A 72,089-nucleotide genomic window follows, 5' to 3' on the forward strand; every position below is an offset into this window, starting at 1 on the left:
TTAATGAGTGAGAAACAACAATACCATGCACCCACTAGAGTTGAAAATCATTTTTTGTTCTCCAAAATTGTGGTAAGACACTGTATTCTGAATTACATTAAATTACTTGTAGCAATAGGCCAGTAAGTTACTGTAAAGTTTCAGGACAAATTCTATAGAATTAATAAAATACAGTATGTTAGTGTATTGTGTGGGGGTACAGGATTCTCACTCATGGGTGCAGCAAATATAGCCTCTTACAATGCACGCCTTAAAATATTCTAATGAGCCAGAGACTCCCCGCCTACAACGTTTTCCCACAATGCACCATCATTAATACTGTAAAACATATTTATGGTATTTTACTGTGCATTCCTTTTCTTTTCTTTTTTTTACCCTTTTTCTCCCCAATTGGTAGTTACAGTCTTGTCCCATCGCTGCAACTCCCGTACGGACTTGGGAGAGGTGAAGGTTGAGAGCCGTGCATCTTTTGAAACACAACCCAACCAAGCCGCACTGCTTCTTGATACAATGCCCACTTAACCCGGAAACCAGCCACACCAATGTGTCGGAAGAAACACTGTACACCTGGCGACCGTGTCAGCGGGCATGCACCCGGTCTGCCACAGGCGTCACTAGAGCGCAATGGGGAAAGGACATCCCTGCCGGCCATACCCTCCCCTAACCCGGACGACGCTGGGCCAATTATGCGCCGCCCCATGAGTCTCTCGGTTGCGGCTGGCTGTGACAGAGCCTGGACTTGAACCAGGATCTCTATTGGTTGTCTGAGGTTCCCAAAGATTGGAAAGCAGCTGCGGTCATCCCCCTCTTCAAAGGGGGGCACACTCTTAACCCAAACTGCTACAGACCTATATCTATCCTACCCTGCCTTTCTAAGGTCTTCGAAAGCCAAGTCAACAAACAGATTACCGACCATTTTGAATCCCACCATACCTTCTCCGCGATGCAATCTGGTTTCAGAGCTGGTCATGGGTGCACCTCAGCCACACTGAAGGTCCTAAACGATACCTTAACCGCCATTGATAAGAAACAATACTGTGCAGCCGTATTCATTGACCTGGCCAAGGATTTCGACTCTATCAATCACCACATCCTCATCGGCAGACTCGATAGCCTTGGCTTGTTAAATGATTGCCTCGCCTGGTTCACCAACTACTTCTCTGATAGAGTTCAGTGTGTCAAATCGGAGGGCCTGTTGTCCGGGCCTCTGGCAGTATCTATGGGGATGCCACAGGGTTCAATTCTTGGGACGACTCTCTTCTCTGTATACATCAATGATGTCGGTCTTGCTGCTGGTGAGTCTCTGATCCACCTCTACGCAGACAACACCATTCTATATACTTCTGGCCCGTCTATGGACACTGTGTTAACAACCCTCCAGACGAGCTTCAATGCCATACTACTCTCCTTCCGTGGCCTCCAATTGCTCTTAAATACAAGTCAAACTAAAACAATCGCTGCCCGCACCTGCCTGCCCGTCCAACATCACTACTCTGGACAGTTCTGACTTAGAATATGTGGAAAACTACAAATACCTAGGTGTCTGGTTAGACTGTAAACTCTCCTTCCAGACTCACATCAAACATCTCCAATCCAAAGTTAAATCTAAAATTGGCTTCCTATTTCGCAACAAAGCATCCTTCACTCATGCTGCCAAACATATCCGTGTAAAACTGACCATCCTACTGATCCTCGACTTCGGCGATGTCATTTACAAAATAGCCTCCAATACCATACTCAACAAATTGGATGCAGTCTATCACAGTGCCATCCATTTTGTCACCAAAGCCCCATATACTACCCACCACTGCGACCTGTACGTTCTCGTTGGCTGACCCTCGCTTCATACTCGTCGCCAAACCCACTGGCTCCAGGTCATCTACAAGACCCTGCTAGGTAAAGTCCCCCCTTATCTCAGCTCGCTGGTCACAATAGCAGCACCCACCTGTAGCACCCGCTCCAGCAGGTATATCTCTCTGGTCACCCCCAAAAACAATTCTTCCTTTGGCTGCCTCTCCTTCCAGTTCTCTGCTGCCAATGACTGGAACAAACTACAAAAATCTCTGAAACTGGAAACACTTATCTCCCTCACTAGCTTTAAGCACCAGCTGTCAGAGCAGCTCACAAATTACTGCACCTGTACATAGCCCATCTCTAATTTAGCCCAAACAACTTCCTCTCCCCCTACTGTATTTATTTATTTTGCTCCTTTGCACCCCATTATTTCTATCTCTACCTTGCACATTCTTCCACTGCAAATCTACCATTCCAGTGTTTTACTTGCTATTGTATTTACTTCGCCACCATGGCCTTTTTTTGTGTTGCCTTTACCTCCCTTATCTCACCTAATTTGCTCACATTGTATATAGACTTATTTTTCTACTGTATTATTGACTGTATGTTTGTTTTACTCCATGTGTAACTCTGTGTTGTTGTATGTGTCGAACTGCTTTGCTTTATCTTGGCCAGGTCGCAGTTGTAAATGAGAACTTGTTCTCAACTTGCCTACCTGGTTACATAAAGGTGAAATAAAAAATAAAAAAATTGGTACAGCTAATGTAGCACTGTGATGTTGTGCATTTACTGTGCATTCTACATTGTATACCTCTTGAAATTACAGGAAGCTCTTACAGTGTGCTGTAAAACAAATGTACAGTATTTTACTGTGCATTCTATGGTAATCTACTGTATTCAGTTTATACAGTACCATACTGTTGATTAATACAGTAAATTACTGATAAAATTACAATAACGGCTAACACTGTCGGTTAAAGTTGGATTACTTAAACATGCACTTTACATCTGTCAAACAATTGAACTACAACAGATGATTCTTAACAAAATGCTGGGAGAACAATTTGTTTAATTTGTCCAGACAAACTGTTAAATCTTGTTTCAGCTACTTTAACCCCCCATTTCTCTTTCTCTCTCTCTCTTTTTCTCTGGGTCCCTTCATTGCTCTCTCTCCTTATCTCTCTCTCTTTTCTCTCTCTCCCCGCTCTCCCCTCTAGTCCCCTCAAGTTGCTCTCTCTCTCCTTGTATCTGCCCTTTCTCTCTCGTTTTGTTGTTATTTTTCTTTCATCCCTATAGGTCACAATCTGTGCTCCTCCCTTTATTTCTCCAACCCTCCCTCTCTTCCTCCCTCCCTCTCTCCACTCCACTTGTTTTGAAGACCTAGTCTCTCTGCAGACAGCAGGCAGGCAGCAGTGTTCAGTGTTAGGGGGAGAGTTGGAGGAGGATGACACTCACACACTGACTGACTGCAGGGATCTGAGGAAGACTAACCTGGAGAAAACCAGGACAAACTAAGGCTGACGGTGTGATAAACGTGGGCTAAACCAGGCTAAAACCAAGTCAAAGAAGCAAGCAGGATCCTTTCCATATAGCCTTGTGGATCCAAAATCATAGAAGCAGTAAGTGTTGTCATATTATCTAGAATGCTCATTTTGTTGAATTAAATCTAAATGTCAGAAATAACGTGTAGATATCTATTAAACTTGAATAAACACATTCTGCTCAGATCCAGTTTCTATAGACTTTGCCACTGGACACTATTCCTTATGAAATGTGTTAACAAGGCCTGTCCAAACAGACACACACACAGCTTCTGTGGAGTTGTGACAAACCGTTCCCAGATGTCGTACTAAAATGCCCTCTACCCCAGAATACAGGAATACATCTCTCTGAGGCTTTACAGCTGCTGCAGGGTCAGTGGTAAGAGTTAACCACTCTAACACTCAGCAAAGTGTTTTCACTAAGCAAAGTGTTGAATTTTTTGTTTGGAAATCAAAAACTGTCACCATGAACTGAGTAAGTACTGTAGTGGTGCCATCTGGCCTATATTCAATTCTGGGACTGAATGCATTTGAGATAAATCATGAATGATTTCAGCACCTCACTGAACTGTGCTAGCTGACAGCAAGGGGCTGACACGTTTTAAACTTTTATTTTCTGTTGTCGTTGGATACTTGTCGATCATTTCTGTGTTTGTTTTGTTCTGAGATGACTGCATGGTTTTTGCCTCACCCTGTCTCCCGTGACAGTGTAGTCAGATACGTAAATACTTGAATTGGCCCCAAATAACATCCTATTTATATTGTAGTGCAGGCCCTGGTCAAAAGTAGTGCACTATAGGGAATAGGGTGCCATTTGGGACTCAATCCTTGTCTCTCTGTTTGACAGTAACAATGGTGATAGTATAAAGACAGAGATATAATCAGAGAGGAGAAGTAGAGCTGGTTGGAGAGGGATAGGCATCTGGGTGTCCCGAAGAGGCAAAGTGAAATGAATGTGGGACAGGAATTCTTTGGGCATACCATCACAAAGCCTGTAGGCTGCAGCTGAATTTACTGCTTCTGCACTGGTCATGTCCTGCCTTGAGAGAGAGGGAGTGTCAGAGAATACAGGAAGCAATGTCTAAACATCATACCTTACATAACAAAACACAATAATGTTCTTCTACAGTAGTTCCCTAACCAAAAATATTGCTGCCGTCAAAAGGCACTGCACTTGTTCAATCCTTGTCCGCATACTCTACACCATTTTTGTAATTTTATCAGTAACCTACTGTATTAGTCAACAGTACGATACTGTATAAACTAAATTACTGTAGAATGCACAGTAAAATACTGCACATTTGTTTTACAGCACACTGTACAACCTTTCTGTAATTTCAATGGCAGTACACAGTAGAATGCACTGTAAAATACTGTAAATGTGTTTTACAGTATTCTTTATGGCACATTGTGGGGAAATGTTGTGGGCGGGGAAAGTCTCTGGCTCATTAACATATTTTAAGGTGGGCCTTGTAAGATCCTATATTAGTTGCACCCATGAGTAAGAAGGCTGTACCCACACACAATATGGTAATATAGTGCACTTTTGTCATTTTACACACTTTGTTCTGATACTCTATCATCTATTGGCTAATTGCTGCTAGTAATTTATTGAAATTTAGAATACAGTAGCATACCATGAGAGCCCAATTTTTTTTCAACACTAGTGGGTGCATGTTATTACATTTGAATAATTTAGCAGATGCTCTTATCTAGAGTGACTTACAGTTAGTGCATTCATCGTAAGATAGCTAGGTGGGACAAGCACGTCACGGCATAGTAACTACACGTTCCTCAATACAGTAACTATCAGCAAAGTCAGAGCTAGGGGGGGGAGTCAAGTGCTGGTTCAGGATTATTATTTTGTTTTTAAATACAAATGGGGGTGTCAAGGTGAGGTGGAGGATTATTTAAGATACTCTTTGAAGAGGTAGGGTTTCATGTGTATTTGTTGCATCCGTTACTGCGTGGCCTGTACCAATTTAAGTGATATGTGGCAGTAGTTCCCTAAATATATTGTGTACAAGAAATAGGTCTCTAGTGATGGAAAAACAACGCTTCCTTAACCATTGAGGCTTTCCAGCCAATTGTGTCAAAAATAGGTTAATTACTTGAGGCATTGATCAACACAGTGTACACTAGTGGCACCTGCTGGTCATAATAATTAAGAATAGTCAAATTATTAGAGATAATGTCACACATGTTGTAGCGCATGGGCAGTGTAGCTCTTTTGTCTTCCACCGAAACCAATGCCAAACCAATCAGGTGGTTGTTCGACGAAACAAAGCTTTGAACGTCATTGATCACGTGCTTCTGATAAAGCGAGACAGGCATCAGCACACTGCTAGAAATAAATTAAGCGATTCCGACGCATGCCTCAGAGCGGCGGTATCAAATGTAACGTCACTATAGTGGTAGTGGGCGTTAAACCTTTTAATGCTTCACAATTTACCCATGTCCATTTAATCTGTTTTGCACTGTAATCACAACCAGTTTGGAAGCATTTGATTAGGCCTCTAGTATTCAATAATATTATGTAATATGCAAATGCCTACAGCCAACCTGCTTCCTCTAATCCCTTGTAATTACAGTAAAATACTGTAAAAATAATTTTCTTACAGTTTAACAGTCCCTTTCACTGTATTGCACTGTGTTTCATTGCGCTGACATCGAGTTCCCATGAATAGCTCAGTATTGTATTGGCACTATCAGGATATATCATAAGCTATCTTGTTGTAATTACCATTATTTTGAAGACCAATGTATTGTTAACTACAACAACATTTTCAGTACTGGTTACAGAAGCTTTTTACTTACTATGACTGATATGTGTTCTCTTTCTCAACCTTGGTTGAATGCACTGACTGTAAGTTGATAAGTGCAAGAGTGTCCGCTAAATGGCCAAACATTTAATGTAAATGATAAGTCAATCAAAGACCATAGACTTTCTGAAAGAGGTGTTTTGAGGGGTCTTGAAGTTTATATGGAATTGGATAGGGAGCCAGTGAAGTTTGATGAGGTTCAGGGTCGGACTTAGCGATTTAGAGGCCGCAGGCAGAGGCCAGGAAAAAGGTATTGCCTTTTAATGAACCAAACCAATCATGAAAAAAAGTAGGATACCTTCGCACATTCATCCAAAAACAATTCCAGCATCTGAACAGTGCACTGTGCACCGCAACTCTCGTTCAATTGGGAAGTATTTTACAGCAATGCATGCCTGTATACTCTACCAGTGAGTACAGGTCTGTATAATCTATCAGTGAATACAGGTCTGCATACTCTATCAGTGAGTACAGGTCTGTATACTGTAGCAGTGAGTACAGGTCTGTATAATCGATCAGTGAGTACAGGTCTGTATACTGTAGCAGTGAGTACAGGTCTGTATACTTTACCAGTGAGTACAGGTCTGTATTATCTATCAGTGAGTACAGGTCTGTATACTCTACCAGTGAGTACAGGTCTGTATACTCTACCAGTGAGTACAGGTCTGTATACTCTACCAGTGAGTACAGGTCTGTATACTCTACCAGTGAGTACAGGTCTGTATACTTTACCAGTGAGTACAGGTCTGTATACTCTACCAGTGAGTACAGGTCTGTATACTCTACCAGTGAGTACAGGTCTGTATACTCTACCAGTGAGTACAGGTCTGTATACTCTACCAGTGAGTACAGGTCTGTATAACCTACCAGTGAGTACAGGTCTGTATAATCTACCAGTGAGTACAGGTCTGTATACTCTACGAGGTGAGTGCAGGTCTGTATACTCTACGAGGTGAGTGCAGGTCTGTATACTCTACAAGGTGAGTACAGGTCTGTATACTCTACGAGGTGAGTACAGGTCTGTGTACTCTACGAGGTGAGTACAGGTCTGTGTACTCTACGAGGTGAGTACAGGTCTGTGTACTCTACGAGGTGAGTACAGGTCTGTGTACTCTACGAGGTGAGTACAGGTCTGTGTACTCTACGAGGTGAGTACAGGTCTGTGTACTCTACGAGGTGAGTACAGGTCTGTGTACTCTACGAGGTGAGTACAGGTCTGTGTACTCTACGAGGTGAGTACAGGTCTGTGTACTCTACGAGGTGAGTACAGGTCTGTGTACTCTACGAGGTGAGTACAGGTCTGTGTACTCTACGAGGTGAGTACAGGTCTGTGTACTCTACCAGTGAGTACAGGTCTGTATACACTACCAGTGAGTACCGGTCTGTATACACTACCAGTGAGTACAGGTCTGTATACACTACCAGTGAGTACAGGTCTGTATACTCTGCCAGTGAGTACATGTCTATTTCCATGTTGTTTTTAGCCTTCACTATATCATTAATAGGCTTGCATCCCAAATGGCACCCTACTTCCTATTTAGTGCACTACTTTTAACCAAGGCACATAGGGGTCTGGTGGGCCCTTGTCAAAGTAAGCCACTATATAGGGAATAGGATGCCATTTGGAATGTAACCTAGGTGTTTTGTTTAATTGGTCCTCTATCGTGCTACAGGTGAAAATGCTCCTGGCATGTTATCATTACTGTGTGCATGTGTGTGCAAAGATGGGCAGTATTTCTGTTACATGTATTTGAAATACTTATTTCAATTGCTTTTGAGTATTCCGTCATTTGTATTTCACTGGCTTGCAGTGAAATACAAACTACAATCCAATGTATTTTGTAACAAGATATTTTTGAGACCTGTAATTTGTATTTTACTTGTTTGTTGTAAATTACAAAATACTGTTCTATACCATTTGTTTTTACAGGGGTTCATATTTTTGTGGCCGACTTTCACCCTGTATTGGTGTCAGATGTCTCATGACACTATGGTATGATAGGAGTTTCTGCTAAATTATCAAAGTGTTAATATAAAAATGAATGCTTTCAAAGCAAGCTGGGTATTATTATAATGAACACCCAGTGTGCTTTGCAATTGTTAATTTTTTACAATTACATTTTGTTCAAAAAGCAGACACTCTTAAAGTCAGTGAATTCAACTAAGGTAGATTTTAAAAAAACACATATCACAGTCATGGCAAGTACAATTGTATTTCTTTGTGTCAATAATGGTCAGACCAAGACGCAGCGCGATATGAGTTCTACATATTTATTAGACAGTGAAACTTAGAAAAGACAAAACAATAAAGAATAAACGAAACGTGACTAACAATGCAGTGCTAACAGGCAACTAAATATAAACAATATCCCATAACCCACAGGTGGAAAAAATGCTACTTAATAAGTATGATCCCCAATTAGAGACAACGGTAACCAGCTGCCTCTAATTGGGAATCCTACCAAAACCCCAACATAGAAAAAACAACCTAGAACACGAAATAGAAAATATTAACTAGACTAACCCCCCTAGTCACACCCTGACCTACTCTACCATAGAAAATAAAGGCTTTCTACGGTCAGGACGTGACACTGAAAATGTTGTTGTAATGAAGGTGTGTAATTGTAATTGTAAATACAAATATTTGGGTAGCACTTTATACTTACTCCACGTAATAAATCATTTATAATGGATCAGTAAGTAGTTTGTTCATCATTTATTAGTAAGTACTCCCACATTTGTAAATGTTAGTAACCTAGTTATTCACACATGTATAAACAACTTTTAAAGTATTTATAATGATTCATAAGATGTTTAATATGGGTCCTAAGTATTTTTGCTTGGCCTCATCTAGTGTGGGCTTTTTAAAATTGTATAAATACTTTATAAATGTTTTGAGGGAGCAGTTGTTATGATTTTCTTCCTGGGAAGGAGAGGCGGACCAAAATGCAGCGTGGTTATGGTTGAACATCTTTAATAAAGATGATAACGTGAACAATATACATATACAAAACAAGAAAACGTGGGAAAACCGAAACAGTCCTAACTGGTGCAAAACACAGAGACAGGAAACAAATCACCCACCAAATACCCAAAGAATATGGCTGCCTAAATATGGTTCCCAATCAGAGACAACGATAAACACCTGCCTCTGATTGAGAACCACTCTAGGCAACCATAGACTTACCTAGAATACTACACTGAACACAACCCCATCAATCTACAAAACCCCTAGACAGGTCAAGCACATAATCACCCATATCACACCCTGGCCTAACCAAAATAATAAAGAAAACACAGAATACTAAGGCCAGGGCATGACAGCAGTGTAATTTCTCACAATAGATGGACAAGCCATTGCTAGACATTCCAGCAGTACCTGATGCTCCTTAACTCTTAAGTTGACAGTCCCCAAAATCAGGCTATAGAATTCCTTTAAAAATTATTTATGTGTTTATATGACTTATTTAATTGATTTCCCACCATTTTATAAATCAGAAGACAGCCATCCAATCAATCAGCCAAATTTATTTATAAAGCCCTTCTTACATCAGCTGATGTCACAAAGTGCTGTACAGAAACCCAGCCTAAAACCCCAAACAGCAAGCAATGCAGGTGTAGAACAGTGGCTACTAGGGAAAATTCCCTAGAAAGGCCAGAACCTAGGAAGAAACCTAGAGAGGAACCAGGCTTTGAGGGGTGGCCAGTCCTCTTCCGGCTGTGCAGGGTGGAGATTATAACAGTGCAAGGCCAAGATGTTCAAATGTTCATAGATGACCAGCAGGGTCAGATAATAATAATCACAGTGGTTGTAGAGGGTGCAACAGGTCAGCACCTCAGGAGTAAATGTCAGTTGGCTTTTCATAGTTGATCATTCAGAGTATCTCTACCGCACCTGCTGTCCCTAGAGAGTTTAAAACAGCAGGTCTGGGACAAGGTAGCAAGTCTGGTGAACAGGTCAGGGTTCCATAGCCGCAGGCAGAACAGTTGAAACTGGAGCAGCAGCACGAGTAGGTGAACTGGGAACAGCAAGGAGTCATCAGGCCAGGTAGTCCTGAGGCATGGTCCTAGGGCTCAGGTCCTCCGAGAGAGCGCGCGAGAGAGAGAGAAAGAGAGCAAAAAGAGAGTAAAAGAGAGAATTATAGAGAGTATACTTAAATTCACACAGGACACCGGATAAGACAGAAGAAATACTCCAGATATAACAGAGTGACCCTAGCCCCCCAACACATAAACTATTGCAGCATAAATACTGGAGGCTGAGACAGGAGGGGTCGGGAGACACTGTGGCCCGACGATACCCCCGGGCAGGGCCAAAAGGGCAGGACATAACCCACCCACTTTGCCAAAGCACAGTCCCCACACCACTAGAGGGATATCTTCAACCACCAACTTACTATCCGGAGATAAGGAACGGTGTCTAGGAAAAACTCCCTAGAAAGGCCAAAACCTAGGAAGGAACCTAGAGAGGAACCAGGCTATGTGGGGTGGCCAGTCCTCTTCTGGCTGTGCCGGGTGGAGTTTATAACAGAACATGGCCAAGATATTCAAATGTTCATAAATGACCAGCATGGTCCAATAATAATAATAAGGCAGAACAGTTGAAACTGGAGCAGCAGCACGGCCAGGTGGACTGGGGACAGCAAGGAGTCATCATGTCAGGTAGTCCTGAGGCATGGTCCTAGGGCTCAGGTCCTCCGAGAGAGAGAAAGAAAGAGAGAAAGAGAGAATTAGGGAGAGCACACTTAAATTCACACAGGACAAAGAATAGGACAGGAGAAGTACTCCAGATATAACAAACTGACCCTAGCCCCCCGACACATAAACTACTGCAGCATAAATACTGGAGGCTGAGACATGAGGGGTCAGGAGACTCTGTGGCCCCATCCGATGATACCCCCGGACAGGGCCAAACAGGCAGGATTTTACCCCACCCACTTTGCCAAAGCACAGCCTCCACACCACTAGAGGGATATCTTCAACCACCAACCTACCATCCTGAGATCGAGGAGGCCGAGTATAGCCCACAAAGATCTCCGCCAAGGCACAACCCAAGGGGGTGCGCCAACCCAGACAGGAAGATCACGTCAGTGACTCAACCCACTCAAGTGACGCACCCCTTCCAGGGACGGTATGAAAGAGCCCCAGCAAGCCAGTGACTCAGCCCCTGTAATAGGGTTAGAGGCAGAGAATCCCAGTGGAAAGAGGGGAACCGGCCAGGCAGAGACAGCAAGGGCGGTTCGTTGCTCCAGAGCCTTTCCATTCACCTTCACACTCCTTGGCCAGACTACACTCGAACATAGGACATACTGAAGAGATGAGTCTTCTATAAAGACTTAAAGGGTGAAACCGAGTCTGCATCTCTTACATGGATAGGCAGACCATTCCATAAAATTGAGCTCTATAGGAGAAAGCCCTGCTTCCAGCTGTTTGCTTAGAAATTCTAGGGACAGTAAGGAGGCCTGTGTCTTGTGACCATAGCGTATGTGTAGGTATGTACGGCAGGACCATAGGTAGGAGCATGCCCATGTAATGCTTTGTAGGTTAGCAGTAAAACCTTCAAATCAGCCTTAACAGTAAGCCAGTGTAGAGAGGCTAGCACTGGAGTAATATGATCACATTTTTTGGTTCTAGTCAAGATTCTAGCAGCCGTGTTTAGCACTAACTGAAGTGCATTTAGTTCTTTATCCGGGTAGCCGGAAAGTAGAGAATTGCAGTAGTCTAATCTAGAAGTGACAAAAGCATAGATACATTTTTATGCATGATTTTGGACAGAAAGTTTCTAAGTTTTGCAATGTTATGTAGATGGAAAAAGCTGTCCTTGAAACAGTCTTTATAAGTTCGTCAAAAAAGAGATCAGGGTCCAGAGTAACGCCGAGGTCCTTCAGTTTTATTTGAGATGACTGTACAACCATTAAGATTAATTGTCAGAGTCAACAGAAGATTTCTTTGTTTTTTGGGACCTAGAACTAGCATCTCTGTTTTGTCCGAGTTTAAAAGTAGAACATTTCCCGCCATCCACTTCCTTATGTCTGAACACAGGTTTCCAGGGAGGGCAATTTTGGGGCGTCACCATGTTTCATCAAAATGTACAGCTGTGTGTTGTCCGCATAGCAGTGAAAGTTAACATTAAGTTTCCGAATGACATCACCAAGAGGTAAAATATATAGTGAAAACAATAGTGGTCCTAAAACAGAGCCTTGAGGAACACCAACATTTACAGTTGATTTGTCAGAGGACAAACCATCTACAGAGACAAACTGATATCTTTCCGACAGATAATATCTAAACCAGGCCAGGACTTGACTGTGTTGACCAATTTAGGTTTCCAATCTCTCTAAAAGAATGTGGTGATCGTTGGTATCAAAAGCAGCACTAAGGTTTAGGAGCACGAGGACAGATGCAGAGCCTCGGTGTGACGCCATTAAAAGGTAATTTACCACCTTCACAAGTGCAGTCTCAGTGCTATGATGGGGTCTAAAACCAGAGTGAAGCATTTTGTACACATTGTTTGTCTTCAGGAAGGCAGTGAGTTGCTGCGCAAGCAGCTTTTTCAACATTTTTTGAGAGGACTGGGAGATTCGATATATGCCAATTTAGTTTTTTATATTTTCTGGGTCAAGGTTTGGCTTTTTCAAGAGAGGCTTTATTACTGCCACTTTTAGTGAGTTTGGTACAAATCCGGTGGATAGAGAGCCGTATATTATGTTCAACATAGGAGGGCCAAGCACAGGAAGCAGCTCTTTCAGTAGTTTAGTTGGAATAGGGTCCAGTATACAGCTTGAAGGTTTAGAGGCCATTACTATTTTCATCAATGTGTCAAGAGATATAGTATTCAGAAACTTGAGTGTCTTCCTTGATCCTAGGTCCAGACCTTCCTAGGACCATGTAAATGTCCTCTATCGAATAAACTTGTATTTGCCTCCCTCTGGTGGTTGACTGCATCATTACATCATTTATATACTGCAACATTATGTCAAAGGGGCGGTCCATAGAAAAACATTTATCCAGCTTGACTGCTTCACAGCACAGACATGGGAAAGCAATTGCTGAATTTGTCTCAAGCATGCAGATCTAAATAGATAACTTTCATAGTTATTCGATAAAGAATGAAACCTACACACTTCCTAAAACCTAAAATAAGTAAAGAAGTAATTTTGTGTGGAAGTCAAACATTTGTTTTACGTTGGAGGCAGACACATTGTATATGGTCAGAATGATAGAATTGAGCCCTTAACATAGCTCTTCTTCCCTTGTCTATAGGAGGGACCACGCTGTTAAACTGGCCCAAATGTTGATTTAGACGTTCACAAATGTAACACATGTTGAGCACCACTATCGTCATGATATGTTTGACAAAGTAATAAAGAAGATGACATATTTTGGGTAGATGATCCAAAAACAGATTATAACTATATATGGAGATATTCCATCCTTCCACTTGACATTGTGTCTTGAATGTTTTTGGACTACTTCCAAACTTGAAATCCACTTGGATTTACACTTTTTGGACTCTACTCGGCCCAGTGTAGTACTTGCCACCCTCCCGGTTTTCCACCGTCCTGTACTGGAAAATACATCCCTCCAAGGTGCTTCTCTCCTGGCTATCATTCTGGTAACATGGCCTCCGTTGCATTGCTGCTTTGATGGAACCCAGCATTTAATTGCCACTCTCTCCCTGCTGTTGATTTCAACGCCAGTTTTGTGCCTTTGTTGTGTTTATTGTGGGTCCTAGTGCTGGCTGGAGTTTAGTCTGTGGTTGTGTTCTGGCTTGCTGCCTATAACTGTGGTGATCCTACGAACTGTGTGATTCAATCTAACTAACTATCACACTGTGTGGAGTGATTGACTTTTAGATGATTCCTCAACAACGTATTTTATTTGAGTGGAGTTAACAGAATTTTGTCTACCATTTTCTACCATTTTCCTGGGAAACTGAGTTTTTCCCAGATTGGCAGAAACCACATTCAGAGATTACAAAGAATGTTTCATCAAGTTTGGATCCACCAAGACTCTACCTAGAGCTGGCCGCCCGGCCAAACTGAGCAATCGGGGGAGAATGGATTTTTGTTCAGGGAGGTGACCAAGAACCAGATGGTCACTCTGACAGAGCTCCAGAGTTCCTCTGTGGAGATGGGAGAATTTTCCAGAAGGACAACCATCTCTGCAGCCCTCCACCAATCTGGCCTTTATGGTAGTGGTCAGACGGAAGCCACTCATCAGCATAAGCCACATGACAGCCCGCTTGGAGTTTGGCAAAGAGCAACTAAAGGACTCTCAGACCATGAGAAACAAGATTCTCTGGTCTGATGAAACTAAGATTGAACTCTTTGGCCTGTAAGCCAAGTGTCACGTCTGGAGGAAACCTGGCACCATCCCTACAGTGAAGCATGGTGGTGGCAGCATCATGCTGTGGGGATGTTTTTCAGGGACTGGGAGACTAGTCAGGATGGAGGGAAAGATGAACAGAGCAAAGTACAGAGAGATCCGTGATGAAAACCTGCTCCAGAGCGCTCAGGAACTCAGACTGGGGCGAAGGTTCACCTTCCAAGCGGACAACATCCTTAAGCACACAGCCAAGACAATGTGGGAGTGGCTTCGGGACAAGTCTCTGAATGTCCTTGAGTGGCCCAGCCAGAGCCCGGACTTGAACCCAATCGAACAACTCTGGAGAGACCTGAAAATAGCTGTGCATCGACCCTCCCCCTCCAACCTGACAGAGCTTGAGAGGATTTGCAGAGAAGAACTGGAGAAACTCCCCAAATGTGTACCAAGCTTGTGGCGTCATACCCAAGAAGACTCAATGCTGTAATCGCTACCAAAGGTGCTTCAACAAAGTGCTCTGAAAAGGGTCTGAATACTTATGTAAATGGGACATTTCTTCTTTTTTTTATACATTTGCAAAAATGTCTAAAAAAATAGTTTTAGCTTTGTCATTATGAAGTATTATGTGTAGATGGATGAAGCTGTAAAATAAGGATGTAACGTAAAAAATGAGGAAAACGTCAAGGGATATGAATACTTTCCGAATGCACTGTATCTCTAGGCCCATGCCGTTGCTGGGTTGTGGCTGCGAAAGGTTCAGCAGGCTCTTAGCACTTCATATCTGGCGTAAAGTCTACTGCCACTCTGTTGGCATGACAACCCTCAATTTTTGACACCTTTTGGAAATAAAATATGCTCTACAGGGATGATGGGCTCCACCCAAACCATCTAGGACCTGAACCCTGTGTTCATATTTCCTTTTTTCTTATTTTTTTACCCCCTTTTTCTCCCCAATTTTGTGGTATCCAATTAGTAGTAGTTACTGTCTTGTTTCATTGCTGCAACTCCTGGGAGAGGCGAAGGCCACACGTCCTCTGAAACACAACCCAACCAAGCCGCACTGCTTCTTGACACAACGCACATCCAACCCGGAAGCCAGCTGTGTCGAAGGAAACACCGTACACCTAGTGACCTGGTCAGCGTGCACTGCGGCTGGCCCGCCACAGGAGTCACTAGTCCGTGATGAGACAAGGATATCCCTGCCGGCCAAACCCTCCCTAACCCGGGCGACGCTGGGCCAATTGTGCGTCGTGCCATGAGCCTCCCGGTCACGGCCGGCTGTGGCAGAGCCTGGGCTCGAACCCAGAATCTCTGGTGGGGTCGGCTAACCTTTTTTGCACTCAAGGAAATAATTTGTTTGTGGTCTTCTTTTACTAAATCAGCAGTTATTACCCGGGGTGACCTAAATTATGATTGGGAAATACAGGCTTCAGGCAATCTAAAAAACATGTCTAATGATCTAAAACTAACCCAGCTGGTGACAAAGCCTACGCGGCCCAACCCTAGAGATCCTAAAATGGCGCTGACATTAGAGGGCTGCCTTGCTTCTATATCTTAGGAAACATTATTAGCCCAGATATTTGTTTGTGTTATTACATACAGCCAAGAAGAACTATTGGATATCAGAGCAGTGGTGACTCACCAGCACTACTTGCGTTACAACCAGGAATATGACTTTCCCAAAGCGGATCTTTTGTTCGCACCCCCCAGGGCAATTGCACTGATTCCAGAGGCCAACCCAAAACAACGCCGCGGAGGAGAGGTACTCGGAGTGGTCTTCTAGTCCAACTTAGGAGGCACGCACACCACCCACCGCTTCAGAGTATATTACGAGCTAATGTTCAGTCTCTGGATAATAAAGTTGATGAGCTCAGGGCGAGGGTCTCTTTCCAGAGAGACATCAAGGATTGTAACATACTCTGTTTCACGGAAACAAGGCTCTCTCGGGATTTACTGTCTATGTCGGTCCAGCAAGTTGGATTTTAAGTTCATCGCGTAGACAGGAATAAATATCTCTCCAGGAAGAAGGGCGGGGTGTATGTTTCATGATTAACAACTCATGGTGTACTTGTAATAACAAACAGGAACTCAAGTCCTTTTGTTCACCTGACCTAGAATACCTCACAATCAAATGCCAACCGTATTATCTCCCAAGATAATTTTCTTTGGTTATAGTCACGGCTGTGTATATTCCCCCTCAAGCCGATACCACGACGGCCATCAAAGAATTTCACTGGACTTTGTGCAAACTGGAAACCACATATCCTGAGGCTGCTGTTAATGTAGCTGGAGATTTTAACAAAGAAAATTTGAGGATAAGGCTGCCGAAGTTCTATCAACACATTGACTGTAGTACTCGTGCTGCTAAAACACTCGACCACTGCTACTCCAACTTCCGGGATGCCTACAAAGCCCTCCCCCGCCCTCCTTTCGGCAAATCTGACCATGACTCCATTTTGCTCCTCCCTTCCTATAGGCAGAAACTAAAACAGGAAGTACCCGTGCTAAGGACTATTCAACGCTGGTCTGACCAATTGGAATCCACACTTCAAGATTGTTTTGATCATTCGAACTGGGATATGTTCCGGGCAGCATTCGAGAATAATCTCGACGAATATACTGATACGGTGACTGAGTTTAACAGGAAGTGTATAGGAGATGTTGTACCCACTGTGACTATTAAAACCTACCCTAATCAGAAACCGTGGCAAATGGCAGCATTCGCGAAAAACTGAAAGCGCGAACCACCGCATCTAACCATGTCAAGGTGACTGGGAATATGGCAGAATACAAACACTGTAGTTATTCCCTCCACAAGGCAATCAAACAGGCAAAACGTCAGTACAGAGACAAAGTAGAGTCGCAATTCAACGGCTCAGACACAAGACATATGTCGCAGGGTCTACAGACAATCATGGACTACAAAAGGAAAACCAGCCACGTCGCGGACAGCGACGTCTTGCTTCTGGACAAGCTAAACACCTTCTTCGCCCACTTGGAGGATAGCACAGTGCCACCGACACGGCCCGCTACCAAGGACTGTGGGCTATCCTTCACCGTGGCCGACGTGAGTAAGACATTTAAACGTGTTAACCCTTTCAAGGCTGCCAACCCAGGAGTCCTCAGAGCATGCACAGACCAGCTTGATGGTGTGTTAATGGACATTTTCAATCTCTCCCTATCCCAGTCTGCTATCCTAACATGCTTCAAGATGTCCACCATTGTTCCTGTTCCCAAGAAAGCAAAGATAACTGAACTAAATGACTACAATTCTTTCATCATGAAGTGCTTTGAGAGACTAATCAAGGATCATATCACTTCTAACTTACCTATCACCCTAGACCCATTTCACTTTGCTTACCACCCCAATAGATCCACAGACGATGCAATCACCATCACACTGCACACTGCCCTATCCCATCTGGACAAGGAGAATACTTAAGAATGTAGTTCATTGACTATAGCTCAGCATTGAACACCATAGTACCCTCCAAGCTCATCATTAAGCTCGAGGCCCTGGGACTCAACCCCGCCCTGTGCAACTGGGTCCTGGACTTCCTGACGGGCCGCCCCCAGGTGGTGAAGGTAGGAAACAACATCTCCACTTCGCTGATCCTCAACACTGGGTCCCCAGAAGGGTGAGTGCTCAGCCCCCTCCTGAACTCCCTGTTCACACATGACTGCGTGGCCAAGCACATCTCCAACTCAATCATCAAGTTTGCAGACGACACAACAGTAGTAGGCTTGATTACCAACAATGACGAGACGGCCTACAGGGAGGAGTTGAGGGCTCTGGGAGTGAGGTGCCAGGAAAATAGCCTCTCATTCAACGTCAACAAAACAAAGGAGATGATTGTGGACTTCAGGAAACAGCAGAGGGCGCACCACCCTATCCACATTGACAGGACCACAGTGGAGAATGTGGAAAGCTTCAAGTACGTTGGTGTATACATCACTGACAAACTGAAATGGTCTACCCACACAAACAGTGTCGTGAAGAAGGCGCAAAAGCGCCTCTTCAACCTCAGGAGGCTGAAGAAATTTGGCTTGGCACCTGAAACCCTCACAAACTTTTACAGCCCAACGCATCACCGGGGGCAAACAACCTACCCTCTAGGACACCTCCAGCACCGATGTCTCAGGAAGGCCAAAAAGATCATCAAGGACAACCGCCACCCAAGCCACTGCCTGCATCAAAAGGTGCATCAAAGCTGGGACCAAGAGACTGAAAAACAGCATCTATCTCAAGGCCATCAGACTGTTAAATAGACATCACTAGCACATTAGAGGCTGCTGACTATGTACATAGACTTGAAATCTCTGGCCACTTTAATTAATGGAACACTAGTCACTTAAATAATGTTTACATATCTTGCATTACCCATCTCATATGCATAACTGTATTCTATACTATTCTACTGTATCTTAGTCTACATTGCTCATCCATATATTTATATATTCTTAATTCCATTCCTTTACTTAGATTTGTGTGTATTGGGTATATGTTGTGAAATTGTTAGATATTACTTTTTAGATTTTACTGCACTGTCGGAGCTAGAAACACAAGCATTTCGCTACACCCACAATAACATCTGCTAAACACGTGTATGTGACCAATACAATTTGATTTGATTTGTAAAACGAGATGATGCGTGGGTAAAGGCCAGGAGCACATGCTTTGGCCCACACTGGCAAGCTTTTAAGCAATTGAGGAATCATTGTGTAAAACAAATTAAAAAGGCTAAATCTGATTATTATGTAACCGCTCTTCCATATTGTAATGGGAACCCGGCTAAATTATGGGAAACTGTCAAATTCCTGAAGGGTTCTACTTCCTCCTCTCTACAACAACAAATGAATTCAGACACTGGCCTCATTATTGAAAAAATGCCTGGTGCCGTTCAGGCAATTTTAAAGTATTGATTGGGGATTCATTTGTGGATGAAAATAACATTTTTTTCTAGGTGATTTGTGCTTACCATGACTGTGTTTTTGTTTTTGTTTTTGTGTCTGTCTGTCTGTCTGTGTCGTACCAGTCAAAAGTTTGTACACACCTACTCATTCAAGGGTTTTTCTTATTTATTTTTTTCAATTTTCTACATTGTAGAATAATAGTGAAGACATCAACATTATGAAATAACACATATGGAATCATGTAGGAACCAAAAAAGTGGTAAACAAATCAAAATATATTTTAGATTTTAGATTCTTCAAAGTAGGCACCCATTGCCTTGATGACAGCATTGCACACTCTTGTTACTTTTTTCAATTAACAGGTGTGCCTTGTTAAAAGTACATTTGTGGAATGTCTTTCCTTCTTAATGCGTTTGAGCCAATCAGTTGTATTGTGACAATGTAGGGAGGATATACATAAGATAGTCCTATTTCGTTAACCTCTCTGGGATATGTGGGACGCTCGTTAACCTCTCTGGGATATGTGGGACGCTCGTTAACCTCTCTGGGATATGTGGGACGCTCGTTAACCTCTCTGGGATATGTGGGACGCTCGTTAACCTCTCTGGGATATGTGGGACGCTCGTTAACCTCTCTGGGATATGTGGGACGCTCGTTAACCTCTCTGGGATATGTGGGACGCTTGTTAACCTCTCTGGGATATGTGGGACGCTCGTTAACCTCTCTGGGATATGTGGGACGCTCGTTAACCTCTCTGGGATATGTGGGACGCTCGTTAACCTCTCTGGGATATGTGGGACGCTCGCCAAAAGCCAGGGAAAATGCAGAGCGACAAATTCAGAGCACCAAAAGAAAATGCAGAAAGAGCCAAAAATAAATTACTATAAAAATCAAACTTTCATTAAATACACATGCTAGACAGCAAATTAAAGCTACACTTGCTGTGAATCCAGCCAACATGTCACATTTCAAAAAGGCTTTTCGGATAGCACTTCTGTAAACAAAGAGAGAAACCATATTTCAACCCTGCAGGCGCGACACAAAACGCAGAAATAAAAATATAATTCATGCCTTACCTTTGACGAGCTTCTTCTGTTGGCACTCCAATATGTCCCATAAACATCACAAAAGGTCCTTTTGTTCGATTAATTCTGTCGATATATTTCCAAAATGTCCATTTATTTGGCGCGTTTGATCATGAAAAACACCAGTTCCAACTTGCGCAACGTGACTACAATATCTCAAAAGTTACCTGTAAACTTTGCCAAAACATTTCAAACTACTTTTGTAATACAACTTCAGGTATTTTTTTTACGTAAATAATTGATAAAATTTAAGACGGGATGATCTGTGTTCAATACAGGAGGAAAACAAACTGTAGCTAGCTTTCTGGTCACGCGCCTCTATCTAACAGTACACTTCAAGTGACCCTCGTTCAAGATGGCCGTACTTCTTCATTACACAAAGGAATAACCTCAACCAATTTCTAAAGACTGTTGACATCCAGTGGAAGCGATAGGAACTGCAAGAAGGTCCCTTAGAAATCTGGATTCCCAATGAAATCCCATTGAAAAGAGAGCGACCTCAAAAAAATAAAATCTGAATGGTTTGTCCTCAGAGTTGTCTGCTAAATAAGTTCTGTTATACTCACAGACATGATTCAAACAGTTTTAGAAACTTCAGAGTGTTTTCTATCCAAATCTAATAATATGCATATCTTCTGGGGATGAGTAGCAGGCAGTTGAATTTGGGCATGCATTTCATCCGGACGTGAAAATACTGCCACCTGTCACCAAGAAGTTAAAGACCAAGTCCATATTATGGCAAGAACAGCTCAAATAAGCAAAGAAACGACAGTCCATCATTACTTTAAGACATGAAGTAATGACAACAAGCAACACCCAAACATGACGGAGAATAAGACAGGGGAACCTATCTCAAAACGACAACGTGACTCTTCTACTGTCACAGACGATTTAATCTTTCCATATTTTTGTTTGAAATTACATTGGTCACTCAAAACATTTGTAAAGTATAAGTATCCCAAACTTTAGATGAGGCACCCCAAAAATAATTAACTACTGTTTAATAAATGGTTTATAAGGACCTATATGAAACATCTTATGACTGGATTAATAAAAAATAAACAAACTATTTACTAATCCGTTATAAATGCTTTATTACATTGAGCTATTATAAAGTGCTACCAATACCTGTATGTATCTGTATTTTCTAAACACAACTGTATAAAAGTATGTTATATTTTAGTTTGATACATTTATCATTATAATATCTTATATAAGTAACAAGATAAATGTTTATGTATCTGTAGTCCATCTTTACACACACACACACACACACACACACACACACACACACACACACACACACACACACAGCCGGTGCAAGAGTTCCCTGGAGATATGGGAAGCAATAACACTATGGGTTATGCAACACAGTTTACAGTAAGGTCAGGACTGTGGTTGGAGATTTACCATTTTTCTCATGTTCCCTAAACTTGCTGGTCCGAAGCGTATGTCTGTGTGTGTGTATGCATGTGTGTGTGTATGTATGTACAGTGTGTGTGTGTGTGTGTGTGCGTGCGTGCGTGCGTGCATATATACAGTGTTTGTGCATATATACAGCATGTGTGTGTGTCTGCCACTGTAGTGTAAACATCTCTGGAGGGGATCCGGAGGAAAGAGGGGGGATGGTTAGGAAGATATCGGAAGTGGGATTGTAAACATGATAGGGGCTTGAAGAGGAACACCAACTCAAACACAAAATGAGGAATCGTCCTTTGTTCAAAATCATGTCTGTCTTATGAGAAAACTCGGAAAGTGCATACTTTAGTATTTGAACACTGGTTTTGTTAGATATCAGCTTTGAATATTACAGATCTATATTGCTAACATGATTTAGGAGAGGCATAAAGTGATGTCTGGTTTGCTGTAAATAGTCACTCACAACCACTGTTTCCAATAAACAACAATGAGTTACATGGTCAAGTAAAAGTATACAGGGCCAATTCTGGAGCCAAGTGTGTGTTGTCTTGATGATTATGTAAAGAGTGGTTAGTGGTGATTCATGTATGTTTACACAAGAGTAAGATGGGATAAAATAGTTTTGGACTATTTTAGCCCATCTTACTGTTGTGTAAACACACATAAATCACCAATAACCACTCTTTACATAATCATCAAGACAACACAACACACACTTAGCTCCAGAATGTTTGGTCATAGATGACAAAACAAGACAACCATTCCAAAAATGAACAGATATTCCTGTGAGCTGAATGAAATGTGAGGCTTTGTTGTTTGAGCATTGGGCAATTCCATTCCTCTTTTTCTTCAAAGTCAACCTCTGCGTCCCAAATTGCACCCGCTTCCCTATATAGTGCATTACTTTTGTCCAGGGCCCATAGGGCTCTGGTCAAAAGTAGTGCACCGTGAAGGGAATAGGATGCCATTTGAGACATAGACTCTGTCTCTATTGATTGCCCCGTCCTACTCCTTCCGGATTAGAGAGAGGGGAGAACTAATCAGAGTTCAGAGGGTAGACCTGGTTGCGTCCCAAATGGCACCCTATTCCCTATATAGTGTACTACTTTTAGCCAGATGGAATAGGGTGCCATTTGAGACAGAGCCACTGCTCTGAACACACCTGTTATAAAAAAAAGTCAGATGTTAAATGAATTACTAAACTAAATTATTATTTTTATAATTTATAAAAATTTGTCATCTGTATTTTGCGAAGGGGGCACACTGACTGGACCAGGCAAAGTGTACCCCCTCCCTATTCTCCCAGTAAGTGGTTCCTTCTAAGGTGCACCATGGAGCAAAGATATGCTAGGCAGCGTGCTAGATAATCTAATGCATGCAGACAGTGTCGTCAGGGGAGGAGAGAGTGTCAAGTGACACACACATTCTTTGATTTGATTTTAGCTGCCACTGATGGGCAGGACTTGCAGGAGGTGTGTTTGTAAATTAATTTGATCAATTTATGTAGCATATAGAGCTCGCCAGCTTGTTGTCCTAAAACAACGGAAATGAGTTACCTCTGGTTCGTTCAGCAAAAACAATGGGGAAAGAATAGGGTTTTGCGATAAATGCCGAAAATAAGGTCTGAGGTTAACACAGGCTTAGGATATCTTATACGTTTTGCTCTATGAGATAATATCAGTCAGTTAACATGACATTTATGAAATACTAATCATTTTATGTGCTTTGTGCTTTTTTGTATTACAGAAATGCTTCAAAATTCACAAAAGGTTACATTCGCTGGTGAAGATTATCTCACAAAACGTATAAGATCTCCTAAGCCTGTGTTTACCACACACCTAATTTTCAGCATTTATCCAAAAACCCTACAAAAACTCAATACATTTTCCCATAGCCTTTGTCCAACGAACCATGGTGGAGATAGTGCCTACAAAAAGACGAAATTACTATTTATCTCTATTGATTCCTTCTTGATGAATAAATAAAACCAGAACATTTTGTTGTTTCACTGTAATACTAGCCACATAGCAATTTTATGAAGTTGACTTTAGCTAGCTAGCTAGAGAGGTTCCCAAACTCCCAACCTCACACTGTAACAAATTGTTGTAGATTTACAGCATTTTATTTTACAGATAGCTAATGTAATTATATATTACAGTACAGTACTGTAAAGAGCAATGCATTATGTGGGCTCAATGGCATTCCACTACACTAATTCTAGAAATACAGCAGTCAGGTGTTCCAGTAATATGTTGTAAATTTGTGTTACATTAAAGGTCCTGTAAATCTACTGTAATTTACTGGCTTCTGTGCTGCCTAAAGGCTACTGTGCTACTAGTTAGAGTATCTTGTTTAACTATCTTCGCTGGCGTGCATGCTTGCAAGGTTGCTAGACTTTAGAAAATACCAAAATGTCTTTAATTATGGGGTTATGTTGCTATATACCAGTGTGGCAGTTGTAATAAACTCTTCTAAGGTGTAAAAGTTCTTACAGAATCAATGTACATAATTCATTCAAATGACAATTGAACAGGTAAAGAGAAATGCATAGATAAGCTATGTAGAAAATTATACATATTTTTACATAGAATTAGGCATAATGAATAATGGCTTTAGATTGCAGGAAAAAGGGGTTTGAAAAATGCTTCCGGACCATCCCCCCTCCATCCTCACATACCTCGTGCCCCCTCTAAAATCATAGGTGCATGATGCCGCTACTTTGAACTTCTCCAGATGCACCAGCAAGATTATTGTGCTCTTGAGGAGATCCAGTCTCACACCCATGCATGAACACACACACACACACACACACACAAACTGATTATACTTTTGATATCTTCTATCTTGTTTCATTCGCTGGTGTCTTTTCTTTCTTCTTCCATCCTTTGTTAACAACGTAGCTACTGTTTATCCATTCTTTGTCTCCATTCTTAGACTTGTACCTTATCAGACCGTGTATAAACCTTCTCGGCCAGTACAAACAGTCCCTTCTATTTGTGTTGATTGTCTGTTCTCTGGTTGCATCACAAATGGCACCCTATTCCCTTTTTAGTACACTTATTTTAACCAGGGCCCATAGGGGTTAAAAGTAGTTCACCATATAGGGAATAGAGCACCATTTGGGACGCAACCTCTGTCTGATTTACTACCACAGTGGTTCACAGATATTTTGTTCAATGGTTAATTGGTAGTAGTGTTCTGTCTGGCCTGTTGACTTGAAAAGCACAGCTCTACTTACTGTATGTGTGTGTGTGTGGGGGTGGGTGCGTGTGTGCGTGTGTCTGTGCCACATATGTGTGTGTGTGTTGATGTGGTTGTGTGTGATGCTATGTTTTCTAAAGTGGTTGCTTTAAAAGCTGACCGCATGGCTTCGTTTTGGAAAACCATTTCAACCACATCGCATCACAGGAAACAAAATCAAATCCTGAAACAGTGACCCCCAGGTTAAAAGCGGCTGTGATGCTAGCAATTACCTTGTTACGGAGAGAGGAGAGTGTGTTTGTGTGTGCGTGCATGCATATGTGTGTGTGTGTGTTGTAATTCCAGACTTTAGAGGGATACGATCTCCTAATTGGATAAGAAAAACAATCAAGCCCTACCATTACACTGAAAGGTAATGCTCTACCCTGTATTTCACTGAATGGATCACAGGCAATTGACCACTTCCTTTGATAATGGACGGCAGTCTCTCAGTCCCAAATGGCACTCTATTGCATTTATAGAGCACTACTTTTGACCAGGGGCCACTACTGTACATAGGGAATAGGGTGCCATTTGGTACTCACACTCTGGTAAAACGCAGTGAAACTTTCTGTCAAATTGCAGAGGAAGTCATTATTTGATTGAGGATAAAAAAGATCAGTGGCCATTTAAGTGAGTGGCTGTTTTAAAGTGGATTTTTAAGGTTATGTCCTCTCGTCATTATATTTGTAGATGCACGCAGTCTAAATATCATATTGCATTGTATACAACTTATTGTATGACGCTGCAATATTTCTTGTTATGTCTATATCAAATATACACTGAGTGTACAAAACATTAAGAACACCTTCCTAATATTGAGTTGTATCCACCTTGCCCTTGGGACAGCCTCAATTCGTTGGGGCGTGGACTCTACAAGGTGTCGGAAGCATTACACAGGGATGCTGGCCCTTGTTGACGCCAATGTTTCCCACAGTTGTCAAGTTGGCTGGATGTCATTTGGGTGGTACCGGTTCCGGTTCTTGACACAAACCGGTGCACCTGGCACCCCCTGAATGGCACACATACACAATCCCTGTCTCAAGGCTTAAAAAACCTTCTTTAACCTGTCTCCTCCCCTTCATCTACATTGATTGAAGTAGATTTAAGTGACATCAATAAGGTATCATAGCTTTCACCTGGATTCACCAGGTCGGTCTATTTCATGGAAAGCGCAGGCATTCTTAATGTTTTGTACACTCAGTGTATGTCTATATTCAATGTCAAAACAGCAGCAGACAAAAATACACATACTGTGAGAAACAAATACAATGCCAGGAGCCATAATACAATGCCAGGAGCCATAATACAATGCCAGGAGCCATAATACAATGCCAGGAGCCATAAAAAGTGCCATAAAAAATATGCCATATTCTTTTAGACCACCAGAATAGCCTTAAATAGTTGCCAAATATATGTGCTGCCTGTACACACACACTCCCCTTGATATGTATGGAAAAACAACATCCCATACATACTTGAGCAGTCATCTGACTCTGACCCTTTCTTTCATCCCATAGTCCTGATCCAAAGAGTAACATCACATTCCTATCAAGGATAAGAGAGCAGTGACCCTTAACTTGACCTTTGGATTCAGGTCATCTTCAAACACACTGTATCTGATCTTCAGGACGGTCTGAGGGAGTTAGGTTATCACTACCTTAAAGCTAGCATCCTTAATGAAACAAAAACAAAGTGGCCAACCTGCCGCTGTTTTGGTAAAAAGGTGAGGGGGGGGGGGGCTGGAGAAATGGAACCACTGTCAAATGCATAGACAATGCTATGGATGCAAGGACTGACCATCCATGATATCAACATTCTAGTTGGAGGTGACTATAACTATTTGAATGCAGATCCCAAAAACTTTAAATACAACTCTGCGAAAGCAACTACGTAAAAAAAAATATTTGAGTACAGATCTCAGGTGACTACTTGTTAAAACTTTTTGAATACAGATCTGAGAAAGAAACTACAAAGGACGTGACTTGAATAGAGCATGAATAGAGCACACACGTCTTATAATAAATATGTCAATCTATCTGACAGTAGATTTATCAGAGAAAGATGCGAAGCATGATAATCTTTGGCTATATTAATTTATTACAATCATCATCATATCAATTCCAACATGAACTGACATGCAGCCAGAACACTAAAATTGTAAGCTACCTCAATAAGAAACAATATTGTTGCGTTGATCACATCAGAAGATATCCTCCTCGCAAATCTCCAAAATACAACAGCCACAGGACAATTTTGTGTGACACCTACTCCCGTTGCCTGCTGCACTGCTGCTTGGATTCCACCTGGCGATCGGTTCACCGTCTGGCCTGTCTCCCCCTGTCTGGTACAGGTACCCCCGCCACACTCCCTCCTCTCTCCCGAGCTTTTGCTTGCCTCCAGCACTCATGCACTTACACACACACTGCAGACTTTGGTCAAAGATTTAAATAAAAGTAACAAATAATTAAAGAGCAGCAGTAAAATAACAATATTGAGTATATATACAGGGGTTACCAGTACAGAGTTAATGTGCGGGGACACTGGTTAGCCGAGGTAATTGAGGTAATATGTACATGTAGGTAGAGTTATTAAAGTGACTATGCATAGATAATAACAGAGAGTAGCAGCAGTGTAAAGAGAGAGTGGGGGGGGGGAATGCAAATAGTCTGGGCAGCCATTTGATTAGATGTTCAGGAGCCTTATGGCTTGGGGGTAGAAGTTGTTTAGAAGCCTCTTGGACCTAGACTTGGCGCTTTGGTACCGCTTGCCGTGCGGTAGCAGAGAGAACAGACTATGATTAGAGAGGCTGGATGGCAGGAAGCTTGGCCCCAGTGATGCATTGGGCCGTACACTTTATCCTCTGTAGTGCCTTGCAGTCGGAGGCCGAGCAGTTTCCATACCAGGCAGTGATGCAACCAGTGATGCTCTCGATGGTGCAGCTGTAGAACCTTCTGAGGATCTGAGGACCCATCACACATTTCTTCAGTCTCCTGAGGGGGAATAGATTTTGTTGTGCCCTCTTCACGACTGTCTTGGTATGTTTGGACCATGTTAGGTTGTTGGTGATGAGGACACCAAGAAACTTGAAGCTCTCAACCTGCTTTCCTGTAGTCCACGATCATCTCCTTTGTCTTGATCACATTTAGGGAGAGGTTGTTGTCCTGGTACCACACGGCCCCGTCTCTGATCTCCTCCCTATAGGCTGTATCATCATTGTCGGTGATCAGGCCTACACTGTTGTGTCATCGGCAAACTTAATGATGGTGTTGGAGTCGTGCCTGGCCGTGCAGTCATGAGTGAACAGGGAGTACAGAAGGGGACTGAGCACGCATCCCTAAGGGGCCCCCGAGTTGAGGATCAGCGTGGCGGATGTGTTGTTACCTGCCCTTACCACCTGGGGGTGGCCCGTCAGGAAGTCCAGGATCCAGTTGCAGAGGGAGGTGTTTAGTCCCAGGGTCCTTAGCTTAGTGATGAGCTTTGAAGGCACTATGGTGTTGAACGCAGAGCTGTAATCAATGAATAGCATTCTCACATAGGTGTTCCTTTTGTCCAAGTGTGAAAGGGCCATGTGGAGTGAAATAGAGATTGCATCATCTGTGGATCTGTTGGGGCGGTATGCAAATTGGAGTGGGTCTAGGGTTTCTGGGAAAATGGTGTTGATTTGAGCCATGACCAGCCTTTCAAAGCACTTCGTGGCTACAGACGTAAGTGCTACTGGTCGGTAGTCATTTAGGCAGGTTAACTTAGTGTTTTTGGGCACAGGGACTATGATGGTCTACTTGAAACATGTTGGTATTACAGACTCCGACAGGGAGAGGTTGAAATTGTCAGTGAAGACACTTGCCATTTGGTCAGCGCATGCTCGGAGTACACGTCCTTGTAATCCGTCTGGCCTTGCGGCCTTGTGAATGTTGACCTGCTTAAAGGTCTTACTCACATCGGCTTCGGCGAGCGTAATCACACAGTCGTCCGGAACAGCTGATCCTCTCATGTTTGTTTCAGTGTTACTTGCAGAAGAATCGAGCATAGAAGTAATTTAGCTCGTCTGGTAGGCTTGTGTTACTGGGCAGCTCTCGGGTGTGCTTCCCTTTGTAGTCTGAAATAGTTTGCAAGCCCTGCCACATCTGACGAGCATCGGAGCTGGTGTAGTACGATTCGATCTTAGTCCTGTATTCATGCTTTGCCTGTTTGATGGGTCGTCGGAGGGCATAGCGGGATTTCTTATAAGCTTATAAGATTTCTTTCCCGCTCCTTGAAAGCGGCAGCTCTACCCTTTAGCTGAGTGCAAATGTTGCCTGTAATCCATGGCTTCTGGTTGGGGTATGTACGTACAGTCACTGTGGGGATGATGTCATCGATGCACTTATTGATGAAGCCAGTGACTGATGTGGTGTACTCCTCAATGCCATCGGAAGAATCCCGGAACATATTCCTGTCTGTGCAAGGTCTTTTTTTATGTAGTGTTGTGATGTCTCTCTTGTCGTGATGTGTGTTTTGTCCTATATTTTTAATCCCAGCCCCCGTCCCCGCAGGAAGCCTTTTGCCTTTTGGTAGGCAGTCATTGTAAATAGGAATTTGTTCTTAACTGACTTGCCTAGTTAAATAAACATAAATATATATGTAATAATAACGATCATATTTGATGTACACAATACATTTTTATCTGAACATTCTGTAAATTTCCATTCTCCTGAACAAGCCCCAGGTGTACAAAATCAAGTCAAACCAATAAGCCAATGATATTGGAAATTTAATCAAAGCCTATCGGATAACTTGTTTTTAACTAGGAAAGAGGAATTTATAACTTAATTTTTCCAACATTACATAGGTACAGCAAATCCCCTTAGTGTGTGGGACACTTTTAAAGTGTTCAGTATTCATCTCTAAAACAAAAGCAATGTAGGTCAAAGGAGTCCATACAGTCTCCTCCATCTCCTCTAAATGAAGCTAATTATATAGATTTGTTTCAATTAATAATATAAAATTAACAGCCATACAGAAAGACTCATGTGAAGGTGAAATTACAGAGGAGGAATTTATCGACGCAATTAAAGCCTTTAAGTCTGGGAAAACTCCAGGGCTGGATGGCATACCAGTTGAGGTATACCAAAACCTTTTTTATATATACTCAGAGGACCATTATTAGCATGTTATAACAACTTCTATGTAAATGGTAGATTATCAGACACTCAACAAGAAGGTATGAATTAATTATTACTGAAACAGGATACAAGTGGGAAATATAAAAATTGGAGGCCCGTTACACTTCAGTGTCGTGATGCAGAAATTCTTGCAAAATGTATATTGTTGGACATTATTCATTCTAACCAGACAGGTTTTTTACATGGAGGATACGTTGGAGATAATATAAGTCAAAAACTGGAAACAATAGAACACTGAAAAATCTGGGAAACCAGGACTGCTATTCATTGCTGACTTTGAAAAGGCTTTTTATATAGTATGACTGGAGTTTATATAGAAATGCCTGGAACATTTCAATTTTGGAGAATCTCTTCTACAATGGGTTAAAATTATGTATAATAACCCTAGGTGTAAAATAGTAAATGATGGCTACTTCTCAGAAAGTTTTAAACTAGTAAAACAAGGTTGTCCACTATCGGCATATCTATTTATTATGGCCATCAATATGTTAGCTATTAAAATCAGATCCAACAGTAATATCAAGGGAAATACAGGACTTAAAAACGAAGATGTCATTGTACGCTGATGATTCATGTTTTCTTTTAAATCCACAACTTGGATCCCTTCACAGGGATCTAGATCATTTTTCTAACCTCTCTGGATTACAACCAAATTAATATAGTATCAAATGTACTACATTACATATTGGATCACAAAAAAATATACATTTTACATTATCGTGTAGTTTACCAATAAAATGGTCTGATGGTGATGTGGATATACTCGGTATACATCTCCGGAAAGAAAGGATCTCACTCCAATACATTTTAATAGAAAGTTGGCAAAAATAAATAAGATCTTGCCACCATGAAAAGGTTAAATACCTTTCTATTTGTGGAAAAATCACCCTGATTAACTCTTTAGTAATATCCCAGTTTACCTATTTGCTTATATGCTCTTTTAGTTTTTTAACCCTCCTATTATGTTGCGGGTCAATTTGACCCATTTCCACTTTTGAGTTGTCTAAAATACTAGTACTACTAGTATACTACTACTACCTCTCCTTTTCTTCATGAAATTACATTACTTTTCCAAATTTATGGTCATGAACCTAACTTCAAAAGGTGGACACACTGATGTGTTGTGGAATATCTGTGTAGATTTTGTATACGAACATGATGATGTGGGTCATTTTGACCAGGAGGCTTTCATGTGTATAGATATTTGCGCAGGTCCAAAATAAACAAGTGTCTTGAATGAATTTTGTTTTGAATGGTTCTGGTTGCGCTTTTATAATTATGTTTGGGTGAAAATGAGCTTTCCCAAGCTTCATCTCAATGCGAGAGCAACAGATCTCTGATGGATGCAGTGGATGCACGTGTTGACAAGAAATGGAAAAGATGCCAGCTCTGCCCTCCTCGACGAGACAGTAAAACCAGCACCACTTGTGTAGAATGCAATAAATACATCTGCAGAAAGCACACACGTACATTGTGTTCAACATGTGGAGAGAAAGACTGAGTGTTACTCTTACTGGGAAATACAAAAGAATGCCTACTTGAGGAAAGAGAAAATGCTTGTTTGTGAGAAAGGAAATATGTTTAACTAATAACAAAATTAAACGGGCATATTTATATATATATATATATATATATATATATATATATATATATATATATATATATATGAATTTGGGGGCAGAAATGATTAAATATTAAAGCATTAGACTTCTCACTAAAGGCTTCAGTCATACAAAAGTTATACTTAAATCGGAACTGGTTCTCTAGCTAATTAGTAAGAATGTCTCACCCTATGTTCATAAAGGCCCTTTTCCCTTTATTCAGATTACAATATCTCACTTTCAGTTATTTGAAAAGGAAATCATCTCCCAAATATTGCTATTTTTTAAGACAAGCCTTAGAAAGTTGGTTGCAATTTCAATTTAATCCACCAGTGTCATGCCCTGGCCATAGAGAGGCTTTAATTCTCTATTTTGGTTAGGTCAGGGTGTGACTAGCGTGGGCATTCTAGTTTCTTTATTTATATGTTTTCTATTTCGTTGTGTTTGGCTGTGTGTGGTTCTCAGAGGCAGCTGTCTATCGTTGCCTCTGATTGAGAACCATACTTAGGTAGCCCTTTTTTCCACCTGTCTTGGTGGGAAGTTGACTTTGTTTAGGACACATAGCCGTTGAGCTTCACGGTTTGTTTTTGTAGTGTTTATTGTTTTGTTTGGTGTCATTTTGATTAAATAAAAGAACATGTACGCTCACACCGCTGCACCTTGGTCCTCTCCTTTCAACAGCCGTGACAACCAGAAAAGACAGAACAAGTAATACAACAAATATTGTGGTTAAACTCAAATATACTAATTTTATGATATAATGTTTAAAAAAGGTATATTCTTTGTAAATTATATCATAAATACGACTGGTGGAGTTATGTTACACATGCAGACAACAAAAACATGGAAATGTCTGCAATACCCAAAATTTCAACCAACTAATTGCAGCATTACCGCAAAAATGGAAGAGGAAAGTGGAAGGGGGAAAAAGTAAGGAACTTGTCTGTCGACCCTGCATTAAAGACCATAATTGGTTAAAGACAATTGTGATAAATAAAAAAGTTTACCAGTTTCATTTAAGGACCCCAAAAATTGACAGCCGTGCCATATAGATTGCAAAATAGTTGGGAAGAGATTTTTGACGTGCCGATTCCATGGCACATGGTTTATGAACTGATACGCAAAATGACGCCGGATTCAAAACTGAGAATTTTTCTATTTAAATTATTATACTAAATTCTTGCAACCAATAGATTTATTTATATGGGGGATACAATCTTCCCAGCTCTGCAGATTTGGCTGCAAATAGGCAGATTCATTAGATAATTTGTTTTGGTACTGTCCATTTGTAGCTTGTTTTTGATCCAGGAAAGCCTGAAGAATTGCAATATTTACCTGGAGCTAACCTTGCAGATAGCACTACTGGGTGATCTCAAAAGTCATAGTCAATCGATCAATAATATAATAATACTTTTAGCAAAAACTTTTGTTTTCAATTTACAATCTGTCGAAACAATGAGAATAGAAAGGTTCAGAACTTTTGTGAAACATCACAGCACAGTTGAAAAATATATGGCAAATAGAAATCCAATATGGATGGTGTTAAGAGATAGACGGGAGGGGTTGAATGGAGCTGAAGGTTGGGACTAATAACTAATAACAACAAGATAACTAATGTAAAACATACTGTGCCCGTAAAACGTATATAGGTTAAGAACTTTTGTGAAAGAACACAGTTTGAAAGCTATGGCAAATAGAAATCAAACTGGATGGACATCAGACATGGATAGGAGAGGTTGAGCATAGAGGAAGGACAAGAGTAAAAACAAACAAAACATAACTATTGTAATAGGTTGTGTCCATAAAATGTGTATAGTATGTATAAGCTGGAAATACAGGCCTCAGCGTTGTTGTTCACTAGTTTGCTCCAATTGGGGGAGGGGTGGTGGGGTTGGAGAGTAATGAAGGAAAAATATATATTTTTTAAATATATGCATTTGTATGTATGTATGTATGTATGTATGTATGTATGTATGTATGTATGTATGTATGTATGTATGTATGTATGTATGTATGTATATATATATATATATATATATATATACAGTGGGGCAAAAAAGTATTTAGTCAGCCACCAATTGTGCAAGTTCTCCCACTTAAAAAGATGAGAGAGGCCTGTAATTTTCATCATAGGTACACTTCAACTATGACATAAAATGAGAAAATAAAATCAGAAAATCACATTTTTAATGATTTCTTTTGCAAATTATGGTGTAAAATAAGTATTTGGTCAATAACAAAAGTTTATCTCAATACTTTGTTATATACCCTTTGTTGGCAATGACAGAGGTCAATCGTTTTCTGTAAGTCTTCACAAGGTTTTCACACACTGTTGCTGGTATTTTGGCCCATTCCTCCATGCAGATCTCCTCTAGAGCAGTGATGTTTTGGGGCTGTTGCTGGGCAACACAGACTTTCAACTCCCTCCAAAGATTTTCTATGGGGTTGAGATCTAGAGACTGGCTAGGCCACTCCAGGACCTTGAAATGCTTCTTACGAAGCCACTCCTTCGTTGCCCGGGCGGTGTGTTTGGGATCATTGTCATGCTGAAAGACCCAGCCACGTTTCATCTTCAATGCCCTTGCTGATGGAAGGAGGTTCTCACTCAAAATCTCACGATACATGGCCCCATTCATTCTTTCCTTTACATGGATCAGTCATCCTTTGCAGACAAACAGCCCCAAAGCATGATGTTTCCATCCCCAAGCTTCACAGTAGGTATGGTGTTCTTTGGGTGCAACTCAGCATTCTTTGTCCTCCAAACACGACGAGTTGAGTTTTTACCAAAAAGTTATATTTTGGTTTCATCTGACATTCTCCCAATCTTCTTCTGGATCTTCCAAATGCTCTCTAGAAACTTCAGACGGGCCTGGACATGTACTGGCTTAAGCAAGGGGACACGTCTGGCACTGCAGGATTTGAGTCCCTGGCGGCGTAGTGTGTTACTGATGGTAGGCTTTGTTACTTTGGTCCCAGCTCTCTGCAGGTCATTCACTAGGTCCTCCCGTGTGGTTCTGGGATTTTTGCTCACCGTTCTTGTGATCATCTTGACCCCACGGGGTGAGATCTTGCGTGGAGCCCCAGATCGAGGGAGATTATCAGTGGTCTTGTATGTCTTCCATTTCATAATAATTGCTCCCACAGTTGATTTCTTCAAACCAAGCTGCTTACCTATTGCAGATTCAGTCTTCCCAGCCTGGTGCAGGTCTACAATTTTGTTTCTGGTGTCCTTTGACAGCTCTTTGGTCTTGGCTATAGTAGAGTTTGGAGTGTGACTGTTTGAGGTTGTGGACAGGTGTCTTTTATACTGATAAGTTCAAACAGGTGCCATTAATACAGGTAACGAGTGGAGGACAGAGGAGCCCCTTAAAGAAGAAGTTACAGGTCTGTGAGAGCCAGAAATCTTGCTTGTTTGTAGGTGACCAAATACTTATTTTCCACCATAATTTGCAAATAAATTCATAAAAAATCCTACAATGTGATTTTCTGGATTTTTTTCTCTCATTTTGTCTGTCATAGTTGAAGTGTACCAATGATGGGAAAAAATTTCAGTCTCTCGATGTGCAAAACTGATAGAGACATACCCCAAGCGACTTACAGCTGTAATCGCAGCAAAAGGTGGCGCTACAAAGTATTAACTTAAGGGGGCTGAATAATTTTGCACGCCCAATTTTTCAGTTTTTGATTTGTTAAAAAAGTTTGAAATATCCAATAAATGTCGTTCCACTTCATGATTGTGTCCCACTTGTTGTTGATTCTTCACAAAAAAATACAGTTTTATATCTTTATGTTTGAAGCCTGAAATGTGGCAAAAGGTCGCAAAGTTCAAGGGGGCCGAATACTTTCGCAAGGCACTGTATGTCCAGATGGCACCGAAGAATATGGCTGACTTTTTACATTCTCCCAACCAATTGTGATATTTTGTTATTTTGTTCTGGGTGAGAATTTTGTGTAACTTATTTGTTAACTTATTGTATACATAATGTTGCCTCTACCGTCTCTTATGACCAAAAATAACATCTGGACATCAGAACAGCGATTACTCACCGCGGACTGGAAGAAACATTTTCCTTTAACGAGTCCGACAAGAAGGATATCCTGCTTTCACTGGAACAGGCCCAGATCCATGCCTTTTGCGTGAAGAAAAGACACAGGAAAAGGGGCCGCAGATCAGGAAGCCTTCTGAGAATCCGTAGGCGAGCGAGTAAACCCCCACTGCCATCTGTTCTTCTTGCTAAGGTGCAATCATTGGAAAATAAAATGTATGACCTACGATTAAGATTATCCTACCAACGGGCCATCAAAAACTGTATCATCAAATGTTTCACCAAGACGTGGCTGAACGACGACACGGACAATATAGAGGTAGCAGGATTTTCCATGCACCGGCAGAACAGAGACGCTACCTCTGGTAAGACGAGGGGTGGGAGTGTGTGTCTATTTGTCAATAACAGCTGGTGTGCGATGTCTAATATTAAAGAAGTCTCAAGGTATTTTTCGCCTGAGGTAGAGTAGCTTATGATACGCTGTAGACCACACTATCTAACAAGAGAGTTCTCATCCAAATTATTCGTAGCCATCTATTTAACACCACAGAATGAAGCTGGCACTAAAACCCCTCTCAACCAACTCTGTAAGGCCATAAGCAAAGAAGAAAATGCTCACCCAGAAGCAGCCCTCCTAGTGGCTGGGGACTTTAATGCAGGCAAACTTAATTAAGTTTTACCAGAGAAAAATTAAATCCTAGACCACCTTTACTCCACACAAAGAGATGCATGCAAAGCTCTCCCCCGCCCCCTGTTTGGCAAATCTGACCACAATTCTATCCTTCTGATTATATATAGCAAATTCTCGAGTGTTATTTAGTCTTCCCAACTCTGGCATGATAACAATAATTTAAACAGGTTAAGAATCACAGATAGAATCCCAGGGCACGTTCTCAAAGCATGCACAGGCCAGCTGGCAGATGTCTTCCCAGACATTTTCAATCTCTCCTTGTCCCAGTCTGTAATCCCAACATGTTTCAAGCTAACCACCATTGTCCCTGTTCCCAAGAGCTCCAAGGTAACTTGCCTAAATGACTATCGCCCGGTAGCACTCACTTCTGTAATTATGAAGTGCTTTGAAAAGCTGATCATGGCACACATCTACACCATCATCCCAGACACACTAGACTCACATACCGCTCCAACAGATCCACAGAATACACCATTTCAATTGCACTTCACACTGCCCTCTCCTTCGTGGACAAGACGGGAAATAACTATGTGAGAATGCTGTTCATAGACTACAGCTCAGCGTTCAACACCATAGTACCCTCCAAGCTCATCACCAAGCTAGGGCCCCTGGGACTGAACCCCTCCCTCTGCATCTGGATCCTGGACTTCCTGACGGGCCAGCCACAGGTGGTAAGGGTAGGCAACAACACCTCCCCCACGCTGACCCTCAACACAGTGGTCCCTCAGGGGTGTGTACTTAGTCCCCTTCTGTATTCCCTGTTCACCCATGACTGTGTGGCTGTGCATGACTCCAACACCATCAAGTTTTCTGACGATACGACATTGGTAGGCCTGATCCCCAACTGCGATGAGTCAGCCTACAGGGAGAAGGTCAGAGACTTAGCCGTGTGGTACCAGGACAACAACCTCCCTCTCAACATCAGTAAGACCAAGGAGCTGATTGTGGACTATTGGAGAAAGAGGGGAGCGAACACCCCATCCACATCGACGGGGCTTTTGTGGAGTAGGTCGAGAGCTTCAAGTTCCTTGCCGTCTATATCACTAAGGACTTAACATGGTCCACCCACACCCACACAGTTGTGAAGAGGACATGGGAGGGCTGATTGAGTTTGAATAACAGACTGGAAGCTTCAAAAGGAGGGTGGTGCTTGGAATCATTGTTCTTCCTCTGTCAAACATGGTTGCATGCAAGGAAACATGTGCCGTCATCATTGCTTTGCACAAAAAGGGCTTCACGGGCAAGGATATTGCTGGCAGGAAAATTGCACATAAATCAACCATTTATCGGATCATCAAGAACTTCAAGGAGAGCGGTTCAATTGTTGTGAAGAAGGCTTCAGGGCGCCCAAGAAAGTCCAGCACGCACCAGGAGCGTCTCCTAAAGTTGATTTAGCTGCGGGATCGGGGCACCACCAGTACAGAGCTTGCTCAGGAATGGCAGCAGGCAGGTGTGAGTGCATCTGCACGCACAGTCAGGTGAAGACTTTTGGAGGATGGCCTGGTGTCAAGAAGGGCAGCAAAGAAGCCACTTCTCTCCAGGAAAAACATCAGGGACAGACTGATATTCTGCAAATGGTACAAGGATTGGACTGCTGAGGACTGGGGTAAAGTCATTTTCTCTGATGAATGCCCTTTCCGATTGTTTGGGGCATCTGGAAAAAAAGCTTGTCCGGAGAAGACAAGGTGAGCGCTAACATCAGTCCTGTGTCATGCCAACAGTAAAGCATCCTGAGACCATTCATGTGTGGGGTTGCTTCTCAGCCAAGGGAGTGGGCTCATTTAAAATTTGCAGAAGAACACAGCCATGAATAAAGAATGGTATCAACACATCCTCCGAGAGCAACTTCTCCCAACCATCCAGGAACAGTTTGGTGACGAACAATGCCTTTTCCAGCCTGATGGAGCACCTTGCCATAAGGCAAAAGTGATAACTAAGTAGCTCGGGGAACAAAACATCGATATTTTGGGTCCATGGCCAGGAAACTCCCCAGACCTTAAAATAATTATGGACTAGGTCCCTGTGGCGGGATCAAATCAGCGGAAATTTTAGAGCACAACCTATAGTTTTCGATAAAACTCAAACTTTCATTAAAACACACATACAAGGTACTGAATTAAAGCTACACTCGTTGTGAATCTAGCCACCAAGTCAGATTTGTAAAATGCTTTTCGGCGAAAGCATGAGAAGCTATTATCTGATAGCATGCACCCCCAGAATACCAGACCGTCAACAAAACAACAGATTTTGCGGTAGCCGGCACTACCCAAAACGCAGAAATAAAATATAAAACATTCATTACCTTTGACGAGCTTCTTTCTTGGCACTTCTATATGTCACATAAACATCACAATTGGGTCTTTTCCCCGATTAAATCCGTCATTGTATACCCAAAATGTGATTTGCTGAAGACCGGTCTGATCCAGAAAAATGCCCCTTTACAAGACGCAACGTAACTTTTTAAAATTACAAAAGTTGCCTATAAACTTTTACAAATCACTTCAAACTACTTATCTAAACCAACTTTAGGTATTAATAAACGTTAATAATCTATCAAATTGATCACGGGGCGATCTGTATTCGATAGCAGCGAGTCTTGAAATCATACTCCATGTTTTCACTTTCATAACATCCTGTGGTGAGCCCCAAGAAAGGAAGTGCCTATACGTCACCAAACCAAGGATAAAGCAGCCACAAAATGCCAGCACTGGCGACATCGTGTGGAAGCTGTAGGCGTTTACAGGGGATCCCCATGTATTTTCTTCAGCCTTAGACAATACATTGACTGGCGGATGAATATTATTTTTGTGTTTTTGGTGAACAGTTTTTCGAAGGATTTTGACTCCTAAACACGTTCTGTTATAGCCACAGACACGATTTAACCAGTTTTAGAGACTTCAGAGTGTTTTCTATACACACACACTTATCATATGCATATACTATATTCCTGGCATGAGTAGCAGGACGCTGAAATGTTGTGCGATTTTTAACAAAAAGCTGCGAAAATTCGCAGCCTCCTTAACAGGTTTTAACCCCATTGAGTATTTGTGGTCAATCCTCAAAAGGCGGTTGGACAAACAAAAACCCACAAATTCTGACAAACTCCAAGAATTGATTATGCAAGAATAGGCTGCCATTAGTGTGACCCAGAAGTTAATTGACAGCATGACAGGATTGCAGACGTCTTGGAAAAGAAGGGTCAACACTGCAAATATTGACTCTTTGCATCAACTTCATGTAATTGTCAATACAAGCCTTTGACACTTATGAAATGCTTGTAATTATACTTCAGTGTTCCATAGTAACATCTGACAAAAATATCTAAAGACAATGAGGCAGCAGACTTTGTGAAAATTAATATTTGTGTCATTCTTAAATCTTTTGGCCACAACTGTACTTTACTGTACTCTACTCTACTGTACTCTACTGTTTTGTACTGTACTCTACTGTGCTCTATTGAGCTTTACTGTGGTGTACTTTGATGTCCAAGCTTGTGAAACATAGATGTCTATAATTGGTTCAGATTTGTTCCGGCCCAGACCAACCATATTTGGTGTTGTTTGGGTGCAGAGACATTAAAATAATAGCCAGTGTGTAGAATAATACCCACATATGCAAAGGAGGATATTGGATACCTTTGTGTACCTATTTAGGATACATCACCATGGAGAAAATGATATTCATAATTATGCATTTCTGTGTAAAACAGATCAGGCATGACAAAATTCCTTTATCGCAATTCCCTTACCAGATGTAAATCCACTTCACTTACTGTAGTTCAATAACCAAAATAGGTTTTTTTCAAAGTCAATGTGTCATGTCATAGCTGACACCCCATTCTTTCTGCAGACATAATTAAATCATATTTCAGAGCAAATATCTATTTGGAAAACATGGACACATAAAAAAACTGAGTGAGATTTTACAGAGATTCTGTTACCAAAGTTTGCATCTGCACAGTTCTTTTGTAAAATGTTCAGTGCAAAATGTAGTTATTGTGCATAGAGTTGTATGGTTTGTTAAACTTTGAAATCAATGGTTTTGAGTCTCAGCGCTTTTACTTTACTGTGGAATTGACGTTAGAAGTTATATTCTTCAAGAATTATAGGGTATATATCATTATTAATTTCTAAGTCCAAAAATTGATGGAGTAACTAAGGATTCTAGCTTTAAAGAAGTTCAAAGACAATCATATTCTCCAGCATAATTTCTCTTGAGTTAGGCTAATGTGTGGAAATGTGTGTTTTTATTTATTTACTTTTTACTCTGAGAGTACAGTCTGTCTATATTCCCTATATAGTGCACCACTTTTGACCAGAGCCTTTGTAAAACGTAATGCACTATATAGTGACATTTGGGACGCACCCTGTTGTTGTTTGTCATATTGAGGTGTCATAGCCATCCAAGTGAAAACAGATGAGAATATATGAGTTTGGTTTATCCCACAAACACATTATGTAGCAGGCCAACCACTCTGTCTCCAGAGACACTTGGGTCTGTCCCCAACTTCACCGATTATGTCGTAATCACTGTCCTAAAGAAAGAAAGAAAGAGGTCTATTCATGGCAAAACTAAAGTGCAGAACAACCATACATTTTTTATGGATGATTCTCAATTGTATCTCCTTGATTTCCTGTGTCCTCTCTCCTCATCTCCTTCTCAAAGTACATTGGAGAAGATATGGTAATTAACTGCATATGAGCTCAATCACTTCCTGATTATGACTGATGTCACTTCCTGTTTCCCGAAGATGACAGTGCGGGATGGGCAGCCGCCCTCTGCCCTGTGTGCGTGGGTGGTACTGCTCCTGTTGGTGGTCTCAGGTGAACCCTACCGGACCCCCTACGACCAGGAACAAGACCAGAACAGAGACAGGGACAGTGAGACAACAGACCTCAGGACAGACCCCAGGACAAACACCAGGGTCTACCACAGAGATGTCAGGTACTACTGCATACTACTCCTACATACTACCCTTCTGAGTGGCACCCTATTCTCTATATAGTGCACTACTATTGATCAGGGTCCCTATATGGGCCAAAAGTATTGCACAAAATAGGGAATAGGTTGCCATTTGGGATGTATCCATTGACATTGTTTTCTATTGCCACTGGTAGTGAAGTGAGGGGTAAAGACTGTCGGCGGTGTTGTGACCCTGGAGAGCAGCCCCCTCCTCATTATTCCAACCCCCACTACCCACAACATTACCCACAGTACCAAGCGGTGCCACAGATCAACATCACCATCCTCAAAGGTAGGTTGGTCACCTGCACTACTACTGACTACCACATTAAGTTAAGTGAACTTACGTACTTAAACTTAACCTTGTTCCCAGGCTCAATTTCTGAGGAGAGATGGTTGGTGGACGCAATTAACTTGAACTTAACTTCAACCGTTTGGAGAACCTGAATACCTGGGGGACAGCACTTTCCATTTAAAGAGTTGCAAGAACATCAAATTAGTGGTCCAGTGTAGCAGAAAGCAGATTGGTTCATTTGTAAAGGGCCGAATAGCAAATGGGTCTGAAGTTAGCAACTGAAGCTCGCAACTAGCAACTACACACAAGGCTTTCGAGAGTCAGCGAACCTCTCTAACCAGAATAATGTCTCTGCCAAGATCAGTTCAGGGTCAGGCTAAACCACACAGACATGCAGGGTCTTTGGCAAGCAGGATGAGCTTGGTGACTCTCCACAAAGATGAGAGGGGACAAACGCTTTGGGTTTGTGGGTAAGTAAATTGTTCCCCAGGGTTAGGAAAAGTAGTGGGTTAGGACTCACTGGTGGGCTGTGAAACGTTTTACTGGGTCTCAGCTTTAAAACTGGACTGTGTCTGCATTCCAAATGGCACCCTATTGCATACATAGTGCCTATGGGCCCTGGTCAAAATAAGTACACTATATAAGGAATAAGGTGTAATTTGGGACTCAAGTTGTGTCTTGGGGGATAATGATGAGGCGATTAAAGGCTTTGGGCGAAAACATGTTTGGGAACCAGTGGGTTAGGAGAGGGGACAACAGCTGTGGGTATTTGTATCTGCCACGTTGTACATCTTGGATGCTGAGACTGTGAAAACAGATGTGGTACTGTAACTGTTATGGTGAATGACCACTAGCTATGCAAAGCAGTGGGCAAATCTGTGTCAGACACAAACACAATAATTTATCTGTAGTCTTACCTTAAACCATGACCTTTGACTGCATTCACTGACCTGAGGTATTCTCTTTTTATTGCCTTGAAAAGTTGCATGTACTGGCGTTTTACTAACATTTCTACTTCTTCCTCCTCCAGGTGAGAAGGGGGACAGCGGCCAGCGAGGACCGTACGGTAAATCCGGTAAGTCTGGCCAATCCGGTCCCCGAGGGCCCAACGGCATCAGGGGCACCAAAGGGAGCATAGGGACCCCGGGTGAACCCTGCAAGGCCCAGTACGCTGCTTTCTCCGTGGGCCGCAAGAAGGCCATCCACTCCAACGACTACTACCAGACCTTAGTGTTCGACACCGAGCTCGTCAACCTCTACGGCCACTTCAACATGTTCACCGGCAAGTTCTACTGCTACGTGCCGGGAATCTACTACTTCAGTCTGAACGTGCACACGTGGAACCAGAAGGAGACGTATGTGCACGTGATGCATAACGAGAGGGAGGTGGTGATCCTGTACGCTCAGCCCAGTGACCGGAGTATCATGCAGAGCCAGAGCCTGATGCTAGAGCTGGAGAGAGAGGACCAGGTGTGGGTCAGGCTGTTCAAAGGGGAGAGAGAGAACGCCATCTTCAGCGATGACTTTGATACCTACGTCACTTTCAATGGATACCTCATCAAGCCAAAGAGCGAGGGGTAGGAGGAGGGGGACGGTTGCATCTATGTCCCAGGTGGCACCCTTTTCCATATATAGTGCACTACTTTTGAGCAGAGCCATATGGGCCCTGGTCAAAAGTAGTGTACTATATAGGGGAGAATAGGGTGCTATTTGAGATGTAGACAGGGTTGTGGGCTTGTGTGATATTATGGACGTGTGAAACGAGATGGAGACACAATCAGAAGAGTGATTGGTTCACAGTTCGTAGTAGAATATCTCCTTAATTTTCTTATTGTGTCTTTTAATACATTTATTTTATATAACATAATCCAGATAGCAAAATATATATTTTGAGAAGTAAACCAAGCCAAGTCTTAATCTAGCAAAAACATGTTGCACACACAGTCCAATAAAGATTGAGGATCTTTTGGATGTTTTGTCAGGAACCAAACAAAATGAATTCAAGATTGTCACTGTTGTGTTGTTGAGTTTAAAGTGCCTTGAGGGTGTGAAGAAGTGTCCTGCATCTGCAGCCATCATATAGCTGTACTGATGTCCCTTTGGCCAGTAAACCTTAAAAAGTACTCCATGTCCCCTGGCAGCAGTAAGGTTACATCCCAAATGGCACCCTACTCCCTATATTTTGCACTACTTTTGACCAGAACCCTATGGAGCCTGATGAAAATTAGTGCACTAAATAGGGAATAGGGTGCCATTTGGGATGGAGACCATTTGATGAATTATGTATTTTGTGTGATGGAAAGTATTATAATTCTTACCAAGTTTGCACTCAGATAAACCATATGTTAGGTTAAGAGCACCCATCATAGCTTTCAAATGCAAATGTAGCGATAGAACATCTTTTTGAGTTACACAAAATGGCTATTAAATTACACTGTAAACATATCCTAAAACAAGTATTGATAGGGCTTACCCAGGAAAAACTTCCATAAAGGACCAATTCACAGTGAACAGGAGATGGAGCACTTTATATCTTGTTATTCAGGCTTTATTCCCTGACTGGATGAACTACACAGGTATACTTCATATATCATAAAACTTTTCATACAACCTGGACTAGATAAAGCAACAGGTGCTAGAAGTGAATGAGACAAAGCATGGCATAGCTGTACATTCATTCACATAGCTGCATTCTGGTTGTTCAGTGACTGTGGACATTCAAAACCTGGAAGCAAACCTCTTTCCATTCAGATAGAAAAGGTCACTCCATTTCTGCAGTGTTGTCTGTCTGACATTTGTAGACTGTAGTCAGCCCTGTCTGTGGAGTTATTGTACTAGGGTGGGGTTGCCCTTTGATTATTTGAATAAAAAACCCAGCGCCAATATTGACAACATTGGTCCAGTGTGGATGTAACCCAGTCTCCATAATACAACAATAGACTCAGATTTACTGAAGATACAATATCGGTTTAGCAAAAATGGAAATGATAATCGCATAGGGCAAAATCAGTTACATATACAATAATAATACTAGATGGTGCTTTAACTGTTCAATGGTGCTGTTTAGATTTGAGCAACAATCAATATGTATATTATTGAGTTGTGCAAAGTATTTGATATATACTATGTTTTTAGTTTTTTTATATAATGTATTGTCAATAAAAACGTGTTAGACCTCAGTGGTGTAGAAAATATCTACCAAAATATGAATATCTTAAACAAAATATGTTTCCACAAGCCAGTATTCACTTTCCATGAAACCTTGAGTCATTTAAAATGTCCAGGGTGGTTTCAGAAATATTATATTTTTATACAAGTTGACGTCCCTAGAGCTCACTGTTAACTCCCAAGGCCCCATTCCAAACCAAACTCCCACACCCTATCCCTGCGTCTTAGTTGGGCCCTGTTCAAAACCAAACCCCCACACCCTATCCCTGTGTCCTAGATGGTGCTTGTTCCAAACCAAAACAAACCCTCACAACCTATGTCCTAGTTGGGCCCCGTTCCAAACCAAACCCCAATCAATGGGTCCTAGTTCGGTCCTTGTGCAAACCAAATCCTCACACATTTTTAACATTTATATTTTAGTAGACGATCTTATCCAGAGCTACTTAATGAGTGCATACATTTTCATACTGGTCCACCGTGGGAGTCAAACCCACAACGCTTTCATGCTTTACCAACGATCCATGGGTCTTAGTTGACTGTCCCTCCTGGTTCTGAAGGGCCTCTTTTCAAACCAAACCATCACATGAAAAGATGATCTAGGGAGAAAGGCCAGATATTGAATTTGGTCTGGAATTCGATCCCAGGAAATACTTAGCCGAGACCAGAATTGCCAGAAAATGTTTTAGTGCCTGCAGACATACATGTTTTCTATAGTAGACTGTTTGACTAAGGCTGTTCAGCCACTATGCATTGTTTAACAGTAGTTTTGATACAATCAAGTTGAGTATGTATATGGACCATATTCATTAAAAAGACAAATAAATAATGTTCTGTTGTTTGAGTGATAGGGTGCATGAGATACATGGTGGTTTTGCATGCTTGTTTAGTTGTGTGTGTGTGTCTGTATTATATAGGGTGTGTCTCTATTTCTCCTGGCTATTTGATGGTGTGTACCTGCCAAACTTTCTCGGTGGACACGGAGGAATGTGTTTGTGAGAACAAAGCACACCAACCCAAACCCAGACCCAACCTGTAGACAGCAAATATTATGTCTCTGTCTTTCTTAGTTACTACTTCCTCTCTCTGTCCCTCTCTCTCATTCTCTATGCCCACATAGGCACATATGCATGCAGTAGTCATACACACACACACACACACACACACACACACACACACACACACAGAAATAAGAGCAATTTTGAAATGTCATAACTGTTTTGCGACAGTAAAACCTTTGAATCATTTCTATAGGTTCCTGGTTTTGCAGAGGTCTTCTTCTGCCCTCTTGTGGCTTGGATTGGTAAAGCAGCTCTGTGTTTGATCCTGACCAATTCCCTGTCCTATCCTGGCCTGTCTTGGCTCAATCCCAGCACTCCTCCTGTTCAACACACACACACTTCACAAACACACTGTCAGCACTACACTACCCCCCACCCCCATACACACACACCCCGTACACCCTCGCCCTCAGTATCTCTGGCCTCCAGCCATTTAGCCACTAGCAAGAATGAGCTGCAAAATAAAAGCATAAAAAAACTGGAAGAAAAGGTAACACCAGTCGTCTTTTTTTCCCTCCCCTCCTCCTTGTCTCACTCTCTCCTTCTCTCTTCCCTTGATGAAGATAAGTGATTTAAAAAGCTTTTACCCGTGGGGGTAGAGTGAACCGAGTATAAATAAGCTATGAGAATAGATTAGTGTGTAGGGGTAATCAGCAGATGCCGGAGCCAGGGAATCTCCCAAGCGCAGCATAAATGCATAGAGAAAGATGGCAGCTAAAATGGCTGACCACATCACTCACACAGGGAGAGATCACTGTCTGTACGGGGTGGTTAGCAATGGTGGTCTACGTTTTGTACTACCTACCAGTAGAGCTGTTAGCTTTAACTCTCTGAATTTACTCTAATCTTTTTCTATTGGAGTAAAATGGTCCTGTGTTTACTTACAGGTGAAATGCTGAAGTTGTGGTTGGAAGATTCTCTGACAATGCAGAGTGAAGAGTATAAGTATAAGAAACGTTTTTCCCTCTGAGTGGCAGTGTTGGGTGTTGTAATGAGCTTCAAATGCTAGGGTTAGTGTTCAACCAAAACCCGAGCCTCAACCCTAGCGTCATATCCACCTCCCAGTTCAACCCTGACCCTCAATACTTATGGGAATCCTCTCCTCTCAAGCTATCATATAGAGAAATCCATGACTTTTAAATAATCATAACCACACTCTCACTTCAGGTGGTATACCATATTTTACTATATACCGGTATTGATGCACGGACCAGTTTGGGTTTTTACTCCACCTTGTATAAGTGTGTGTTAAAGTTTGGTTTGTTAAATGTGTTACGCTACTCTGCAGTGTGTAATGTCTGTTTTTATAGTTTATTTGTTTGCTACTTGAGTCATCTCTCTCCTATCTCCTTCCACACACACCAAGCCCCGCCCCCTTTCACTCAACCGGTCACAACCACTTGCAGTGATAGTCTGCATGGTCAATGCCGCAGATAGAACAATATGTTGAAGACAACAATGCTGCTTTCCACTTTGCTTATTAATATATATATATATATATATATATATATATATATATATATATCCATGAGTATTCTATAATTGCACAATTAATTTCTGTATCTTACTGTCTGCAAACACCTAGCTAGTTTGGATTTTCTTAGCAAGTTGTAGCTAAAATAAATTGTGGTAACCACTAATGTTAATCTAATCTATAGTTAATCTATAGCTAGCTAGCCAGCTGGCAAACGTAACTAGTTGATACAGCCTGGTACCAGTGCCGAGGAGTATTCTACGAAACAAGCTAGATCTATTCAGGGTTTTCTAACCAGCTTCACGTTCCTTAAATCACGGCTCAGTGATTTCATGCAGGGTAAGTGGAGGTAGCCGTGAGTTAGCCTGCCCTGGAACAGGGTAGTTCTAAAGGATTCGTTGCCATAGAAATATGCATGTTTAAAGGTGAGCCAGTTTCGTATGATCCATTATCGTTGATCCAGGCTCTGGAGCAACGAACCGCCCTTGCTGTCTCTGCCTGGCCGGTTCCCCTCTTTCCACTGGGATTCTCTGCCTCTAACCCTATTACAGGGGCTGGGTCACTGGCTTACTGGGGCTCTCTCATGCCGTCCCTGGAGGGGGTGCGTCACCTGAGTGGGTTGATTCACTGTTGTGGTCATCCTGTCTGGGTTGGCGCCCCCCCTTGGGTTGTGCCGTGGCGGAGATCTTTGTGGGCTATACTCAGCCTTGTCTCAGGATGGTAAGTTGGTGGTTGAAGATATCCCTCTAGTGGTGTGGGGGCTGTGCTTTGGCAAAGTGGGTGGGGTTATATCCTTCCTGTTTGGCCCTGTCCGGGGTGACCTCGGATGGGGCCACAGTGTCTCCTGACCCCTCCTGTCTCAGCCTCCAGTATTTATGCTGCAGTAGTTTATGTGTCGGGGGCTGGGGTCAGTTTGTTATATCTGGAGTACTTCTCCTGTCCTATTCGGTGTCCTGTGTGAATCTAAGTGTGCATTCTCTAATTCTCTCCTTCTCTCTTTCTTTCTCTCTCTCGGAGGACCTGAGCCCTAGGACCTGAGCTCCAGGACTACCTGACATGATGACTCCTTGCTGTCCCCAGTCCACCTGGCCATGCTGCTGTTCCAGTTTCAACTGACCTGAGCCCTAGGACCATGCCCCAGGACTACCTGACATGATGACTCCTTGCTGTCCCCAGTCCACCTGGCCATGCTGCTGCTCCAGTTTCAACTTCCACCTGACTGTTCTGCCTTATTATTATTCGACCATGCTGGTCATTTATGAACATTTGAACATCTTGGCCATGTTCTGTTATAATCTCCACCCGGCACAGCCAGAAGAGGACTGGCCACCCCACATAGCCTGGTTCCTCTCTAGGTTTCTTCCTAGGTTTTGGCCTTTCTAGGGAGTTTTTCCTAGCCACCGTGCTTCTACACCTGCATTGCTTGCTGTTTGGGGTTTTAGGCTGGGTTTCTGTACAGCACTTTGAGATATCAGCTGATGTACGAAGGGCTATATAAATAAATTTGATTTGATTTGATTTGATCCAGAAAGGAAAAGGCGAAGCAAGAGGGATATTGTAACTGTGAGGTCAATGAGAGAGTCAATTGGCTTATTTCCTAAGTGTAGCTTATTTGATCGAATAGAAGTTTTGTAATGATTAGGCTGTTACAAGTGTTCTGATATAAGTAGGACCTGTGACATACTGGCAACTTGGAGAAAAAAAACATTTTATATTGGAGTTGTGCCTAGTCGTCACTAGTTACCTCAGTCACAAAGTCATAAACCCCGTCTATTTCTACAATTTCTTTTCTTGAAATGTGATTCTAACCCTAACCTTTACCTCACTGCTCACCTTAGCTTTCCATTCAGACCAAAAATAACATTTTTGTTTTAACAATGTCGAACTTCATTAGGCCCTAAGCTATGGATTTCACATGACTGGGAATACAGATATATTTATCTGTTGGTCACAGATGCATTCAAAAAAAGAAGGGGCATGGATCAGAAAGCTAGTCAGTATCTGGTGTGACCGCTACTTGCTCATGCAGTACAACAAATCTCCTTAGCATAGACTTGCTGGATATTGGCGGGAACTGGAACACGCTGTCATGCACGTTGATCCAGAGCATCCCAAACATGCTCAATGGGTGACATGTCTGAGCATGCAGGCCATGGAAGAACTGGGAAATTTCCTGCTTCCATGAATTGTGTACAGGTCCTTGTGAAATGGGGCTTTGCACTACCATGCTGACACATGAGGTGATCGCTGCAGTTGAATGGAACAACAACGGGCCTCAGTATCTCGTCACAGTATCTCTGTGCATTCAAATTGCCCTCGATAAAATGCAATTGTGTTTGTTGTCCGTAGCTTATACCTGCCCATACCATAACCCCACCGCCACCATGGGACACTCCGTTCACAACGTTGACATCAGCAAACAGCTTGCCCACACGACGCAATACACAATTCTCTAAAACAACTTTGGAGGCAGCTTGCCAATTGCACACTCCCTCAAAACTTGAGACATCTGTGGCATTGTGTTGTGTGACAAAATTGCACATTTTAGAGTGACCTTTTATTGTCCCCAGCACAAGGTGCACCTTTGTAATGACCATGCTATTTAATTAGCTCCTTGATATGCCACACCTGTCAGGTGGATGGATTATCTTGGCAAAAAAAGAAAAGCTCAACATTTGAGAGAAATACGCTTTTTGTACGTATGGAACACTTCTGTGATCTTTTATTTGGGCTCAGGAAACACGGGACCAACACTTTACATGGGGAATTTTTATTTTTGTTCAGTGTAGGTACAAATGAAATACTTACTCATGACATACTGTACTGCCAGGTACAGTTGAAGTTGGAAGTTTACATACACCTTAGCCAAATACATTTAAACTCCGTTTTTCACAAGTCCTGACATTTAATTCTAGTAATAATTCGCTGTCTTAGGTCAGTTAGGATCACCACTTTATTTTAAGAATGTGAAATAATAATAATAGTAGAGAGAATGATTTATTTCAGCTTTTATTTCTTTCATCACATTCCCAGTGGGTCAGAAGTTTACATACACTCAATTAGTATTTGGTAGCATTACCTTTAAATTGTTTAACTTGGGTCAAACGTTTCAGGTAGCCTTCCACAATCTTCCCACAATAAGTTGGGTGATTTTTGGCCCATTCCTCCTGACAGAGCTGGTGTAACTGAGTCAGGTTTCTAGGCCTCCTTGCACGCACACACTTTTTCAGTTCTGCCCACAAATCTTCTACAGGGTAGAGGTCAGGGCTTTGTGATGGCTACTCCAATACCTTGACTCTGTTGTCCTTTAAGCCATTTTGCCACAACTTTTGAAGTATGCTTGGAGTCATTGTCCATTTGGAAGACCCATTTGCGACCAAGCTTTAAGTTCCGGACTGATGTCTTGAGATGTTGCGTCAATATATCCACATAATTTTCCTCCCTCATGATGCCATCCATTTTGTGAAGTGCACCAGTCCCTCCTGCAGCAAAGCACCCCCACAACATGATGCTGCCACCCCCGTGCTTCACAGTTAGGATGGTGTTCTTTGGCTTGCAAGCCTCCCCCTTTTTCCTCCAAACATAACAATGATCATTATGGCCAAACAGTTCTATTTTTGTTTCATCAGACCTGAGGACATTTCTACAAAAAGCACGATCTTTGTCCCCATGTGCAGTTGCAAACGGTAGTCTGGCTTTTTTTATGGCAGTTTTGGAGCAGTGGCTTCTACCTTGCTCAGCGGCCTTTCAGGTTATGTCAATATAGGACTCGTTTTACTGTGGATATAGATACTTTTGTACCGGTTTCCTCCAGCAGCTTCACAAGGTCCTGTGCTGTTGTTATGGGATTGGTTTGCACTTTTCGCATCAAAGTACGTTCATCTTTAGGAGACAGAATGTGTCTCCTTCCTGAGCGGTATGACAGCTGCATGGTCCCATGGTGTTTATACATACGTGCTATTGTTGTTACAGATGAATGTGGTACCTTCAGGCGTTTGGAAGTTGCTCCCAAGGATGAACCAGACTTGTGAAGGGCTACAATTTTTTTTCTGAGGTCTTGGCTGATTTCTTTTGATTTTCCCATGATGTCAAGCAAAGAGACACTGAGTTTGAAGGTAGGCCTTGAAATACATCCACAGGCACACCTCCAATTGACTCAAATGATGTCAATTAGCCTATCAGAAGCTTCTAAAGCCATGACATCGTTTTCTGGAATTTTCCAAGCTGTTTAAAGGCACAGTCAGCATAGTTTATGTAAATGTCTGACACACTGGAATTGTGATACAGTGAAATATAAGTGAAATAATCTGTCTGTAAACAATTGTTGGAAAAATTACTTGTGTCATGCACAAAGTAGATGCCATAACCGACTTGCCAAAACTATAGTTTGTTAACAGTACATTTGTGGAGTGGTTGAAAGACAAGTTTTAATGACTCCAACCGAAGTGTATGTAAATTTCCGACTTCAACTGTAAGCCTACTTCTCAGTTAACACTTAGTATTTCTGTCAACCCACAATATGGTAATCACATCAACTGGTTGGCTACATACATAGTGATATACAAAAGCGCGCACCACACAGACAGACAGGGGCAATAATGCTGGAAATGTATTGGCAGAAATTGTGTTAGGTTTAGATTTTTAAGCCAATAGTGGCTAACCAGGGGTGGGATAATGTCAACTTTGCCTTGATTAGATAGTAGCTGGAGCTTGAGGTGTCTGAAAGGCACCGCATGATCAATCTGACATCTACATTAGCCGTGCAGCATTTATGGTGATATGGCCTCTGCAGAAGTCAGGGCATTCATACTTCTTGCACATCACCAAGCAGCGCAGAGCTGTTGTGAAGGAAGTTGTCAAGGAAGTGAGTTTGTGTTCCGCATTGTTAAAACATTTGAGAGGTGCACAGCGATGCGGTATGGATTTGGCCTCTGCCTTCGGAGATCTGCCATTGCATCCCACCATTCATTTGGTGCCTCCGACCACATTGTCGGATCAAGCATTAATTGGCTCTGATACTTGTGAAATTTGTTTTTGACAGTTTGCGCTGTAACACTTGAAAATTGCATGTACTTTCAGAATTGGTTGGCGAGTTACTCATAGGTGTGCTGCAAGCTACGGGTAGCTAGCGATCGACCTGTTGGAGACCATTAGCAAAAAGCCTAAAATAGAAGAGACACATTTATTATTCCAAAGCTGCAGCTCGTAGTTGGAACACATATTTCCCTGCGTTATTCAACCAGTACATTTTGAATTAGTGATAAACTGTCATGATTTGGCAAGGAATGCAGCTTGTCTGCAGTTTTGTTTGTTTTGTTTGTGTATCCCATCAGTTATATATGTTTTTATAGGCAGTCATTTCTATAGGCCTAATGGGAGCTGTGTGTAGGGAGCAGTCCGTTCCAAATGGAGTGCAAGACAAATAACGGGGGAAAATAGAATGTAGGTAGAACTGTGATCACTTGGGTAGGTATATTTTTTGTTGTGAGTCGCTAATGCACATAAAAAATGGAAGGAACACTGGAGTCAAAGTGAATTAAAACCTCTTAAGGATCTCTACAGATCGGTGTCCCACACTCAGGACGGTTGAGCTAATGTGCGCTAATGTGATTAGCATGACGGTTTAAGTAACAAGAACATTTCCCAGGACATAGACATATCTGATATTGGCAGAAAGCTTAAATTCTTGTTAATAAAACTGCACTGTCCAATTTACAGTAGCTATTACAGTGAAAGAATATCATGCTATTGTTTGAGGAGAGTGCGCAGTTATGAACTTGAAAAGTTATTAATAACCCAATGAGGCACATTTGGGCAGTCTTGAGACAACATTTTGAACATAAATACAATGATTCATTGGATCAGTCTAAAACTTTGCACATACACTGCTGCCATCTAGTGGACCACATCGAAATTGCGCGTGGGCTGGAATAATACATTATGGCCTTTCTCTTGCATTTCAAAGATGAAGGTACAAAAAAACACGTTTTTTTCTTTGTATTATCTTTTACCAGATCTAATGTGTTATATTCTCCAATATTAATTTCACATTTCCACAAACTTCAATGTTTTTCCTTTCAAATGGTATCAATAATATGCATATCCTTGCTTCAGGTCCTGAGCTACAGGCAGTTAAATTTGGGTATGTCATTTTAGGCAAAAATGTGAAAAAAAGGGGAGGAACCTTAAGAAGTTTTAACGTTTGTGTTCAGAACCAAATTGAACCTACCCGAGCAGATTCCAGATGCTTTTATGGAAAACCTTTTTTTCAATTTGTCACATCCCTAGCCTCTATGGGGTAAGGCCTATTGTTACTGGTGCGCAAATCAACCAGGCAGTTGATATATATCACACACACCTATGATCAAAATGTATCAAACACACAGTTCACACTGGGGAACAGAACAACAGGTCCCCAGGGGGGTTCTGTTCGATGGTGAAGTACGGGGGGCTATCAAGGAGCTGGATACGAAAGAGTATATATATATGAGGGCCACAAGCAATATACATTTTTAATTCAGAGTTCACTTTGAATACCCACACATCGCAGTATATGTATTAGCATATGCCGACATAGCCTAATAAATAATCTACCTCCCAAGGCAGGCAGCACAACATTCATATTTTATGTGAGAAGTAGGCTCTACCTCAATGTATCCCTGCATTTTTAAACATATATTCTTGTGGGTTTATTTTTCATTATGGTTTATGTTATATTAAAGATTGAACTCCTGCTCGCCTATGATTCACATGGGGATGAGACGTCAATTCGCTGGACAAGACCACTCTTTACTGGAGAGACACTCTCTGCTCACCATACCTGCAGGGTGATATTCCATAAGACAACACATACTTGTAAGGGAAAGGTGGAAAGTGAGAGAGAGAGAGAGAGAGAGAGAGAGAGAGAGAGAGAGAGACAGAGAGAGAGAGAGAGAGAGAGAGAGAGAAAGAGAGAGTGAGAGATGTTCTCTCTCTCTTCGGAACTAAAAAGGTCCGTCATCTTCCAGCGGGTATGGTTGGTCACCGCATTGCTCCCATATAAATCCTGGGGACAGTGACTATTTAAGTCATATTAATGCAGAATCAATACAGTGCACACCAACCGGGCTATTCCTTCAGTCCCAATCTCTCTCTCTCTCTCTCCCTATTTCTCTCTCCCTATCTCTCTCTCTGGTCAATCGATACAGGGACAGCGGCAGCTGTGTCAGCTCCATGGAAAGCACCCTGTGTGCACTAGACGAGATCAATGCCGCTTGTCAGGTGTGTGAGCGTGCATGTGTGTGTGTGTGTGTGTGAGGGCGTGTGTGAGTGTTTGTGTGCATCTGTGTATTTATATCAGGGGTAGAAATGGTATGTTGACAAAGGAAGAAAGGGAGAGAGTGCAGTGCAGTGCAGTGCTGTTCTCCACTCTTCGTCTGCAGATGTGAGCATTGTTGTTAATTATGCAACAGCAATCAGTGCAGGTAAAAGATCCGCTCCCTTTCTCTTTAATGTCTCTACATCAGTCAGGGGATAGATGGAAGGAGAGAGAGAGGCGGAGAGAGAGGGAGAGGGAGAGAGTGTTCAAGACTACTGGGATGATGAACGAATGAAAGAGTTGGGAGTTTGTGACAGAGAGAGAGAGAGAGGTGAGGTTTAATGTGATCAGTCATTATTTTTTGTAATATTCCTCAGGATTATGTGCCAGTTGCCAGCGATGTAGTTACAGAAACAGTGATGTTAAGCTTTATAGCCATTTGCCGAGGCTGGGTTCACCTTTGACCCCTTTTGTTCAGTATGTCACCATTCCATGTAAGACACAGCGTCTCCGAGCCCTGATGGTGATAGCAGCACTGGTCAATTACCATCCACAGAGCTTCCAGACAAAAGCCTTCTTTCTCTCTCCCTCCCTCCCCCTCTCTCTCTCGCTGCCTGCCTTCCTGCCTGGTACACATCCCTTCGTTTCTCTCTCTGTCCTTTTTCAGAAAAATTAATAACAAGGAACAAAAATGCCTGAATGATTAAAAGTTTCAGTTATGCAAGAAAAATATTAAACTGGAGAGAGATAGCGGGGAAAGAGACAGAGACTAACGGAAAAACTACATGATTTCACGTGACATTTCCACACGTTTTGCACATGTTTTTGGAATACAAAACATGATTATGTGGATTTTCACATGTGAAACCATGTGTTTTTGGAACACCTAGCAGAATAAGAAACGCACACCTGTCACACCCTGACCATAGTTTACTTTGTATATTTCTATGTTTTGGTTGGTCAGGGTGTGAGCGGCGTGTCAACAGGCAGGAGCCACAGGAGAAGCAACAAAGGCAGCAACAGCGGCGCAATGAGGATTGGACATGGGACGATATATTGGATGGCAAGGGTTGCTATACATGGGAGGAGATCCTGGCGGGAAGGGATCGCCTTCCATGGGAACAGGTGGAGGCAGCGAGGAGAGCAGAGGCAGCCGGAGAGAGGAGCCAGCGATATGAGGGAACACGGTTGGCAAGGAAGCCCGAGAGTCAGCCCCAAAATTTCTTGGGGGCTCACAGGGAGTAGGGCTACGCCAGGTAGGAGACCTGCGCAAACTCCCTGTGCTTACCGGGGGGCTAGAGAGACCGGGCAGGCACCGTGTTATGAGGTGGTGCGCACGGTGTCCCCAGTGCGGGTGCATAGATTGAGCGTCGAGCCAAATGCCATGAAGCCGGCTCTACGCATCTGGTCCCCAGTGCGTCTCCTTGGGCCGGCTTACATGGCACCAGCCTTGCGCTCGGTGTCTCCGGTTCGCCTGCATAGCCCAGTGCGGGCTATTCCACCTCGCCGCACTGGCAGGGCGACCGAGAGCATTCAACCAGGTAAGGTTGGGCAGGCTCGGTGCTCAAGAGCTCCAGTGCGCCTGCACGGTCTGGTCTATCCAGTACCACCTCCACACCCCAGCCCTCCGGTAGCAGCTCCCCGCACCAGGCTTCCTGTGCGTGTTCTCGGTCCAGTACCACCAGTACCAGCACCACGCATCAGGCCTACACTGCGCCTCGCCTCTCCAGCGCTGTCGGAGTCTCCCGTCTGTTCAGCGCAGCCAGAGCCTTCCTCCTCTACAGCGCTGCTGGAGTCTCCTGTCTGTTCAGCGCAGCCAGAGCTGCCAGCCTGCATGGAGCAGCCAGAGCTGTCAGTCTGCATGGAGCAGCCAGAGCTGTCAGTCTGCATGAAGCAGCCAGAGATGTCAGTCTGCATGAAGCAGCCAGAGCTGTCAGTCTGCATGGAGCAGCCGGAGATGCCAGTCTGCAAGGAGCTGCCAGTCTGCAAGGAGCTGTCAGTCTGCAAGGAGCTGTCAGTCTGCAAGGAGCTGTCAGTCTGCACGGAGCTGTCAGTCTGCACGGAGCTGCCAGTCTGCACGGAGCTGCCAGTCTGCAAGGAGCTGCCAGTCTGCACGGAGACGCCAGAGCTGCCAGTCTGTAAGAAGCCGCCAGAGCTGTCAGCCTATATGGAGCAGCCAGAGCCGCCAGTCAGCGTTGAGCAGCCAGATCAGTCAGTCTGCCATGATCCGCCAGTCAGCCAGACTCTTCCAGATCTGCCAGTCAACCAGACTCTTCCAGATCCGCCAGTCAGCCAGACTCTTCCAGATCTGCCAGTCAGCCAGACTCTTCCAGATCTGCCAGTCAGCCAGACTCTTCCAGATCCGCCAGTCAGCCAGACTCTTCCAGATCCGCCAGTCAGCCAGACTCTTCCAGATCCGCCAGTCAGCCAGACTCTTCCAGATCCGCCAGTCAGCCAGACTCTTCCAGATCTGCCAGTCAGCCAGACTCTTCCAGATCTGCCAGTCAGCCTGACTCTTCCAGATCTGCCAGTCAGCCTGACTCTTCCAGATCCGCCAGTCAACCGGACTCTTCCAGATCCGCCAGTTAACCGGACTCTTCCAGATCCGCCAGTCAACCAGACTCTTCCAGTGCCGCCAGTCTGCCCAGCGCCGCCAGTGCCGTCAGTCTGCCCAGCGCCGCCAGTGCCATCAGTCTGCCCAGCGCCGCCAGTTCCGCCAGTCTGCCCAGTGCCGCCAGTCTGTCCAGCGCCGCAAGTGCCGCCAGTCTGCCAGGATCAGTTAGATCCGCCAGCCAGCCAGGATCCGCCAGTCTGCCAGGATCCACCAGTCTGCCAGGATCCGCCAGTCAGCCAGGATCTGCCAGAACTGCCAGTCAGCCAGGATCCGCCAGACTCTTCCAGATCTGCCAGTCAGCCAGGATCCGCCAGTCAGCCAGACTCTTCTAGATCGGCCAGTCTGCCAGACTCTTCCAGATCCGCCAGTCAGCCAGACTCTTCCAGATCCGCCAGTCTGCCAGACTCTTCCAGATCCGCCAGTCTGCCAGACTCTTACAAATCCGCCAGTCTGCCACACCCTTCCAGATCCGCCAGTCTGCCAGACCCTTCCAGATCCGCCAGTCTGCCAGACCCTTCCAGATCCGCCAGTCAGCCAGACTCTTCCAGATCCGCCAGTCAGCCAGACTCTTCCAGATCTGCCAGTCAGCCAGACTCTTCCAGATCTGCCAGTCAGCCAGACTCTTCCAGATCTGCCAGTCAGCCTGACTCTTCCAGATCCGCCAGTCAACCGGACTCTTCCAGATCCGCCAGTCAACCGGACTCTTCCAGATCCGCCAGTCAACCAGACTCTTCCAGATCCGCCAGTCAACCAGACTCTTCCAGTGCCGCCAGTCTGCCCAGCGCCACCAGTGCCGTCAGTCTGCCCAGCGCCGCCAGTGCCGTCAGTCTGCCCAGCGCCGCCAGTTCCGCCAGTCTGCCCAGTGCCGCCAGTCTGTCCAGCGCCGCAAGTGCCGCCAGTCTGCCAGGATCAGTTAGATCCGCCAGCCAGCCAGGATCCGCCAGTCTGCCAGGATCCACCAGTCTGCCAGGATCCGCCAGTCAGCCAGGATCTGCCAGAACTGCCAGTCAGCCAGGATCCGCCAGAATCTTCCAGATCTGCCAGTCAGCCAGGATCCGCCAGTCAGCCAGACTCTTCTAGATTGGCCAGTCTGCCAGACTCTTCCAGATCCGCCAGTCAGCCAGACTCTTCCAGATCCGCCAGTCTGCCAGACTCTTCCAGATCCGCCAGTCTGCCAGACTCTTCCAAATCCGCCAGTCTGCCACACCCTTCCAGATCCGCCAGTCTGCCAGACTCTTCCAGATCCGCCAGTCAGCCAGACTCTTCCAGATCCGCCAGTCAGCCAGGATCTGCCAGAGCCTTCCTCCTCTCCTGTGCTGTCGGAGTCTGAAGAGCCCCTCTGTCCCGAGCTGCCCCTCTGTCCCGAGCTGCCCCTCTGTCCCGAGATGCCCCTCTGTCCCGAGCTGCCCCTCTGTCCCGAGATGCCCCTCTGTCCCGAGCTGCCCCTCTGTCCCGAGCTGCCCCTCTGTCCCGAGCAGCCCCTCTGTCCCGAGCTGCCCCTCTGTCCCGAGCAGCCCCTCTGTCCCGAGCTGCCCCTCTGTCCCGTGTTATTAAGTAGGGTTGCCGTGGCTAGGAGGTTTCACTGTGTGTTTGTGGGTGATTGTTCCTGTCTCTGTGTTTTCACCAGATAGGGCTGTTTCGGTTTTCGTTACGTTTCCACGTTTGTTGTTTTTTTGTAGTTTTTGTATTGATTCGTGTTTTACGTTTGTTGATTAAACATGGATCGCAATCTACACGCCGCATTTTGGTCCGATTCTCCTTCACCAAAAGAGAACCGTTACAACACCTATAAAGACGAGGTGCTGGCTAGCGGAGTAGAAACTTGAAAATAAAGGAGAGTCGCACACATCTAGGAGCTCAGATGCAAAAATGTAATACCAACTTTTCGACAGCCAAGCTGTCTTCATCAGGGTATAATCACAAACACTGCGGGATGACTCGTTTATATAGTGTCAAAAGACACAGGTGTCTGTAATCATGGCCAAGAGTGGCCTAATATCATTGGTTAATAATCAAATATTAAAATGTCATACAAAGAACATACAAACAACAAATGGACAGCATACGATCATAGATTAATTTAACTACACAAGTTTACAAACAATTACAATGGCAAAGTCACAATAGTCACAAGAATGGCTTGAGATCAAAGTCTACGTTGAGACCGAAGGGCGCAAGGGTCTTTAAATTAAAGATCCAGGCAGCCTCTCGTTTTAACAATAAATGATCAAGGTCACCCCCTCTCCTAGGGAGGGTGACATGTTCAATGCCAATGTAACGCACCTAACATGTGATCGTATAACCATGTGGATGAAAATTCTCACATGAGATGTCATGTGATGATGCCCTCAATGAGTCTTTATGATACACACAGTGCTTTTAACAAACAGTGTTTTCAACTTACATATTTAACACACATGACTTCATTGTATGTTTAATAATGCAGTAATTATTATTCAACATGTCTTTACCTAGGATTGGAACTCACAACTTGCTTAGTTCACTGCATTCCAATCTTCCTGCTACGCCACTATGTCTGTGTCAATAACTGATTTCACCTGTATTCCTACACTTTGGACTTCAAAGTAAATCTCAGCTTAGTTAAAAATACACTCATTAAAATAGAATAATATGGCCCACCAACATTAGACAACTATAACCCTAAAATAGCTAAAATAATTCAATTAAATCAATGATGAGAGAATAGTCAGAATAACCGGTTGCAGTACAGATGGCACTCTGTGCAAAAGAGTATAGGTAATGAATTATATGGTAATGCTACAGACTTTCCGGTGCAGCTGAGAGGTCAGTGTACCATCACTGAAAAGGTTGTGATTGCAAATCCCAGGTCGGGTCTACTTTTCACATGTGAAGTGTTACAAAAACACATATTTCCACATGTTAAATGTCACGTGAAGCATTCCAAAAACACATGTTCACATGTCAAATGTGAAGTGTTACAAAAACTAATTTTCACAAGTGAAATGTCACCTATGAAGTCTTCCAGAAACACATATTTTCAAATGTGAAATGTCACGTGAAGTGTTCCAAAAATGTGTTCACATGTGAAGTGTTCCAAAAATGTGTTCACATGTGAAGTGTTCCAAAAACACGTTTTCATGTGTAAAATGTCACCTACAGTGTATTTGGGAAGTTATTCAGACCCCTTGACTTTTTCCACATTTTGTTGCGTTACAGCCTTATTCTAAAATTGATTAAATCATTTTCCCCCCTGATCAATCTACACACAATACACCATAATGACAAAGCAAAAATTGGTTTTTAGAAATGTTTGAAAATGTATTAAATAAAAAACAGGGCTATCACATTTACATAAGTATTCAGACCCTTTACTCAGTACAAGGTCTCTCCAGAGATGTTCGATTGGGTTCAAGTCCGGGTTCTGGCTGGGCCACTCAAGGAAATTCAGAGACTGCTTAGGGTCGTTGTCCTGTTGGTAGGTGAACCTTCGCCCCAGTCTGAGGTCCGCTCTAGATCAGGTGTTCATCAAGGATCGCTCTGCACTTTGCTCCGTTCACCTTTCCCTTGATCCTGACTAGTCTCCCAGTCCCTGCCACTGAAAAACATCCCCACAGCATGATGCTTCCACCACCATGCTTCACCTTAGGGATGTTGCCAGGTTTCCTCCAGACGTGACACTTGGCCTTCAGGACGAAGAGTTCAATCTTGGTTTCATCAGACCAGCGAATCTTGTTTCTCATGGTCTGAAAGTGCTTTAGGTGCCTTTTGGCAAACTCCAAGCAGGCTGTCATGTACCTTTTTTTGAGGAGTGGCTTCCATCTCAACCAGGCCTGATTGGTGCCTTTATGGTGCTGCAGAGATGGTTGTCCATCTGGAAGCTTCTCCCATCTCCACAGAGGAACTCTGGTGCTCTGTCAGAGTGACCATCGGGTTCTTGGTCACCTCCCTGTCCAAGGCCCTTCTCTCCTGATTGCTCAGTTTGGCTGGGTGACCAGCTCTAGGAAGACTCTTTGTCATTCCAAAGTTCTTCCATTTAAGAATGATGGAGGCCACTGTGTTCTTGTGGACCTTCAATGCTGAAGACATTTTTTGGTACCCTTCCCTAGATCTGTGCCTCAACATAATCCTGTTTCGGAGCTCTACGAACAATTCCTTCGACCTCATGGCTTGGTTTTTGCTCTGATGTGCACTGTCAACTGTGGGACCTTATATAGACAGGTGTGTGCCTTTCCAAATCATGTCCCATCAATTGAATCCAATCAAGTTGCAGAAACATCTCAAAGATGATCAATGCAAACAGGATGCACCTGAGCTCAATTTCAAGTCTCATAGCAAAGGGTCTGAATAATTATGTAAATAAGGTATTTGTTTTTTATTTCTTATAAATTTGCAAAAATGTATAAAAACCTGTTTTCACTTTTTCATTAAGGGATATTGTGTGTAGATTGATGAGGAAAAACATTAATTTAATACATTTTCGTATGAGGCTGTAACGTAACAACATGTGGAAAAAGTCAAGGGGTCTGAATACTTTCCGAATGCACTGTATGGTGGTTGAAAAACATGTTTTCACATGAAAATGTTAAGTGAAGTGTTCCACAAACACATTTTCGCGTGAAATGTCACGTGAAGTGTTCCAAAAAACACATGTTTTCAAGTGTGAAATGCCACGTGTTCCAAACACACGTTTTCACATGATTTCACATGTTAATTATCATCTGAAATGACACATGAAGTATTCCATTAACACGTTTTCACATTTCAAATGTCATGTGAACTCATCTAAAAAACATGTTTTAATGTGAAATCATGTGGTTCAACATATGATAACATAAAACTACAGTTAGCCATTGCTGTTAATTTTGCGGTAAATATTTGTCATTTTACAGTACATTTCTACAGTAATAGTGTTTTGCTATATACACTACCGTTCAAAATTTTGGGGTCACTTAGAAATGTCCTTGTTTTTGAAAGAAAAGCACGTTTTTTTGTACATTAAAATGACATCAAATTGATCAGATATACAGTGTAGACATTGTTCATGTTTTAAATGACTTTTGTAGCTGGAAATGGCAGATTTGTTATGGAATATCTACATAGGCGTACAGAGGCCCATTATCAGCAACTATCACTCCTGTGTTCCAATGGCGCGTTGTGTTAGCTAATCCAAGTTGATCATTTTATGTAATGATGTGCATTGAGAGTCGGGAAGCAAGTTCAGGGAGTGAGTGTTTTAATAAAATAAACATAATACAAAACATGAGACACTAACAGCACACAAATCAGAAACAATAACACCTGGGGAAAGAACCAAAGGGAGTAACATATATCGGGAAGGTAATCAGAGAAGTGATGGAGTCCAGGTGAGTCTGATGATGTGCAGGTGGCGTAATGAGCAGCCTGGTGACCTAGAGGCCGGAGAGCACACGTGACATTTTAAAAGGATAGTTGATCATTACAAAACACTTTTTCAATTATGTTAGCACAGCTGTTGTGCTAATTAATGAAGCAATAAAACTTCTTTAGACTAGTTGAGTATTTGGAGCATCACCATTTGTGGGTTGGAATACAGGCTCAAAATGGCCAGAAACGAATAACTTTTTAGGGTACCAGTGCAGACAATCTAGTATAATGGTACATTTTTCTACTCAATATATTCAATATAATGCTACATTCGTAACTATGTGGGAGGTGGGAATTTATCAAATACCTGACGGAGCTCAGGGATTATAGCCTCATTTCCCACAAGTAATTACTTTTTGAGGGCTGTTCTAGTGGATTTTTCCCAATCATATGTGATACATTTCTATTTCCCACTTGGTTACTAACCAAATCAAATCAAATCAAATCAAATCAAATTTTATTTGTCACATACACATGGTTAGCAGATGTTAATGCGAGTGTAGCAAAATGCTTGTGCTTCTAGTTCCGACAATGCAGTAATAACGAGCAAGTAATCTAACTAACAATTCCAAAAAAAACTACTGTCATACACAGTGTAAGGGGATAAAGAATATGTACATAAGGATATATGAATGAGTGATGGTACAGAGCAGCATAGGCAAGATACAGTAGATGATATCGAGTACAGTATATACATATGAGATAAGTATGTAAACCAAGTGGCATAGTTAAAGTGGCTAGTGATACATGTATTACATAAGGATGCAGTCGATGATATAGAGTACAGTATCAACGTATGCATATGAGATGAACAATGTAGGGTAAGTAACATTATATAAGGTAGCATTGTTTAAAGTGGCTAGTGATATATTTACATCATTTCCCATCGATTCCCATGATTAAGGTGGCTGGAGTAGAGTCAGTGTCATTGACAGTGTGTTGGCAGTAGCCACTCAACGTTAGTGGTGGCTGTTTAACAGTCTGATGGCCTTGAGATAGAAGCTGTTTTTCAGTCTCTCGGTCCCAGCTTTGATGCACCTGTACTGACCTCGCCTTCTGGATGGCAGCGGGGTGAACAGGCAGTGGCTCGGGTGGTTGATGTCCTTGATGATCTTTATGGCCTTCCTGTAGCATCGGGTGGTGTAGGTGTCCTGGAGGGCAGGTAGTTTGCCCCCGGTGATGCGTTGTGCAGACCTCACTACCCTCTGGAGAGCCTTACGGTTGAGGGCGGTGCAGTTGCCATACCAGGCGGTGATACAGCCCGCCAGGATGCTCTCGATTGTGCATCTGTAGAAGTTTGTGAGTGCTTTTGGTGACAAGCCGAATTTCTTCAGCCTCCTGAGGTTGAAGAGGCGCTGCTGCGCCTTCCTCACGATGCTGTCTGTGTGAGTGGACCAATTCAGTTTGTCTGTGATGTGTATGCCGAGGAACTTAAAACTTGCTACCCTCTCCACTACTGTTCCATCAATATGGATGGGGGGTGTTCCCTCTGCTGTTTCCTGAAGTCCACAATCATCTCCTTAGTTTTGTTGACGTTGAGTGTGAGGTTATTTTCCTGACACCACACTCCGAGGGCCCTCACCTCCTCCCTGTAGGCCGTCTCGTCGTTGTTGGTAATCAAGCCTACCACTGTTGTGTCGTCCGCAAACTTGATGATTGAGTTGGAGGCGTGCATGGCCACGCAGTCGTGGGTGAACAGGGAGTACAGGAGAGGGCTCAGAACGCACCCTTGTGGGGCCCCAGTGTTGAGGATCAGCGGGGAGGAGATGTTGTTGCCTACCCTCACCACCTGGGGGCGGCCCGTCAGGAAGTCCAGTACCCAGTTGCACAGGGCGGGGTCGAGACCCAGGGTCTCGAGCTTGATGACGAGCTTGGAGGGTACTATGGTGTTGAATGCCGAGCTGTAGTCGATGAACAGCATTCTCACATAGGTATTCCTCTTGTCCAGATGGGTTAGGGCAGTGTGCAGTGTGGTTGAGATTGCATCGTCTGTGGACCTATTTGGGCGGTAAGCAAATTGGAGTGGGTCAAGGGTGTCAGGTAGGGTGGAGGTGATATGGTCCTTGACTAGTCTCTCAAAGCACTTCATGATGACGGATGTGAGTGCTACGGGGCGGTAGTCGTTTAGCTCAGTTACCTTAGCTTTCTTGGGAACAGGAACAATGGTGGCCCTCTTGAAGCATGTGGGAACAGCAGACTGGTATAGGGATTGATTGAATATGTCCGTAAACACACCGGCCAGCTGGTCTGCGCATGCTCTGAGGGCGCGGCTGGGGATGCCGTCTGGGCCTGCAGCCTTGCGAGGGTTAACACGTTTAAATGTCTTACTCACTTCGGCTGCAGTGAAGGAGAGACCGCATGTTTCCGTTGCAGGCCGTGTCAGTGGCACTGTATTGTCCTCAAAGCGGGCAAAAAAGTTATTTAGTCTGCCTGGGAGCAAGACATCCTGGTCCGTGACTGGGCTGGGTTTCTTCCTGTAGTCCGTGATTGACTGTAGACCCTGCCACATACCTCTTGTGTCTGAGCCGTTGAATTGAGATTCTACTTTGTCTCTGTACTGGCGCTTAGCTTGTTTGATAGCCTTGCGGAGGGAATAGCTGCACTGTTTGTATTCAGCCATGTTACCAGACACCTTGCCCTGATTAAAAGCAGTGGTTCGTGCCTTCAGTTTCACACGAATGCTGCCATCAATCCACGGTTTCTGGTTAGGGAATGTTTTAATCGTTGCTATGGGAACGACATCTTCAACGCACGTTCTAATGAACTCGCACACCGTATCAGCGTATTCGTCAATGTTGTTGTCTGACGCAATACGAAACATCTCCCAGTCCACGTGATGGAAGCAGTCTTGGAGTGTGGAGTCAGCTTGGTCGGACCAGCGTTGGACAGACCTCAGCGTGGGAGCTTCTTGTTTTAGTTTCTGTCTGTAGGCAGGGATCAACAAAATGGAGTCGTGGTCAGCTTTTCCGAAAGGGGGCGGGGCAGGGCCTTATATGCGTCGCGGAAGTTAGAGTAACAATGATCCAGGGTCTTTCCACCCCTGGTTGCGCAATCGATATGCTGATAAAATTTAGGGAGTCTTGTTTTCAGATTAGCCTTGTTAAAATCCCCAGCTACAATGAATGCAGCCTCCGGATAAATCGTTTCCAGTTTGCAGAGAGTTAAATAAAGTTCGTTCAGAGCCATCGATGTGTCTGCTTGGGGGGGGATATATACGGCTGTGATTATAATCGAAGAGAATTCTCTTGGTAGATAATGCGGTCTACATTTGATTGTGAGGAATTCTAAATCAGGTGAACAGAAGGATTTGAGTTCCTGTATGTTTCTTTCATCACACCATGTCACGTTGGCCATAAGACATACGCCCCCGCCCCTCTTCTTACCAGAAAGATGTTTGTTTCTGTCGGCGCGATGCGTGGAGAAACCCGCTGGCTGCACCGCTTCGGATTGCGTCTCTCCAGTTAGCCATGTTTCCGTGAAGCAGAGAACGTTACAGTCTCTGATGTCCCTCTGGAATGCTACCCTTGCTCGGATTTCATCAACCTTGTTGTCAAGAGACTGGACATTGGCAAGAAGAATGCTAGGGAGTGGTGCACGATGTGCCCGTCTCCGGAGTCTGACCAGAAGACCGCTTCGTTTCCCTCTTTTTCTGAGTCGTTTTTTTTTTGGTCGCTGCATGTGATCCACTCGGTTACACTGGTTGTAAGGCAGAACACAGGATCCGCGTCGCGAAAAACATATTCTTGGTCGTACTGATGGTGAGTTGACGCTGATCTTATATTCAGTAGTTCTTGTCGGCTGTATGTAAAGAAACCTAAGATGACCTGGGGTACTAGTGTAAGAAATAACACGTAAAAAAACAAAAAACTGCATAGTTTCCTAGGAACGCGAAGCGAGGCGGCCATCTCTGTCGGCGCCGGAAGCTCAACCCAGGATTGATTAGGTACAATCATTACTGCACTTTGAAATGTGGGTGGGGCAATGTGCTTGTAGGGGACTCATTAGCATATTTGGCGGCATGGTCTAAAATATGTATTTGTGCCACCCATCAGTGGAAATGTTTTACCAGTTTAAGTGATTTTATTGGTCCCTTGATGGATTTAGAACCTATTTTGACACTGTCAATTCTGCAATCTTTGTAAGAACTTACGAACTGCACTGTTAAGAGGTAACTCTTCCAAAAGTAATCAGCGTACTGTCCATAAATGTTAACACATTGATTTAACTGTGAAATTACAGTAACTAATTGTAGAGTTACTGTATTTTCACCATAACTTGACAAAAAACTCCAGGGCACCATGACACAATGTTCTGAGAAAGTCCTACAAATGTCCTTGGGTTGTCCCTGGATAAAACCATAAACTAGATCAAACCTGCAGGAAACAATAAAGATGAATGAATGTAAATGTAAAGTTAAGTATTCTAAATTAAATTTGACATTTCGGCTTTCACATGTGCTCAAATGTTTGCACGTTATTTAATGGTATCACATGTTGAGAGAGAATTAAGGAGATCAGTCAGTCTCTGTCTATCTATTTGTAATATTCTACAGGCTTATGAGGTTGGTACGGTCCCTGAGGTTTATTTTGGCGCACGCACGGACGCACAGATGCACAGACACACACAGACTTTGGCTGATTCCACTTTAATTGTGGCCGATTAGTAGCATGGGGCTTGGAGACAAAGATGGTATCTATGTGTTTGTGTGTATAATGTGTGTTTGTGTGTATGAATGTGTGTGTATATGTCTATGTGTATAATGGTGTGTATATGTCTGTGTGTTTGTGTATATGAATGTGTGTGCTGTGAGCAGGATGGGGGGACTCTCTCCAGTGGCCTTAGCGCCATAAAGCGTTTATGATCCACCACATTTGGGTGTGTGTGTTTGTGTGGTGTGCGCGTTCTCATCGAGGGGACAGGAAGTACACAACAGGGAGGTGTAAAGCAGGGCCTCCCATTTTTAACGTCTCTTTTATGGGTGTTAAAACAGCGGAATAGGCTTTTAATGCTCGCCACGGCCAGATGCCACCGTCACTTTGGGCTTGCTCTCTCCTCTCCTGAGTCCCCTGTAGACTTCATTAATTGGGACGTTAAAATATTTATCAGGGAGTATTCTGTCTTCAGCTCCTGTTGTATTATTTTGTAATCAACTGGTTCGGGATGCCACCTCACCTGTCTGTGTAGTGCGGAGGGACTGTATGTGTGTGTGTGTGTGTGTGTGTGTGTGTGTGTGTGTGTGTGTGTGTGTGTGTGTGTGTGTGTGTATATATATATGTATATATGTATATATGTGTGTATGTGTGTGTGTGTGTGTGTGTGTGTATATATATGTGTGTGTATATATATGTATATATGTATATATGTGTGTGTGTGTGTGTGTGTGTGTGTATATATATGTATATATGTGTGTGTGTGTGTGTGTGTGTGTGTGTGTGTGTGTATGTGTGTGTGTGTGTATGTGTGTGTGTGTGTGTGTGTGTATGTGTGTGCGGAGGGCCGAGCACGCCTCTATTCACATTGACAGGGCTGTAGTGGAGCGGGTCGAGAGCATCAAGTTCCTCGGTGTCCACATCACTAAGGAGCTATCATGGTCCAAACACATAAATACAGTCGTGAAGAGGACCCGACAACGCCTCTTCCCCCTATGGAAGCAGAAAATATGGGCCCTCAGATCCTCATTTAAATCTACAGCTGCACCATTGACAGCAATTTGACTGGCTGCTTCATCGCTTGGTATGGCAACTGTTTGGCATCCGATCGCAAGGCGCTACAGAGGATAGTGAGTAGGGCCCAGTACATCATTTGGGCCGACCTCTATACCAGGCAGTGTCAGAGGAAGGCTCTAAAAATGGTCAAAGACTCCAGCCACCCAAGTCATAGACTGTTCTCTCTGCTACTACAAGGCAAGCGGTACCGATGTGCCAAGTCTGGAACCAGCAGGACCCTGAACAGCTTCTACCCCCAAGCCATAAGACTGATAAATATTTAGTCTGGGTAGCTATTTGGTTAATTATTTTACTGCATTGCATTGACCCTTTTTGCACTAACTTTGACTCTTCACATACACTGCTGCTATTGTTCACTATCTGTCACTTTATTCCTAGTTATATCTTCCTCAATTACCTCATACCACTGCACATCGACTCAGTACTGGTACCCCTTGAATATAGCCAAGTTATCGTTACTCATTGTGTATCTATTGTTATTTTTATTATTACGTGTTTTACTTCTCTATTATTTCTCAATTTTCATTATCTCTGCATTGTTGGGAAGGTCAGTAAGTAAGCATTTCACTGTTAGTCCACATCTGTTGTTTACGAAGCATATGATGAATACAATGTCATTTGATTTGTGCGTGAATGTGTATAGAGGTAGGAAGGCAGACATTTTCCTTGCTCGCTGCAGTCTCGTTCCCTCTGCAGCAGATGCTTCAGGTTTCCAACTTAATTAACACTAAATAATTAAGTAAATAAATACGCTAAGCACCACACATACACACACACATACACCCTGTTAGTGCACTATGTAGAGAATAGGGAAACATTTTGGACACAGACTTGGAGTAATGAAACAGACTTGTTTTCTAATCAAGCTACTAATTAATGTTGTTAATGTCCTCATTAATCATGTTGTACAGTACAGGTAACAACCAGGTGCCCCAATGGCACCCTATATCCTATGTAGTGCACTACTTTGACTAGGTTGCCATTTGCCATTTGGGACGTACCCTCTGATTGTCACATCTCCATGGCAAAAAAAACATTAAATGATGTCACTTGAGTGGCCTGAGAGACAGCTACAATAAATAAAGTACATTAGATAAACAATTTAATTAATTAAATTGATAAAGCTGTTAGCTTCTGTTCTCTTTATATGCATTCAGGGCCCTACCAATAAGCTAAATATTTTAGTACATTTTTGGGGTGTCAACTTACTGTTGAGAATTTCAAAAAGTAGAATAGACAAGGTGCAATTTCAAAATGTGGTTGTTTTCTACAGTTTTACTTGCGTCAGTCACAGTCAGTCACTCAATTAGCTCATGTCAGCTAACATACAGTGGGGCAAAAAAGTATTTAGTCAGCCAACAATTGTGCAAGTTCTCCCACTTAAAGAGATGAGAGAGGCCTGTAATTTTCATCATAGGTACACTTTAACTATGACAGACAAAATTAGAAAAAAAAATCCAGAAAATCACATTGTAGGATTTTTTATGAATTTATTTGGAAATTATGGTGGAAAATAAGTATTTGGTCACCTACAAACAAGTAAGATTTCTGGCTCTCACAGACCTGTAACTTCTTCTTTAAGAGGCTCCTCTGTCCTCCACTCGTTACCTGTATTAATGGCACCTGTTTGAACTTGTTATCAGTATAAAAGACACCTGTCCACAACCTCAAACAGTCACACTCCAAACTCCACTATGGCCAAGACCAAAGAGCTGTCAAAGGACACCAGAAACAAAATTGTAGACCTGCACCAGGCTGGGAAGACTGAATCTGCAATAGGTAAGCAGCTTGGTTTGAAGAAATCAACTGTGGGAGCAATTATTAGGAAATGGAAGACATACAAGACCACAGATAATCTCCTTCGATCTGGGGCTCCACGCAAGATCTCACCCCGTGGGGTCAAAATGATCACAAGAACGGTCAGCAAAAATCCCAGAACCACACGGGGGGACCTAGTGAATGACCTGCAGAGAGCTGGGACCAAAGTAACAAAGCCTACCATCAGCAACACACTACGCCGCCAAGGACTCAAATCCTGCAGTGCCAGACGTGTCCCCCTGCTTAAGCCAGTACATGTCCAGGCCCGTCTGAAGTTTGCTAGAGAGCATTTGGATGATCCAGAAGAAGATTGGGAGAATGTCATATGGTCAGATGAAACCAAAATATAACTTTTTGGTAAAAACTCAACTCGTCGTGTTTGGAGGACAAAGAATGCTGAGTTGCATCCAAAGAACACCATACCTATTCTGAAGCATGGGGGTGGAAACATCATGCTTTGGGGCTGTTTTTCTGCAAAGGGACCAGGACGACTGATCCGTGTAAAGGAAAGAATGAATGGGGCCATGTATCGTGAGATTTTGAGTGAAAACCTCCTTCCATCAGCATTGAAGATGAAACGTGGCTGGGTCTTTCAGCATGACAATGCTCCCAAACACACCGCCTGGGCAACGAAGGAGTGGCTTCGTAAGAAGCATTTCAAGGTCCTGGAGTGGCCTAGCCAGTCTCCAGATCTCAACCCCATAGAAAATCTTTGGAGGGAGTTGAAAGTCCGTGTTGCCCAGCAACAGCCCCAAAACATCACTGCTCTAGAGGAGATCTGCATGGAGGAATGGGCCAAAATACCAGCAACAGTGTGTGAAAACCTTATGAAGACTTACATAAAACGTTTGACCTCTGTCATTGTCAACAAAGGGTATATAACAAAGTATTGAGATGAACTTTTGTTATTTACCAAATACTTATTTTCCACCATAATTTGCAAATAAATTCATTAAAAATCCTACAATGTGATTTTCTGGATTTATTTTTCTAATTTTGTCTGTCATAGTTGAAGTTTACCTAAGCTGAAAATTACAGGCCTCTCTCATCTTTTTAAGTGGGAGAACTTGCACAATTGGTGGCTGAATAAATACTTTTTTGCCCCACTGTATTTAGATTACTAGGTAAGTAAGTGTAGCCAGCTATCTAAACCTTGTAGTGCTCATGTCTGAATTACCGTCCGGGCACACTGGGCCATAACCTCCAGGGGGCCCATATTTATTTTGTTAGTCAATGTCACCCAGATATTGTATGAACATGTCATAAGTCATGGCAAAATGTGTAGACCAAATGTTGTTTTTTATATGCACTTCTAGAGGCTTTTACAGGACTTGAACAGTTATTCTGTTTCCCGTGTAAAATAGCCTTTTGTGTGACTAAAACATCACCCATTATTTTCTCCCAATATACATTCTCAAACTTTGAGAAAAATTACTTTTTCTCTCATGTCAAACTACCAGGAAGTCTGAAAAGACAGGCTGAGTGGGCGGGGATCTCACTTTTGACTGACAGATCCTTGAAAACGCCTATGTCAAGCAACATGGATGCAGTGTTGCAGTGAGAATATCTCAAGCAAATTTGCTGGAACACAAAGCATCTGACACCATGAATTCACAAAATATTTGTTTATTCTGTTTGGTTATTGCAAC

At 42.9% G+C, this 72,089-nt stretch overlaps 1 protein-coding gene across 2 annotated transcripts; it reads left to right on the forward strand.

Annotated features, from left to right (window-relative positions):
- Positions 1-3,160: 3,160 nt before the first annotated feature.
- On the forward strand, positions 3,161-45,896 carry LOC112257679 (complement C1q tumor necrosis factor-related protein 1). Of its 2 annotated transcripts, XM_024431452.2 has the most exons (5): positions 24,594-24,601; positions 36,576-36,580; positions 41,394-41,587; positions 41,761-41,897; positions 42,931-45,896. In XM_024431452.2, the coding sequence occupies exons 3-5, from the start codon at positions 41,394-41,396 to the stop codon at positions 43,479-43,481; spliced, it is 882 nt and encodes a 293-aa protein (XP_024287220.1). In that variant the 5' UTR covers positions 24,594-24,601; positions 36,576-36,580; the 3' UTR covers positions 43,482-45,896. The 2 variants fall into 2 exon arrangements, with proteins under 2 accessions (XP_024287211.1, XP_024287220.1); XM_024431443.2 differs by lacking the exons at positions 24,594-24,601; positions 36,576-36,580 and adding an exon at positions 3,161-3,413.
- The last annotated feature ends 26,193 nt before the right edge of the window (positions 45,897-72,089 follow it).

The sequence above is a fragment of the Oncorhynchus tshawytscha genome, linkage group LG01 (genome assembly GCF_018296145.1).
Source record: "Oncorhynchus tshawytscha isolate Ot180627B linkage group LG01, Otsh_v2.0, whole genome shotgun sequence".
NCBI lineage: Eukaryota > Metazoa > Chordata > Actinopteri > Salmoniformes > Salmonidae > Oncorhynchus > Oncorhynchus tshawytscha.

Excerpts from the sequence above, each read along its gene's own strand:
- LOC112257679 (XM_024431443.2), top strand. The coding sequence starts at position 41,394 with ATGACAGTGCGGGATGGGCAGCCGCCCTCTGCCCTGTGTGCGTGGGTG. Across the intron at positions 41,588-41,760 it reads GTCTACCACAGAGATGTCAG|TGAAGTGAGGGGTAAAGACT; the intron begins GTACTACTGCAT and ends TGCCACTGGTAG. Across the intron at positions 41,898-42,930 it reads CAACATCACCATCCTCAAAG|GTGAGAAGGGGGACAGCGGC; the intron begins GTAGGTTGGTCA and ends TTCCTCCTCCAG.